The sequence below is a fragment of the Euleptes europaea genome, chromosome 1 (assembly GCF_029931775.1).
Source record: "Euleptes europaea isolate rEulEur1 chromosome 1, rEulEur1.hap1, whole genome shotgun sequence".
NCBI lineage: Eukaryota > Metazoa > Chordata > Lepidosauria > Squamata > Sphaerodactylidae > Euleptes > Euleptes europaea.
In genome coordinates this window covers 171,807,122-171,873,925 of record NC_079312.1, presented here as the reverse complement: position 1 = coordinate 171,873,925, position 66,804 = coordinate 171,807,122, and the positions used below count along the sequence as shown (strand labels likewise).

At 47.5% G+C, this 66,804-nt stretch overlaps 10 protein-coding genes and 1 non-coding gene across 11 annotated transcripts; 7 read left to right on the top strand and 4 right to left on the bottom strand.

Annotated features, from left to right (window-relative positions):
* Positions 1-6,381: 6,381 nt before the first annotated feature.
* Positions 6,382-29,211, top strand: RDH8 (retinol dehydrogenase 8). The gene is made up of 6 exons (XM_056865027.1): positions 6,382-6,496; positions 16,288-16,449; positions 20,541-20,720; positions 24,435-24,528; positions 27,533-27,716; positions 28,987-29,211. The coding sequence occupies exons 1-6, from the start codon at positions 6,391-6,393 to the stop codon at positions 29,209-29,211; spliced, it is 951 nt and encodes a 316-aa protein (XP_056721005.1). The 5' UTR covers positions 6,382-6,390.
* Positions 29,212-33,182: 3,971 nt separating this feature from the next.
* LOC130484515 (histone H4) lies at positions 33,183-33,497 on the bottom strand. The gene has a single exon (XM_056857540.1). It carries the CDS (start codon positions 33,495-33,497, stop codon positions 33,186-33,188), a length of 312 nt encoding a protein of 103 aa, XP_056713518.1. The 3' UTR covers positions 33,183-33,185.
* Positions 33,498-33,942: 445 nt separating this feature from the next.
* Positions 33,943-34,647, top strand: LOC130493244 (pseudouridine-5'-phosphatase-like). The gene has a single exon (XM_056866946.1). The coding sequence runs from the start codon at positions 33,943-33,945 to the stop codon at positions 34,645-34,647; it is 705 nt and encodes a 234-aa protein (XP_056722924.1).
* Positions 34,648-38,736: 4,089 nt separating this feature from the next.
* LOC130480559 (histone H2B 5) lies at positions 38,737-39,147 on the bottom strand. The gene has a single exon (XM_056853148.1). It carries the CDS (start codon positions 39,142-39,144, stop codon positions 38,764-38,766), a length of 381 nt encoding a protein of 126 aa, XP_056709126.1. The 5' UTR covers positions 39,145-39,147; the 3' UTR covers positions 38,737-38,763.
* A 435-nt stretch (positions 39,148-39,582) lies between these two features.
* LOC130482807 (histone H2A type 2-C) lies at positions 39,583-39,982 on the top strand. The gene has a single exon (XM_056855666.1). It carries the CDS (start codon positions 39,589-39,591, stop codon positions 39,976-39,978), a length of 390 nt encoding a protein of 129 aa, XP_056711644.1. The 5' UTR covers positions 39,583-39,588; the 3' UTR covers positions 39,979-39,982.
* Positions 39,983-44,968: 4,986 nt separating this feature from the next.
* On the top strand, positions 44,969-45,382 carry LOC130480315 (histone H3). Its single transcript, XM_056852797.1, has one exon. The coding sequence runs from the start codon at positions 44,972-44,974 to the stop codon at positions 45,380-45,382; it is 411 nt and encodes a 136-aa protein (XP_056708775.1). The 5' UTR covers positions 44,969-44,971.
* Positions 45,383-50,849: 5,467 nt separating this feature from the next.
* On the top strand, positions 50,850-50,922 carry TRNAI-GAU (transfer RNA isoleucine (anticodon GAU)). The gene has a single exon. It is a non-coding gene; the product is annotated as a tRNA-Ile (tRNA).
* Positions 50,923-53,119: 2,197 nt separating this feature from the next.
* On the bottom strand, positions 53,120-53,516 carry LOC130486539 (histone H2A type 2-C). The gene has a single exon (XM_056859829.1). It carries the CDS (start codon positions 53,508-53,510, stop codon positions 53,121-53,123), a length of 390 nt encoding a protein of 129 aa, XP_056715807.1. The 5' UTR covers positions 53,511-53,516; the 3' UTR covers position 53,120.
* A 4,191-nt stretch (positions 53,517-57,707) lies between these two features.
* On the top strand, positions 57,708-58,030 carry LOC130492713 (histone H4). Its single transcript, XM_056866479.1, has one exon. The coding sequence runs from the start codon at positions 57,717-57,719 to the stop codon at positions 58,026-58,028; it is 312 nt and encodes a 103-aa protein (XP_056722457.1). The 5' UTR covers positions 57,708-57,716; the 3' UTR covers positions 58,029-58,030.
* Positions 58,031-60,242: 2,212 nt separating this feature from the next.
* LOC130479702 (histone H2A type 2-B) lies at positions 60,243-60,632 on the bottom strand. The gene has a single exon (XM_056852114.1). The coding sequence runs from the start codon at positions 60,630-60,632 to the stop codon at positions 60,243-60,245; it is 390 nt and encodes a 129-aa protein (XP_056708092.1).
* A 434-nt stretch (positions 60,633-61,066) lies between these two features.
* Positions 61,067-61,478, top strand: LOC130485765 (histone H2B 5-like). The gene has a single exon (XM_056858940.1). It carries the CDS (start codon positions 61,067-61,069, stop codon positions 61,445-61,447), a length of 381 nt encoding a protein of 126 aa, XP_056714918.1. The 3' UTR covers positions 61,448-61,478.
* The last annotated feature ends 5,326 nt before the right edge of the window (positions 61,479-66,804 follow it).

The following is a 66,804-nucleotide window of genomic DNA, read 5'->3' as shown; positions in this document are numbered from 1 at the left end:
TTAACTATGAGGAGGGAGCTTCAAAGTCTGATCTAGAAACTAGAAACGATAACAAAATAATTGTATTTATGACAAGGTGTACACTATGAACTTGTTAAAAACGCAGGGCCTGTTTTACAGGCTACATATAAAATTATCTGTTACAGAATTTTTATACACAGTTGACATACATTCAATATAAATGACCAGTACTGGACCATAAGCATTTCGGCCTCAATAGACCTTCTTCAGTGGTCCTCAACACAGAAACTAATTTAAAAACTATCTGGAAATGCACCTTATGAGGGTTTTTTTTTAAAAAAAAAAATCTAATATCTTGTGTTGCTTAGTATAAACTCTTAACCCAAAGCATGCGTCTTGCCACTTGGACAGTTGTTCACACAATCTGGTACAGAATTAACAATGCTTCTAGATATGTGTACATCAACCTGTGATACATCAAATTGGCATGAACATTCGGATAAAGTCAGCTGTCTTGGCCTGGACTATGCCTGGATGGGAGATCCTGTGGGAATCCTAGGCAAGGGCCAAGCAAGAGAGGTGGCTCAGGGAAGGGCCGCGGCTCGGTGGTAGAGAATCTGCTTGGCATGCAGAAGGTCCCAGGTTCAGTCCCCGGCATCTCCAATTAAAGGGACTAGGCGAGTAGGTGATGTGAAAGACCCCTGCCTGAGACCCTGGAGAGCTGCCGCCGGTCTGAGTAGACAATACTGACTTTGATGGACCAAGGGTCTGATTCAGCATAAGGCAGCTTCATCACGTGTGTGGCCCATAAATGTGGCGAGTCAATTGCCTAGTTATGCATAAGTGGGGGCTGGAGTGTCTTTTCTGAGACAAGTTCTCTGTGCATGCTCAAAGGCCCTTTCTTATTTCTTTATGTCATTGATACCCCGCTCTTCTCCATAAATGGGGACCCAATGTGGCTTACAACAATTCTCCTCCATTTTATCCTCACTACAACCCTATGAGGTAGGATAGGCTAAGAGAGTGTGACAGCCCCAAAGTCTCCAAGTCTTGCTAGTCACATGGATCCGCTGATCTGAATAACAGTCATTACTACTTTGGCTATGTACTCACAATGATATTTGCTGGATTTGCTGCATCAAAAGATATTGTTCCTTCTGCCCAGGTAAAAATTTGGCCCTTCTGGTATTATGAAAGATGGAGAAAAGCTTCTCCCTGTCCTCTCTTTCCAAACCATGCATAATTTTATAGACCTCTATCATGCCTCCCCTTAACTGCCTGCTGTCCAAGCTGAACAGCCCTAAGTGTTTTAAATGCTCCTCTTAGGGCAGTCGCCCTAGCCCCCTGATCATTTTGGTTGCTCTTTTCTGCTCTTTTTCTTCTTCTCCTTGTCTTGCAGATTCAAGGGGCTGCTGAGGGTGGAGCCTCATCTGAAATCCTGCTGGCCTTAAACTTTGCTGATTGGGAAGGTTGGGGGGACATTAGCTCTCAGCCCAGGCATGCTGAGACACGGTAAAACCAGGGAATGAAAGCTATGCAGAGCAGCCTCTGTTTCCCTACCGACCCAAGTAGGCTATTCATGAAGCTCAGTGCCGAGTTTGGGGAGGAGACCCCCAGGATCTGGACTCCCGCTCCCCACCCCACCCTTCAATCAACACATTTGAATGCTCCTCTTAATCCATACCTCAGGCGATCTCCAGCCACCACTTGGAGGTTGGCAACCATGTACCCTGCTGAGGTGCCCCTGCCCTCCTGAGGCTCCACCCCCCTAATCTCCAGGGGTTTCCCCATCTAGAATTGACAACCCTAACTGTACTAGCTATCAGGAGAAATACGAGCAGCAACCCTGAATGTCAGAATGCTATCCAGTGCAGAAGTGAGATTCATCCAGATCCATCTCCTTGGATGATTCTTGCTGGATTTGGCACATCGAAGATGTTGTTCCCTCTGCCCGGGTAAACAGTTGGCCCTTCTCATTTGTTTTCATGATGCCTAACCTGATCAAAACATCATGGCATCTTGGGCACTAAAGTTGCCAGGTCCCCCCTGGCCACCAACAGGGGATGGGGGCATAAGGTTGCCAGAGCTAGGTTAGGAAACTCCAGGAGGAAGAAGAAGAAGAGTTGGTTTTTATATGCCGACTTTCTCCACCACTTAAGGAAGACTCGAACTGGCTTACAATCCCCTTCCCTTCCCCTCCCCACAACAGACACCCTATGAGGTAGGTGGGGCTGAGAGAACTGTGACTAGCCCAAGGTCACCCAGCAGGCTTCATGTGGAGGAGTGGGGAAACCAACCTGGTTAACCAGATTAGCCTCCCCCGCTTATGTGGAGGAGTGGGGAATCAAAGCTGGTTCTCCCGATCAGAGTCCACTAACCACTACACCACGCTGGCTCTCATTTGGGGGCGGAGCCTGGGGAGGACAGGGTCCTCGGTAGGGTACAATGCCACAGAGCCCGCCCTCCAAAGCACCCCTTTTCTTCAGGGGAACTGATCTCCTTAGTCTGGAGACAAGCTGTAATTCCAGGGGATTTCCAGGCCCTGCCGGGGCATCCTGGTCCCTGTTGGACCCCCAAACCAAAGCCAGGTCGAGGCCCTGCCCCAATTTCCTGCCTTCAGTCCTAGATGGCTGCCCCACTGAGGTTTCATGTGGAGAGCCAGCCTCGGAGCCCAGGCCAAGAGGAAGATTGGGCCAAGTTCCAGCCCGGGGGCTGAGGGATGTTACTCCAGATACAGCTGTAAATATTTCCTGGGAATGAGAAATCTGGGTCAGCAATTTTGGAGCAGAGCCGGTGACTCACGCCATGAGGCAACAGGGTGACTCAGCCTAGCCCCAAGGACTTTTGGGGTACAGAAAGGAAGGTGGGGGGAAACAACCACCCCTGAAGCCCAGAAAGATTCCAAAGCTCCAAATTTGTGCCTCAACAAATGTTGCTCCATATCCTGGACTGGGAGGGAGGAAAGGGGGCAGAGATATCCTTGAGATAACTCTGATAACTCATAGGACATTTATGCATAGGAGTTTTACCTGAGGTTCGTTGCTCACTGGACCCACACCTTCCTGTTAGGAATCTATGCACCAGCAGTCTGCAAGCCCAGATCAAGTCCCCGCCCCTTTAAATGCTGCTTTGGAATTGGCTTACTTTGCAGTGCTTGTAGTGAGAGAAAGTCCCCCCCCCCAACTCAATCGTCATATTAAAAAGCATTTTAAGAACAAACAAACAAAAAAGAACCCCAGAACAATCTGAAAGGAGGGGGGGGAGAATTCCAAGCCTCTGTTTTAAAAAGATTTCCTTCTGCTCACAAAGAACTCCGAAGAAGCAGGAAGTATTTAAATCCCTGCATCTGGACATGCTGCTCTGCAATTGGCTGTGAGAGAAACCAAGTTTGCGGGCCTTGGACTTTGCCTTCTGGATGGGGTTTTCACCTGGGCTTTGCTCAGGGAAGATAGAAGAGTCGGGTTAACAGAGGAATGGGAAGACCCGGACATTGCGAGGGCTGGCAGCGAGGTCATCTCTAATGGACAGAAAACTCATGCATAACTCCAAGGAACAACCGATTCAGACCTGGGGCAAACATGAGTGGAAGTATCCATGCATAAACTACCATAGATAACCTGACATTTAGGCCTTTTATACAGGGTCGTTTCCCCGCGGTCACCCCCTCCGACTGCTTCAGGGCTTCCTTTTGATTATGCATGCCTTTTCCGCCCATCAGAGGTCGCCTCACTCTCCCCACACATTTTGCCCACATTTTCCAGATTCTGGCTAAAACAGCATCTGGAAAACACAGGCAAAATGCAAGGGGAGAACAAGGCGACCTCTGATGGGCAGAAAAGGCATGCATAATCAAAAGGAAGCCCCAAAGCCGTTGGATGGGGTGACCACGGGGAAACAACCCTGCACAAAAGGCCTTATTGTAATGTGCCAATCAGACTAACATCAGGGGGACTCAGGTTCGAATCCACACTCTGCCATGGAAGCTTACTGGGTCACCTTGGGCTTACCTTCAAGTGACCAGCCCTCAAGGTAGTCTCCAATATGGATCCTTCACTAGTGCACTTCTGTTTGGCTCAGCTGGCTGGAGTGATTGGAACCTTACAGTGGCACAGAGTGATAGGCAAAACTACAGCCAGACATTTGCTAAATATTGCGTGGGGGGTTTCATGTTGTGGGGGAGGGGGAGAAGTAGGAGTCATCAGGAAGCAAAAGTGGATTTTTTTTTTAGCAATGGGATCCAAAGAGTTCGTTTTTAAATGAACTGGCAGAGGGATAAGGAAGGGAGGAACACGTGAAGCTGCTGTCTACTGGATCAGACCCTTGGTCTATCAAAGTCAGCATCATCTACTCTGACCGGCAGGGGCTCTCCAGGGTCTCAGGCAGAGGTCTTTCACATCACCTCCTTGCCCTAGTCTCTTTAACTGGAGATGCTGGGGATTGAACCCGGGACCTTCTGCCCGCCAAGCAGATGCTCTACCACTGAGCTACAGCCCCTCCCTTAAGGAAGGAAGGAAGGAAGGAAGGAAGGAAGGAAGGAAGGAAGGAAGGAAGGGAGGGAGGGAGGGAGGGAGGGAGGGAGAGAGAGAGAGAAAGAAAGAGAGAGAGAGAGAGAGAGAGAGAGAGAAGAAAGAAAGAAAGAAAGAAAGAAAGAAAGAAAGAAAGAAAGAAAGAAAGAAAGAAAGAAAGAAAGAAAGAAAGAAAGAAAGAAAGAAAGAAAGAAAGAAAGAACTGTCCAGGGACATAACACCTGGCACTCTAATTTGTCTGGTTTTCTCTGTCCATACTGTGCATTCCAAACAGAGGCACACTTTTCCAATTCCATTAAAGTCAGTGGTTTCAAACGGTGTAACTTTTCTGTTCAGGAATAAATTGTGCTGTAACTCAGGCCTGGGCCATTGTTGTTGGACATCGCCATCTAGCGATTTGAGAAAGGCTCTGCAGAAACAAGAAACTGGTGCTTTTTGTTTGTGATTTATGGCAATTTTTGAATTATTCCAGCAGAACAACCGTATTCATCCAGCGCATCCATTCTGAATCTCTCTTTTTTGAAAAAAAGAAAGAAAAGAAAGGCCAGTGTGTATCGTGTGGCTTCACTAAGCAAAGTGAGGCCTTTTTCCACCCTAATTTTTCCCCCTCTGACTAGGGATGCCAGCCTCCAGGGGGGACCTGGCGACCCTTCTTTGGTTCCCTTGGCACACACTCGCCCAGGCTTTGAGCAAGGCAACACCAGATGGCACTTTGCAAGGCAGTATCTTCTGATTCCATCAACGTGGGAGTCTGGTTGGTCCAAAGTTTATTTCGGGGATGCAGAGTTGTTTAAAAATCATCCCTATTTGTGGCTGGGTTAGAGAAGAAGGAGGAGCCCCGTGGTGCAGAGTGGTAAGCTGCAGTACTGCAGTCAAAAGCTCTGCTCACGACCTGAGTTCGATCCCGAAGGAAGTCGGTTTCAGGTAGCTGGCTCAAGGTCGACTCAGCCTTCCATCCTTCCGAGGTCGGTCAAATGAGGACCCAGCTTGCCGAGGGGTAAAGGGAAGATGACTGGGGAAGGCACTGGCAAACCACCCCGCAAACAAAGTCTGCCTAGAAAACATCGGGATGTGACATCACCCCATGGGTCAGGAATGACCCGGTGCTTGCACAGGGGACCTTTACCTTTTAGAGAAGAAGGAACCAGGAACTGCCAATTTGGCTCTGAGGACAGTTAACATGGATCACTCTATGGGTATGTATGCATGTTAGGGTTGCCCGGTCCCTTTTTGCCACCGGCGGGAGGTATTTGGGGCAGAGTCTGAGGAGGGCAGGGTTTGGGGAGGGGAAGGACTTCAGTGCCATAGAGTCCAATGGCCAAAGCAGCCATTTTCTCCAGGGGAACTGATCTCTATCGGCTGGAGATCAGTTGTAATAACAGGAGATCTCCAGCTAGTACCTGGAGGCTGGCAACCCTACACAGAATCCGTCGCTCATGTGGAGGAATGGGGAATCAAAAATGCTTCCCCAGATTAGAGTCCACTGCTGTTAACCACTACGCCACGCTGGCTCTCATACACGTGTGTGCACACATATAGGTTTCTGTTTGCTTTTTTAGATGGTGTAGAGTTGGAGGGGGAGAGGAGAGGGAGGGGGAGGGAAGAAGGGAGGGGGAGAGATTAATCTATTCACCAGATCAGATCAAGTTCAGTATACACCAAAGTACATAACAGGCCAAGATTCCCAGAGTGCATGTCAGAGAGCAAAGCACAACCGCAGGCTGATAATCCTCGCTAAGAATCTCAGTCCTGGCTTTGGAGGGGGGGTTAGCCGCTGTCCCCACCCACCCTGACCCTGTCACCAGCTCAGGTCTCCCTCCAGCTGATCCCTGGGTCACATGCTGTAACGCTCATCACTCGCCGCTCGGATCCCTGCGGACACATCGGTCTCTTCGGCTCAGCCATGACCTCCGCATCTCAGCGCACGGTGCTGATCACCGGCTGCTCCTCAGGCATTGGGCTGCGCATAGCTGTGCAGCTGGCCCAGGATCCGGGCAGGCGCTATCACGGTGAGAATGGGGCATCCAAAGGGGGGTGGGCATGCTTGGTGGGAGGCGTGGCTCGTGACTGGCTGTATTCTCTCTTTGGCATGCTGTGTGTTTGCTGCTGATAGTGGCAGCTGTGGGATGGGGGGGTCATGTGTGATTGCTAAAACAGACAAAAAAATTGGGATGCCTGAGATCTCTCCCGTCGCACCCCTGGATGCTCAACTTGCAGAAACTCTAATTAGGCAGCTAAAGGGGCGAAGCGTGGAACTTTCTGCTTTCTTTATCGTTCGATCCTAAGCAGGTCTACTCAAAATCCTACTGAAGTCTACGCAATAGAAGCTTACTCCCGGAAAAGTGTTCTGATGATGTCATTTTTTTAATCTGGCTTTTGTTTATTCATTTTACTGCATGTATACCCTGCCTTAGGGAACCAAAAGTGCCTTAAATCATAGAATCATAGAGTTGGAAGGGACCACCAGGGTCATCCAGTCCAACCCCCTGCACAATGCAGAAAATTCACAACTACCTCCTCCCCCACACACCCAGTAACACCTACTCCAAGCGCAGAAGATGGCCAAGATGCCCTCCCCGTCATGATCTGCTTAAGGTCATAGAATCAGCCATCTAGCCTCTGCTTAAAAACCTCCAGGGAAGGAGAACTTACCACCTCCTGAGGAAGCCTGTTCCACAGAAGAACCAATGCAGGAAACTCACAACTACCACCCCCTCGCCACACCCCCAGTGACCCCTACTCCATGTTCAGAAGATGACCAAAAAAAAACCCTCCAGGATCCCTGGCCAATCTGGCCTGGAGGAAAATTGCTTCCAGGGCCGGCCCCAAAGTGGCGATCAGCATTACCCTGGGCGGAAAGGGCTACGACAGCCAAACACTGACGTAACCCTTCCTGCCCTCCCTCTCACGATCTGCCTACATTCACCTCTCCTCCATTTTATCCTCATAACAACCCTGTCAGGTAGGCTAAATTTGGGGGCAGCATCTGACTGGCTCAAAGTCACCCCAAAACACTTCCCTGGAAGAGACCGTGCCCGAGGACCCCTTGTAGCTTGACACCTAGAATGCCCTGCCCACAACACCCCACTTCTGCAGTTGTTTCATGCCTAGACTCTCCTGGTTTCATAGTCCAGCCAGTCCAGCACCCACTTTGCTCAGAGTGGCCCTTGGCACCTGTGACCTGCCTGCTTTGCCCACAACAGGCCTACTTCCCTAGATCGATTCCTAGGCTCACCCCCCCCTCCCCATCTGCTGATCTTACAACCTCCTCTTTGCCCATTCCAACTGTCTCCCGGTACCATCACGCACCTGGATAGGTGCCATTCCTTCCACCCAGTGACTTGGCTAGCTACAAACTTGGGCACTGTCAGGGTTGCCAACCTCCAGGCACTTACTCTAACACAGATCAACCATACAAAGTATAGCTAAACAACAGACAATATTATACAATAACATTGACAAACACATACAAAAAGTCCTATTTCTTAAGCATAAAGACACAGTCACAATATTCCAAGGTTTCCAACATTCACTATCCTAAAGACAGACAAGAAGTCCAACAGGTACCAATTCTAGTTTTTCTTCTTCTTTCAGGTGTGGATTCCAGGTAAGTGTTACTCAGTCCCAAAGCAGAGGATCAACAGTGAAGAAGAAGACGGCTATTTCAGTTCTTCATCAGTTCCACTTCACCAACCTGATGTATCCCATCTCTTATTTCATATTAAAGAATCCATATCCAAGAATCCTTCATAAGGTTCCTTCCCAGGATACCACCATTTTTATGGTATCCTGAGAAGGAACCTGTTGGAAGACTGTTAAGAAGTAAAATTGTTAGTATCCTGGGAAGGAACCTTATGAAGGATTCTTGGATATGGATTCTTTAATATGAAATTACACTTACCTGGAATCCACACCTGAAAGAAGAAGAAAACCTAGAATTGGTATTTTTTGGACTTTTTGTCTGTCTTTAGGATAGTGAATTTTGGAAACCTTGGAATATTGTGACTTTGTGTCTTTATGCTTAAGAAATAGGACTTTTTGTATGTGTTTGTCAATGTTATTGTATAATACAGTCCGTTGTTTAGCTATACTTAGTATGGTTGATCTGTGTTAGATTTGGAGTAACTACATTTATACACAGAGGTGTCTATTTTGGCTTACAACCTCCAGGTACTAGATGAAGATCTCCCGCTATTACAACCAATCTCTAGCCAATAGAGATCCGGTCCCCTGGAGAAAAATGGCTGCTTTGGCAATTGGACTCTGTGGCATCGAAGTCCCTCCCCTCCCCAAACCCCACCCTCCTCAGGCTCTGCCCCCAAAAGCCAGCATGGTGTAGTGGTTAAGAGCGGTGGTTTGGAGTGGTGGACTCTGATCCGGAGAACCGGGTTTGATTCCCCACTCCTCCACACGAGCAGTGGAGGCTAATCTGTTGAATCGGGTTGGTTTCCCCACTCTTCCACATGAAGCCAGCTGGGTGACCTTAGGCTAGTCACAGCTCTCTACAGTGATCAGATCTCCTGATGGTTTCTTTAAAAAGCAGTCGCGATGGAGGAAAGCAATTTGAATCAATGCTGCAGTGACAAAGGAAGGTTTTTTGAAAAAATCTTCCCCTCTGTGCAGTTTTCAGGAAGGAAAATACAGGAAGGGTGATGCAAGTCATTTCTCCCTTCTGAGGCTAATGACTTGCATCACCCTTCCTGTATTTGTCTTTCTTTCCTACAAAGGCTAATCAAAATTTCAGGCAGGAGGGATTTATTTCAGGGAATGGCAGAGAGGTGTGTGTGTTTTTTAATCCCCTAATTCCATGGCCTCCCCAACTCAAATTGTGCCCTCCGTCCACATGTACCATTTAAAACAAAATGCAAACATAGATTTTCCAGGCAGACCACTTAATTTGATCTCTCCCTAAAGGTCTCCTGTGCAAGCACCGGGTCGTTCCTGACCCATGGCGTGACATCACATCCCGACGTTTGCTAGGCAGACTTTTGTTTACGGGGTGGTTTGCCAGTGCCTTCCCCAGTCATCTACACTTTACCCCCAGCAGGCTGGGTACTCATTTCACCGACCTCGGAAGGATGGAAGGCTGAGTCAACCTTGAGCCGGCTACCTGAAACCAGCTTCCGTTGGGATTGAACTCAGGTCGTGAACAGAGCTTGGACTGCAGTACTGCAGCTTACCACTCTGTGCCACAGGGCTCCTAATCTCTCCCTACTAGCATTTAAAAACAACAAGCGTGAAGTTCAGAAACTTTCATTATAAAAAGGCAGAGAGGGGTTCCTAGAAGTCTGTGGTACGCTGTTTATGCCAAACCCAGAATGTTAGCCTACATGTGTAAAGACTGAGGGTCAAAATAACATGTAATATTAGTTATTTATTTTTATTAGTTATTTATTTTTATTATATAAAATAAACAAAAACAAAACATGAGACAAATTACAAAAAGAACTGAGATTGCCACAAATGATATAGAAGGACTCATGCCAAGGTCCCTGTACATAGATAGTTTCTCAGATCGTTTGAGTAAATAATTATATTTCTACTATGAGTCAAGTTCCAAATTCGATTATTACTTTACGGTGATTCAACTTGAGTTAACACCATCTTATCTGAGATTGCAGAACAGTAAACGCAATAAGTACTATCAATAATTCATGACTTCCCTATCAGAACAAATTACAAAAAGAGCTGAGATTACTACAAATGATATAGAAGGACTCATGCCAAGGTCTCCTTCAGAGATTAACATAATAAACATATAATAAGAAACATATCCTTACTTGGAAAAAGATTAAAAAATCAATAGTTAAGTACAAGAGCATGCAATATATAGATAATTAAATTATACAAATCACCACGCTATATATATTCTTCCCTGCACATAGATGGTTTCTCAGATAGTTTGAGTAAAGAATTGCATTTCTTCTATGAGCCAGTTCAAAATTCTATTATTACTTTACAGTGATTCAACTTGAGTTAACTCCATTTTATTTGAGATTACAGAACAGTGAACACAATACGTATTATCAATAATTCATGACTTTCCTATCAGAACATTATGCTTCTCACCCCCCCCCCACACACCCATACCTCTTTTTAAGAGCAGTATAAGTAATATTCTTTCCACTTATCGTAAAATTCATTGCTTGGCCTTTTTGTTCGCATAGTTTGTCAATTGTGCCATGACTGCATATTCTACTAATTTACTCTTCCAGTCCTCTATATCTATCCTCTATATCTATATCTTCCATTTTGCTGCCAGTGTAACTCTAGCTGACGTTACCGTAAATTTAAACAGTTCTTCGGAGGCTTTTGTAATGCTTATTGGTGGGATTCCCAGCAGCATATACTTCACTTCCACCGGGAATTTTAAAGTATTTTCTACATTTCCGCATGTATTTCTTTCCAGTACTTCTTAGCTCTGTTGCAAGTCCACCACATATGATAACATGCTCCATCTGTCTTCTTAAATTTCCAACATATTCCCCCGTAATCCTTATTTGTCTTATAAATATCTTTTGGGGTAATGTACCATCGGTAAAACATTTTGTACCGGTTTTCTCTTAATGACGGACTGGCTATAAATGTTATGTCTTTTGACCATAGGGTCTCCCATTGCTGTAGCGGTATTTCTTCCTTAAAATACTGCATCTATCCCATCATACATGCCTTATCTTGTTCAGTTTCTGTATCATATTGAAGCAGAAGTTTATAAATTCTTCCTGGTAAGTGATCTTTATGTTGCATTATCACTTTTTTCAAAATCAGTCAAGTCTCTTATTCCTCTTCCTGAGAACTGGTTGTCTTTTTTTTAATCTTGAAACTAGCTGAAAGTACAGTAACCGCTGTATATGTTTTCCTTCTTTGTTAATTGTTTGCCACAATTTGACTTCCCCTTGAGAACTGATAATGTCTTGATATGGTATGTAGTCATTATTTTTCATTTCATATTTATCATAATATGCTTCTATTGGAGACATTAATGGTGATTACAAGGGGCTTAACCTTCAGATTGACTCCTGGGTTTTAAGTAGTCCACCTCGGATTACATGATCTCAGTTTTGTAATATTTCCCCCACTAATTTTTAATCCATAAATAGTTATGTAACCTTCTTCCAAGTCTGCTTTCTCTAATTTTATTGCTCTTTGTACTGGGTTTTTAACCCAATCCAATATCCAGACAAGACCAGTAGCTTATAGTATAATTTAATATTTGGTAGTGCTAATCAGGCTAGACTGATCTCGTCAGATCTCAGAAGCTAAGCAGGGTCAGCTCTGGTTAGTATTTGGATGGGAGACCACCAAGGAATACCAGGGTTGCTGTGCAGAGGAAGGCACTGGCAAATCACCTCTGATAGTCTCTTGCCATGAACCCCCCCCCCCCAAAAAAAAGGGGTCGCCATAAATCGGCTGCGACTTGACGGCACTTTACACACACACAGTGCTATCCACCTCTTTTTTCCTCATCTTGTTGAACTTTCAATCTAATTCTTGGTTTCTTTCATACAAACTTGTTTATCTGTTGCGGCCACGCTTTCAGTGTTTTTTTCCCTGTATATAAATTAGTAACATCTGGAACTGAAAGTCTAGTTTGGGTAGTGGTTAAGAGCGGTGGACTCTAATCGGGAGAACCGAGTTGGTTTCTCCACTCCTCCAGTTGAAGCCAGCTGGGTGACCTTGGGCTAGTCACGGTTCTCTCCGAACTCTCTCAGCCCTACCTACCTCACAAGGCATCTGTTGTGAGGAGAGGAAGGGGATTGTAACTGGTTTGATTCTTCTTAAAAGACAGAGAAAATTGACATATAAAAACCAACTCTTCTTCTTAGTATGTTCATTTTTATTGCTGAAATTCTTCCTAGCCATGAAATTCTTAGTTTAGACCATCTCTGTAGATCTTTTTTACTTTCTCCCACATTACTTTGCAATTATCTTTAAATAGTGTTTTGATTTGAACACATGAAGCTGCCTTATACTGAATCAGACCCTTGGTCCATCAAAGTCAGTGTCATCTACTCTGACCGGCAGCGGCTCTCCAGGGTCTTAGGCAGAGGTCTTTCACATCACCTACTTGCCTAATCTCTTTAACTGGAGATGCCGGGGATTGAACCTGGGACCTTCTGCATGCCAAGCAGATGCTCTACCACTGAGCAACAGCCCCCTCCCCAGTTATATTGTCCATTTATATATTACTCCCAAGTATTTGATTGGGCTGAGATCACTGTATATCTTGTGGTTTCTCTGATATCCTCTTCTTGCTTTGTTACAAATTTTAGAATGATTTTTGCCTTTTTCCGATTAATTTTATATCCCAACAAAGACCCAAATCCTTCAATTTGATCTATTATATGCCGTATTGACCATTGAGGATTTGAGACTGTCATCACCACGTCATCTGCATGGCTTTTCATTTTAAATTCTTTCCCGTCCACTTTTAGTCTGTTAATCCTGGAGTCTTGTCTAATCTTATTCGCTAGTACTTCTAGCTCTAAATTGAATAATAGCGGTGAAAGTGGCCTTCCTTGTCTTGTGCCTTTTCCAATTTGGGATCCTTCAGTTAATGTCCCGTTCAATAAAATCTTGGCATTTTGTTTAGAGTAGATACTCTGTATCCAATTCAAGAGTCTTGAACCACAATATTGAGAATCTGTATCCAGCCATACAATTTAGTGACAAAAACCATGTAAGGGTTGACATTGATCAGGACTACAATGTTGGGAATCAGAGGGAAGGCAGCATGGTATAGCCCGATCTTGTCAGATCTCAGAAGCTAAGCAGGGTCAGCCCTGGCTAGTATTTGGATGGGAGACCTCCAAGGAATACCAGGGTTGCGACGCAGAAGGAGGCAGTGGCAAACCACCTCTGCAATCTGACAGCACTTTACAGACACACACAGCGCTGGGGAAGAAGTTGATTTCCTCTTTTCCCCATGCTAATTCCCAGACTGGAAATGCTACCTATGGTTGTTTATGCCTGTGAGTTTGACCTGAGGTTCGTTGCTCGCTGGACCCACACTTTCCTGTTGGGAGTCTATGCCCCAGCAGTCTCCAAGCTCAAATCAAGAAGCATTGGAGTCCCCGCCCCTTGAAATGCTGCTTCCTGGCAATGATGTAGCCGGTGGGGGGGGGGTTGAGCTGAAAACAGCCTGCGACTCTGCAGATTTGCTAGTTTCTTTGCCCCTGTTTAGCTTTTAATTTTTTTTTCTCTGGCGTTTACTTGGCGCTTGGCTGCCCGCACTATTGGGGATTTGGTCTGTCCTCCTGAAACTCTTTCTTGCCTCTCCCTGACGCTGAGACAAAGAGCTGAGTGACACTCATGAAATCTGTGGGGTGGGAAATAAGTGAGGGGTAAAACTTAGAACTAGCCTTAGAAGTAGCTTCCTGGCAACCGTAACGACTGGGGATCTAAACATGAGCTCCTACAGTCGTACACAGTTTGAGGACCCCCTGCCCCCTTCAAAATCTTGCTTCCCCCTTGAACATTCAGGTTAGCCAGCAAGGGGCTATCTCTCGGTTTTATCTCTCCTCATCAAGAACATGGAGATAATAATGCTGGCCCACTGTACATGTTCAGAGGTAGCCTCTGAACCCCAGTGCCAGGAGGTAACATCAGGGGGAGGCCTCGGCCTCTATGCCCTGTTGTTGGCCCTCCAAAGGAACAGGATGGCCAGTGTGTGAGGCAGGATGCTATGCTGGATGGACCGCTGGCCTGATCCAGCAGGGCTCATCTGATGTTCTTATGAGACAGTGCCCACAACGTACTGTGAATGCTCTGAAAGAGAGAACATTTGCTTCACAATATTTTTTTTCCATCTTCTGGAGTAGGGGTCACTGTGTGGGTGTGTGGCGGGGAGGTAGTTGTGAGTTTCCTGCATTGTGCAGGGGGTTGGACTAGATGACCCTGGTGGTCCCTTTCAACTCTATGATTCTATGAATAGGGGGCACTGTGGGGGTGGGGGGAAGTAGTTGTGAATTTCCTGCATTGTGCAGGGAGTTGGACTAAAATAGCCATAGAGTAGCCATAGAGTAGCCATAGAGTAGCCATAGAGTCCCATTTCCAGTGTAGCCATAGAGTCCAATTTCCAGAGCGGCCATTTTCTCTAGGTAGAGTTGCCAGGTCCCTCTTTGCCACTGAGGAGGGGTTTGGGGGGCAGAACCTGAGAAGGGCGGGGAGTAACTTCAATGCCATAGGGTCCAATTGCCTAAATGGCCATTTTCTCCAGGTGAACTGATCTCTGTCACCTGGAGATCAGTTGTAATAGTGGGAGATCTCCAGGCACCATCTGGAGGTTAGTAAACAAAGGTTAGCCTGCTGTATGATAGTTATGCAATAGAATCAGCAGTAATTGCCAAGAAAAAATCTACTATAACAATTTTGTAAAATGAAATATTAGTGATATTATATTTTCATATAAAATATGAAATTTTAGTTGAAATGTTAGTCGAAACAGAGTGACAACCGGATCTCTGTAAAGAAGAATCATACTTCACTACAATAAGTGAAGACTGGAACCACACAATTATATTCGCTGAGTAGAAGTAATATAGCTGTTTTTTGCATCATTGTAATACTGCACTCAAATATCACTAATATTTCATTTAACAAAATTGTTATAGTAGAATTTTTTCTTGGCAATTACTGCTGATTCTATTGCATAACCATCTGGAGGTTGGCAACCCTATCGATGAGCAACAGCACAGGGGTTGAAAGGGTGGGGTGGGGGCCTGGGTACTGACTAAAGCTCCCCCTACTGGTCTTATTTGCCATAGCCTCACACTCCGGTGCCCCACAGCACAGGCTGCCTGGCTCAGAGGCAGAGGAGGCTGGCTCTTTGCCAGGGGTCAGAAGGGAGGCCACAAAGGATTCAGGCATTCTAAGCCTATTCAGGCTCATGGCGCTAATTCCTTCTGTAGCTAATCCCTGTCTGTGCAAGTGAGGCTGGGGGTGAAAAGAGGCCCAGCTGCCAGCCTACCTGGATGGCCCAGGCTAGCCTGATCTCATCAGATCTCAGAAGCTAAGCAGGGTCGGCCCTGGTTAGTATTTGGATGGGAGACCACCAAGGAAGACCAGGGTTGCTGTGCAGAGGAAGGCACTGGCAAACCACCTCTGTTCGTCTCTTGCCATGAAAACCCCAAAAGGGGTCGCCATAAGTCAGCTGTGTGAAGGCACTTCACACACACATGTAAAGTGTGGCGGAGTGTTTAAGGTGTCGGGCTAGGATCCGGGAAACCAGGGTTCAATTCCCCACTTGTGCCGTAGAAGTGGCCCTTTTATCCAGGGGAACTGATCTCTGTCGGTTTGAGATCAGTAGTAATAGTGGGTGATCTCCAGCTACTATCTGGAGGTTGGCAACCCTACCGAGCAGGCTTCACATGGAGGAGCGGGGAAACAAACCCGGTTCTCCAGATTAAAGTCCGCCACTCATGTGGAGAAGTGGGGAATCAAACCCAGTTGTCCAGATTAGAATCTGCCGCCCTTAACCACTACACCACACTGCCTCTCTGCAGAGGAAGGCAATGACAGACCACACCTGCTTGTCTCTTATCTGGAACACCCTGTGGATGGGGTTGCCACTAACTGGTTGCAACGTGACAGCACGTTCTTCTTTGATTGGTTTTTTTGTCTTTATGCTTGGGTGTGTGTGTAAAGTGCCGTCAAGTGGCAGCCGACTTATGGCGACCCCTTTTTTTTGGGGGGGGGGGGTCCATATCAAGTAAGGATATTAGTCTTCTCACTCAGGCCTTGAGCGTCACAATACTACAGAGGGTGTGACAGTGGACTTGTGCACTTTCTCCCTATCCAGTCATCGCCACCATGCGCGACCTGCGCAAGAAGGGCAAGTTGGAGGAAGCTGCGGGGGACACGCTCAATAAGACCCTGACCATCCAGCGCCTGGACGTCTGCAGTGATGAGTCCGTGGCTGAGTGCATGAGCAACCTTCCTGAGAAGCAGCTGGATGTTCTGGGTAGGAGTTGAAGCCCATCAGAAAACCTGAAACTGCTGATTACTGAATCAGACCCTTGATCTACCTAGCTCAGTATTGTCGTCACCGACTGGCAGCAGCTCTTCGGGGTCTAAGATGGAAGTGTTTTCCTGATCATTCTACTACCTAGAGCCAGAGTGGCATAGTGGTTAAGAGTGGTGGTTTGGAGCGGTGGTCACTCTAATCTGGTGGACCGGGTTGGTTTCCCCACTGCTCCACATGAAGCTGGCTGGGTGACCTTGGGCCAGTCACAGTTCTCTTAGAGCTCTCTCAGCCCAACCTACCTCACAGGGTGTCTGTTGAGGGGAGGGGAAGGGAAGGTGATTGTAAGTCGGTTTGATTCTCCCTTAAGTGGTAGAGAAAGTTGGCATATAAAAACCAACTCTTCTTCCTGATCCTTTTACACTGGGAATTGGAACCTTCCACACATGCAAAGCAGATGCTCTCCCACCAGGGCTGCCAATCTCTGAATCGGGCCTGAAGTAGAATGGCCAACCTTCAGGTGGTAGATGGAGATCCCCTGGGATTACAACTGATCTCCAGGAGAGAGAGATCACCTGTAGCAAATGGCCACTTGGGAAGTTGGACTCTGTGGCATTATACCCCATTGAGTTCCCTCCCCGCCCCAAACCCTGCCCTCCTCAGGCTCCACCCCAAAAATCTCCAGGTATTTCCCAGCCTGGAGCTGGCATCTCTAGCCTGAAGTTTCGGTGGAACTACAGCTCATGTTCAGACTACAGAGATTTCCTTGGAAGAAAGGCAGTTTTAACTATATTATAGCACAAAATTGTTTTAAAAGCAAATCAGGTTTCAGTTTTTGTCTCACTGCTTTGAGGGGATGATCAAAAAGCCTACTTTATCTCACCCAGTCTTCTTCTGAGACTTCCATCCAGAGAAATCTGATATTGCTTGTCGCAGGAGTGCACATTTATAGAAAATTCTCAGTCTTACCTTTCTGTTCTATCATAATCATGTGGTTATTAGCTAGATAACTGATCGGCCCATAACTAAAGGTGAGATAATCAACATAAAGTGCAAATAAGCCAATCAGCATGTGCATATGAGTTCCGATATGTCCAGATAAGGCCAATCTCAACTCTTCACCTCTATTAAAAAGCAATTAATCTAACTTTTCTGCAACTGCTTCAATTAACTCTCCAAGATGAAAGTAACTCTAAGCAAACAAAGCTTACTGACAGTTGAAAAGTGCTTGAACTCTTGGTTAGCCTGCAAACTCAGCAATAGGTTAGTGATATCATAGCTACCACTGTACTCCTGAGCTACCAGCAGAATTTTCTGGAACCTCACTCAGTTTCCTCAAAACATTTTTAACTTGTTTTTGTCATAAACATCTCATGCTTGTGGTTGGGTGTACAGCTTTGACTCTGATCGGGAGAACTGGGTTTGATTCCCCACTCCTCCACATGAGCGGCGGAGGCTAATCTGGTGAACTGGATTTGTTTCCCCGCTCCTACGCATGAAGCCAGCTGGGTGACCTTGGGCTAGTCACAGCTCTGTTAGAGCTCTCTCAGGCCCACCTCCCTCACAGACATGTTGTGGGGAGGGGAAGGGAAGGTGATTGTAAGCCGGTTTGATTCTTCCCGAAGTGGTAGAGAAAAATCAGCCTATAAAAACCAACTCTTCTTCTTCTTCTCTTCCCCCCAGTTTCTCGATGGCTATATTTTTAAGCTAAAAAGCGATGGATACACTGCATAGGATTCATTGGTGAGCTTCCCTTCTTGCAAGAGCTTATTGACTCACTGGCCAAACTGGGACATTTCTCAAGGGTCACTACAGCCATTTGCCATCCCTGGGGCTGCCTATTTCATGTCTAGCCTGGTCCCTGTATCCTGACTATTGTACTTCCCAGTTACTAGACACAGTTGTGATGTCACCAGTGATGCTGCTGTTGGCTAGCAACCCCTTTCCCTGGATCTAGCAAAACAGCCTCTCTAGACGAGAACAGGTGTGAAAGCAGCCAGCAGGTGAATTTGCCTCAGGATCTAGAAGAAGAAAAGTTGGCTCTTATATGCTGACTTTCTCTACCTTTTTAAGGTGAATCAAACCAGTTTACAATCTCCTTTCTCTTCCCACAACAGACACCTTATGAGGTAGGTGGGGCTGAGAGAGTTCGGAGAGAACTGTAACTAGCTCGAGGTCACCCGGTTGGCCTCATGTGGAGGAGTGGGGAATCCAACCTGGTTCTCCAGATTAGAGTCCACCGCTCTTAACCGCTACACCACGCTGGCTGTTAGAACAGTATTCCAAGAAAAGTGGGAAGGTAACACAGAGCATTTTAAATCGGAAGACTGGGCCTAGGGTTGCCAGTTCCGGGTTGGGAAATACCTGGAGATTTTTTTGGGGGGGAAGGTGGAGCCTGAGGAGGGCAGGATTTGGGGAAGGAAGGGACTTCAATGGGGTATAATGCCATAGTTTTCACCTTCCAAAGCAGCCATTTTCTCCAGGTGATCTCTCTGTCACCTGGAGATCAGTTGTAATCCCAGGAGATCTCCAGCCACCACCTGGAGGTTGGCAACTCTAATTGGGCCACATTTTGACACCCCCCCCCATTGGATCCTCATCTACTTCACAGCAGCTGGGTGACACACATAACCCCAGGTATAATTGTATACTACCCTACATCATTTCAATGGCGAATATGTAGAATTATAAGATGATTACTGGTTGAAGGACTGAGGAAGAATTTATAATTAAGAATTTGAAACAGCCGTATCCTCACTGTGATTTTTGGCATCATTTCAAAAGAACTACACATTGAATTATATTGTTAGCAATGGTGAATGTACTCTACCAGAGACTTCTTTGAGAGTTTCATATGACTCCTTTGGATAAGTCCATTGCATCACTTCCTATTTGCTTGATGGACTATTGCTTGATGTACAGTGGGTTTATATGTTGTACATCCAAGTTGTACAATATAGTTGTTGTTTAGTGTATTAGTAGCATTTCGATAAATCTTTTTGCACTTTGTTAAAATTTCTCGCTCTTGTACTGAATGTCTAGGTGGTGGCTGGAGATCTCTTGCTATTACAACTGATCTCCAGGCTTCACAGTTCAGCTGACCTGGAGAAAATGGCCAGTATGGAAAGTGGGCTCTCTGGCATTATACCCCATTGATAGGGTTGCCAGGTCCTTCTTAACCACTGGTGGTAGGCTTTTGGGGCAGGGCCTGAGGAGAGTGGGGTTTGGGGAGGGGACTCCAATGCCATAGAATCCAATTGCTAAAGCAGCCATTTCCTCCAGGTGAACCGATCTCTGTCGGCTGGAGATCAGTTGTAATAGCAGGAGATCTCCAGCTAGTACCTGGAGGCTGAGCAAACTGAGATAATGTATAACAAGCACACAAACCACAACTGTGATACAAACAAACTTAAGTACTATCAATGTTGTAGCATGTATTAAAGCTCATACAAAAGGTTGTTCAGTCATTATAGTGACTGTCACTCATACATGGATATTACAAACATAGCAATTAGTATACAAGAACCAAAAAATGCCTCTAGAGTAAACGCTAGAAAAAATCCTCCAAATGGGGCGGAATGGAGCGTGTCACCAAGTAGCGCTGTTCCAAGCGTGCGCAGAAGTTGAGAAGTGTGCTGCACTGAGAATGTGCAGTGGTGAAAACTGAAGAGCGTGGAATGATCAATGAGACAACAATCGCTTCCAATAACGTAATGGACTCTTGTATATCCACAAAGCGTTTGGTGTGTGTTGGGAAGATCTTGCATACACCACCCGAAAACCGGGAAACCAGCTGAGCTAAAAAAGCTCTGGGTAGGATAGGAAAACCTGAACCACGTATGGAGAACAAAATGACAAGCTCCGGTCAGACTTGTTTTGTTTCCTTCTTCAGAATGAAATTCATAGCATAATATCCATCAGACTGCAACATTTGCAGTTCTTGGAGAGACTCATATGTCATCAGTCAACCTCCAGTACCTGGAGGTTGGCAACCCTACCCACTGAAATCCCTCCCGAGTAACCCGAGTAGTAGTGTACTGATGGAGGTTTAATGGGGAGAAGTCTTTAACTCTATAAATCTCATCTCTCAGTGAATAACGCCGGCGTGGGGCTCGTCGGCCCTATAGAGTCCACCTCCATCGATGACATGAAGCGCATCTTCGAGACCAACTTCTTTGGTGCCATTCGCATGGTCAAAGCTGTCCTCCCGGAGATGAAGAGGCGTCAGAGCGGGCACATCGTCGTGATCAGCAGCACCATGGGACTGCAAGGTGGGGAGGAATGGTCTGGGGAAGGGGTGGGGGAGATAAAGGAAGTATGGACCCCGGAGCCCAAAGGGATTCTTCTCCAGACTCTTCTCTGAAACTCTGCAGGAAACAAGACCTTGTCAAAGCCAATGAATGGGGTTGCCGGGTCCCTCTTCACCACCAGCGGGAGGTTTTGGGAGCAGAGCCTGAAGAGGGCAGGGTTTGGAGAGGGGAGGGACTTCAATGCCATAGAGTCCAATTGCCAAAGCAGCCATTTTCTCCAGGTGAACTGATCTCTATCGGCTGGAGATCAGTTGTAACAGCAGGAGATCTCCAGCTAGTACCTGGAGGTTGGAGAACCAAAACAGCACAGAAACAATGTATGCAATGCTTAATTTTATAAGTGAATAAAGTGCAAAAGTGACAATAAATATATACAATATAATACAACAAGATACAGGTAAGTAATATATCTCAATCCAGCATATCCAGGACTTGGAAACCTCTCAAGTCCATTCAGATGTAAGTCCAATATGTCCAGTAGTTATATAGGAAGAATATTTCCTTTGTGGAAATCAGTTGTATGTCTTTTCAGACTATATTTCAGTATGTTAGAAGTCAAACAACAGCCACAATGAAAGATGACAGATATTTCAGTATGCTGGAAGTCAAGCAACATCCACAATAAAGGATGACAGGACGTGTTGTCTAGATCATAATCAATCACGTTTCGCATATGGCTTCGTCAGCTACATGTATCTGTGTACAATAAAATCCATATAATAACATATTTATTACAATATTTTTAGTACAATAGTTCAAATAAAAAGCTAAGCCCTCAATTATCCATTATTTATAAAATTCATATTATAAAAAGCCTAAAAGGTTATATAAATATATAAATATTTTATTAGATAAATATATCTTACCCAAAAGTATAACTTCAAAACACCTTAGTAGGTAGCATTTCATTAGGGACCAGCAGCAATGTCTATTCAGGTCTCCATTAGGACAGAATAAAGTTGAATAAGGCTAGAACGTAACTAAAAGGATTGTAAAGACCCTTAATTAGCTGCAGCAGTACCTGGAGGTTGGCAACCCTGCCAATGATTAATCCCCTGATAATTCGCTGGGCCCTCAGGTCTCTGTCTCCCTTGGTAATTCTTCCCTGCAAATGCCTCAATGCTATTGGGATTTGGCATCTTTGCATAAGAACAAGGTTTCTATTGGAGGGAGGGCGTTGCAGGCTGGGAGAATTCTTACAATTCTGTCTGTCGGCTAGGCCGGTTGATGAAGCTCTCTCTGTCAGTCTCTGGGTTAAGAATGTATGTTTCCATCAGCTCAGACATTAATTATAGCTGCCTGTAAAGTGTATAGGGTTGCCATCCTCCAGGTACTATAGAATTCAAAATATGGCACAAGACAAATGTTTCCAATATAGGAAAATAACAATGCAAATCTTGCTTTTAGAGGAATATATTGAGAACAAATTACATACAGTCACACTTCTAGAGCAACAAATATGTGACAATGGGTCAAAGAATAATCCCAAAATTAACACAAAATATAAGAATATACAGGCGCTAGAAGTGTAACTGTATGTAATTTGTTCTCAATATATTCCTCTAAAAGCAAGATTTGCATTGTTATTTTTCTATATTGGAAACATTTGTCTTGTGCCATATTTTGAATTCTATACTCCTGTAAGCACTTGTAAGCCGTTGTTTGATTATATCCTCCAGGTGCTAGCTGGAGATCTTCTGCTATTACAACTGATCTCCAGCTGATACAGATCAGTTCACCTGGAGAAAATGGCCACTTTGGCAATTGGACTCTATGGCATTTAAGTCCCTCCCCTCTCCAAACCCCGCCCTCCTCAGGCTCCGCCCCAAAAACCTCCTGCTGGTGGCGAAGAAGGACCTAGCAACCCTAGTTCACTTGGAGAAAATGGCCCCTTTGGCCATTGGACTCTACGGCATTGAAGTCTCTCCCCTCTCCAAACCCCGCCCTCCTCAGGCTCCGCCCCAAAAACCTCCCGCCAGCGTCGAAGAGGGACCTGGTTACCCTAAAAGTGTAAGAAAAGTTACATTGCTTCTGTAAGTTCAACTTAACTACATGAATGTCACAAAGTAAATAAAATTGCATTTTTGGGACAGTTCTCGGAGGGTTATTTCATCATAACCAGCTGATCTTGACCGATACAGCAACCTCCGTCTCAAAACAAAACTTTCCTGCTTATTCTGCCTGGGATCCCATGGAGTAAGAAAGTCTATCCCACAGGTTTCATCACATGTTCAAGTGAATACTGATTTTTAACCACAGACCCAGATCAGAGAAATAACTTTTCTCTTCATCAAATGCCACTTCCAATCGCTTTCCCCCCAACTACTGTTGCCATCCGCCAGGCGGTGGCTGGAGGTCTCCTACTATTACAACTGATCTCCAGGTGACAGAGATCAGTTTCTCTGGGAAATGGCCCCTTTAGAAGGTGGACTCTATGGCATTATACCCTGTTGAAGTCCCTCCCCTGCCCAAACCCCACCCTCCTCAGGCTCCACCCCCAAAATCTCCAGGTATTTCCCAGCCTGGAGCTGGCAACCCTATCCCCAACCCAAACTCATCCGGGGGGAAAGCAGCAGAGAGATGTGGCATTTGCAGGGCAGAATCAGTGCCATGTAGGGTTGCCAACTCCAGGTTGGGAAATACCTGGAGAATTTTGGGGTGGAGCCTGAGGAGGGCAGGGTTTGGGGAGGGGAGGGACTTCAATGCCATAGAGTCCAATTGCCAAAGCAGCCATTTTCTCCAGGGGAACTGATTTCCATTGCCTGGAGATCAGTTGTAATAGTGGGAGATCTCCAGCCACCGCCTGGAAGTTGGTAACGCTAGTGTCATGGAAGAGGTTAAGCTACCTTGTAATCCTACTGCTCGATTCTCTGGCCATTTATACATGGCTGTTTCCTTGCGGTCATCCCCCCAACTACTTCGGGGCTTTGCTTTGATTATGCTTGCATTTTAAGGCCATCAGAGGTTGCCTCGCTCCTCCTGCACGTTTCTGCATATTTTGCCTTCATTTTCTGGATTTGTGTTTAGCCAGCATCCAGAAAATGGTGAAAACAATCAGAAATGCGCCGGGAGAGTGAGGGATGGCCATAAAATACATGCATAATCAAAGCAAAGCCCTGAAGTAGACAGCGGGGTGATCATGAGGAAACAGCCATGCATAAACAGCCTCTGTATTCAGGGCTTTGAAAACCCATATTTACCAAGATAATGTTCATTCCTACATGATTTGACGGCAAGGATGTATTTTTGTCTTCTGTTGCAAAGGGTGCCCGAAACAACAAATTGTTTCTTTATTTTATTTTTCAGATTTATCTTTGGCCCCCCAATTCCCCATTAACTCTTTCTCACTGCTTCTGTTTACTCAAGGATCTGACAAAGGGTTGCCAGCTCCAGGTTGGGAAATACCTGGAGATTTCTGGGGCAGAGCCTAATGTGTTTACAAATCTGTACAAGCCAATCCAATCTCCAGTGGCCAATCAGAAGCCTTCTTGTGCCAAAGACCAACATGGCCCCACCCTAGGGTAGCCAACCTCCAGGTTGCGGCAGGAGATCTCCCGCTATTACAAGTGATCTCCAGGGGACAGAGATCAGTGCCACGGGCACTACCCCCTCATCTATGGGGTGGCTGGGCATAGCTGTATGCTCACTCTACATCCTCTCTTGCTTTCCAACCAGGTATTCCCTTCAATGACGTCTACGCGGCCTCCAAGTTTGCCATTGAAGGATTCTGCGAGAGTCTAGCAATACAGCTCCTCAAATTCAATATCTTGTGAGTGAGTAAATCTCAAAGAAGCAGAATTCACCCACCTGGCCTGGGGAAAACTGGGAGGGCTCTCCATATACAATTGTCCTTTCCTGAAGCATCCCAGAAATGGTACATATATATACTAGCAGCCTTCCCTTTAAAATTGACTCTTCGCATATTATAGAGTATGCGGGCTGGGTCTGGATGCTCACCCTGTATTAGACAATCACATGTGAGTTGAGGTAGATCACGATGGGTAGCCATGTTAAGAACATAAGAAAAGCCCTGTTGGATCAAACCAAGACCCATCAAGCCCAGCAGTCGGTTCGCACGGTGGCCAACCAGGTGCCTCTAGGAAGCCCCTGAACAAGACGACTGCAGCAGCATTATCCTGCCTGTGTTCCACAGTACCTGATATAATAGGCATGCTCCTCTGATACTGGAGAGAATAGGTATGCATCATGACTACTAGTGTTAGTCTGTCTGTAGCAGTAGAAAAGAGCAAGAGTCCAGCAGCACCTTAAAGACTAACAGAATTTCTGGCAGGGTATGAGCTTTCGTGAGTCACACCTCACTTCTTCAGATACCGCTAGAATGTGAGTCCATCTATCCTTAAGCAAAGAAGAGTGAATTCAGACACCCAAAGGCAATAGCACATAAGTGTTAGTAGCAGGTAAATGACATTTGCAGGTGTGATTTGATTAGGTGTGATATGCAGAGGGGTATTAGGCGTGGAGAAATCAGCATCAGCAATGAGACAGGAATCCCAGGTCTCTATGCAATCCAGAGAACACATTTTCTTGAGCTCCGTTATTAGTTGTAAATCAGCATTCTCTCTTTCCAATCTCCCTTTGAAACCCCTTTGTAAGAGAACTGCTACTCTTAAATCAGCAGCTGAATGTCCTGGAAGGTTAAAATGTCCCCCCACTGGTTTCTGAATGTTGTGGTTTCCAATGTCAGACTAACACGGCTACCCATCATGATCTATCAAGATGTTCAGTTGTTTTCCCCCTTGAGCCTCTTTTGTGTTAAAAAAAAAAAAGTACACGGCCATATACTGTGAAATGTTATCATTAAACACCCCCCTCTCCCAAAAAGATTATGCAAAGGCACAAAGGAGCAGCCACCCTCTGCACCTCTGGCCTCTTCTCCTTTCTAATCAGCTTTTCCCAAGGTGAACAGGGAGGGGAAACTAATTCCTCTATTTGGACTGTGATGGGATGATCCAATCACTGCCAGTGCAGAGACTTGGTGGAGTTACCTGTAGTCAAAGGAGACTACCTGGAGCAAAGATGATGCAACCAGGAGGAGAAATTGCTCACAGTAGAAAAGCAAAAGGTTTTTTTTTGGGGGGGGGGAGTAAGGCTACCTACAAATCTCTCAGAGGCCATTTATGCTTGGTCATTAGCCACGTGTTTCAGGTTGAAGTGCCCTACATTTATTTTTTAGTTTTTCATGCTGAACCATCATTCGGGAAGTGACTGACAAGGCTGTGCCTACCTGCTTTGCATTTCTTAAGAGCCCATTTAGCGCGACCTTTTGTGTTTGCTCCACCCCCGTCTCAAGGAATCCCCTCAAGGAAGCACGCAAAATCACAGCCCAGAGTTAGCTATGCAAACGGGGGTTGCTAATGGAAGGAACGAAGGAGCAGGCAAGTGTGGGGGTGGAATTTCTCCTTTTGCATCGGGACCGTGAATAAGCATTGTAAAGGCTGGATTTTAAAAAGGAGCTTTGAGCGAGCATTGACCTGGCAAAAAAGGCCAGAGACAAAAATGTGCCTAAGCAATTAGTTTGAGTTGCCTTTGCCAATGCTTCTGCTAAGCGTCTGACGATCCTGCCCTGATATCTATCTAGTGCATTGTCACCCTCCCCGCAAGGAGATCGGGGCAGCATCAATGATTCCCCCTTTCCCCATTTAACTCTCACAACGAACTCATAGGGTGGGCTAGACTGGCCCCCAGTCACACAACGTTTCGTGCAGAGCAAAGATTGGAATTTGGGTTTCTCAGAGGGGTGGCAAACTCATTTGTTATGAGGGCTGGATAGGACATAAATGTCACTTGGTCGGGGCAGCCCATGCGTACCATAAAATTAAATGACAGTTACTGGAGATACAAACTTTATAGAAGACACAGGCAAAGCCAATTAAAGATACCATTTTTTTCTTTTCTTTTTTGTTTTACTTAAAATACAAACATGCTTAAAACAATAACTCTCTTACGGTATTTTCTTTTATTTAACAGTCTTTGATGATTGACACCTTGGGAGCAGGGGTTAGGGTTGCCAGGTCCCACTTTGCCAGCAGCAAAGGGGGGGCGGAGGTTTGCCACCAGCAAAGGTTTGGGGGCGGAGCGTGGGGAAGGCAGGGTTTGGGGAGGGACTTCAATGCCATAGAGCCCAATTGCCAAAGCGGCTATTTTCTCCAGGTGAACCGATCTCTATCGGCTGGAGATCAGTTGTAAAAGCAGGAGATCTCCAGCTAGTACCTGGAGGTTTGGAAACTGGCACAGGAAAAATATAGTACAATGATACAAAATATGTATTGTGTTTCAAAACATTTCAACAAGTACAATAGACTACAAAAAGTGACAATAAACAATATATATACAAAATATACAAAACGTGTTTGATGCAGTCTATAAATAGTACAATCTTCTTAGTATATTTCTTCAGCCCCATTTCCAATCCTACATTAAATATAATACATTCCAACATGAAATTTCTATGAGCTTCACTTAAGTAAAATTAATTCATATATATTATACTTACAAGTATCCAAGCTTAATTAAATTCTATATATCATGAAGTCAATTCACCAGTTCCCGTAGGAACCCTAGCGGGGGGGTGGGGGTGCCCAGCTAGCAAGCCTGCCATGGACTCGCCAGCCCAGATCGGGATCGGGAGGGGGGAGGTTGCCTTGGCTGGCTCATGGGTTGGATAAGAGCTCTCAAGGGGCTGGATCTGGCCCTTGAGCCTTATGTTTGACACCCCTGAGCTAACCCCTTCTCTATACCTCCATCCTCCACAGTATCTCTCTGGTAGAGCCCGGGCCCGTGAACACGGAATTTGAGATGAAGCTGATCGAGGAGGTGGCCCGCTCTGAATTCCCAGGAGCTGACCCTGACACAGTGCGATACTTCAAGGAGATCTATCTACCTGCCTCGCACGAGATATTCGCCACCATGGGCCAAACCCCCGAGACTGTGGCCAAGGTAGGGACATATTCACAAGACGTATTCCCAAGGCCTTTAACTGAGAGGGCTACGGAGGGAAACACCTTCTGCACTCAACCTTTGCCCCAGATCTCATCTTAACGGATCAAATTATTTTTGGCAGACAAGGCAAAGCAGAGCCAGGTTTCCATTGTGCCGTTAGGGTGGCTCTGCGGGTTCGGCTCATGTCCTGATCCCCGGTCGCAATCAGGCAGCCAATTTATGGGTAGGCTGTTCAGGTGCTGGTGACCTTTTCTGTAGTGGCCCCCCACTTATGAAACCCCAGAGAAGGCTTGCCTGGCACTGCTAGATTTAGGCACCAGACAAATTTTTCCCTTTCATCCAGGCCTTTAACTAAGAGGATTCATAGAATAGAATCATAGAGCTGGAAGGGACCACCAGGGTCATCTAGTAAAACCCCCTGCACAATGCAGGAAATTCACAACTACCTCCCCCCCCCACACCCCCAGTGACCCCTTTATCGCCCTTTATATGTTGGTTTATGCTAACAGAATAGGGATGCCAGCCTCCAGGTGGGATCTGGGGATTCCCTGGAATTACAGCTCATCTCCAGACTACAGAGATCTGTTCCCCTGGAGAAATAGATGCTTTGGAGGGTGTACTGTGGTCCCTGTCCTCCTCAGGCTCTATCTCCAAATCTCCAGGAGTTTCCCAACCTGGAGCTTGAAACCCTACCCCCCACCCCCCGCTGGTATCCAGGGGGACCTGGCAACCCTATTACAGACTGTGGGTCTTTTAACTGCAATTTCTATTGTTGTGGGCTTACAATTGACACTTTAAACACATGTTTTAGTATTTCCATTATACTTTAGGACGAGGAACCCATCAGGGCTTTAAGAGTACAGGGTAGAGTGTTTTAAAACTAAATGACGGCCTGTGGAAAAAGAACGGCCTTCCTTTTCTCCAGCATCGACCACTGTTCCACCTGGATAATCGCTACTCCAAGAAATCCTGAATGTTAAGAGTAGCCAGCTCCGGGTTGGGAAATACCTGGAGATTTTTGGGGTGGAGCCTGAGGAGGGCAGGGTTTGGGGAGGGGAGGGACTTCAATGCCATAGAGCCCAATGGCCAAAGCGCCCATTTTCTCCAGGGGAACTGATCTCTGTCACCTGAAGATCAGTTGTAACAGCGGGAGATCTCCAGACACCACCTGGAGGTTGGCAACCCTATGAATGGTGAAGATTGTGACACAGGGCCCAAGACACAGGGCCTCAAAATTTCAACGTTTTTGTGTCTTGCCTTCCTCCAGGCTGTCGTGACGGTGATCGGCAAGGAGCGCCCACCGTTCCGAACGCAGACCAACACCCTCTACACGCCCTTGGTGGCCCTGAAGTACGCCGACACCTCGGGGGATCTCTCCGTTGGCACCTATTACAACCTGCTCTTCCGTTTCCCGGCCCTTTTCCGCTTCATGACCTCCTTCCTCAGATGCATCACGTGCAGCTGGTTCCGGGGCAGGGTCACACCTTCGTGAGATAGGGGAACTGAGGGTGGGGAAGCCCAAAAGGCCAGCCTCGCCTCTAAGGAGAAGGCCAAATGTTTGCTACCGATCCAGCCACACTTTCTTGGGAGTAACAAGGGTCTGGGGACCTTTTTAGATGAGACACATTGGGCCTCAAAGCCAACGAGCTTGTTAGTGATACAGACAGTAAGGGCAGGGGTCAAATCCTACCCCCTTGTGAGATTTTGGCCTTATATAACATAGGAACGGCAGCCACGGATCTATAGGAGTCCTATAGGAGAGAAAGTGTGATGTAGTGGTTAAGAGCAGTGGACTCTAATCTGGAGAGCTGGGTTTAATTCCCCACTCCTCCTCAACAGTGGCGGACTCTAGTCTGGTGAACCAGGTTTAATTCCCCACTCCTTGTCATGAGCGGCTAGGGTTGCCAGCTCCAGGTTGGGAAATACCTGGAGATTTTTGGGGGTGGAGCCTGAGGACGGCAGGGTTTAGAGAGGGGAAGAATTTCGATGCCATAGAGTCCAATTGCCCATTTTCTCCAGGGGAACTGACCTCGGTCACCCGGAGGTCAGTTGTAATAGCGGGAGATATATTGGAAGCCCTATGAGCAGCGAACTCTAATCTGGTGGACCGGGTTGGTTTCCCCACTGCTCCACATGAAGCCGGCTGGGTGACCTTGGGCCAGTCACAGTTCTCTTAGAGCTCTCTCAGCCCCACCTGCCTCACAGGGTGTCTGTTGTGGGGAGGGGAAGGTGATTGTAAGCCGGTTTGATTCTTCCTTAAGTGGTAGAGAAAGTCGGCATATAAAAACCAACTCTTCTTCTTCTTCTACATTGCACAGTCTATTCTTTCCAACAAAATGGGCCCAGCAGGAAGGTCGCTGGCAAGAGATAGGGACCCTATTGGGTCGGGGTGAGAAACCGAAAAGCTGGGTGCCATTGGCGGGAAAGAGGGTCAAGAAATGCAGGAAGCCAAATGTTATACAGCTTGCTTTTTTGCCGTTAAGTCACAGCTGACTTATGGTGATGCCTGGTAGGGTTTTCAAGGCAAGAGACGTTCAGGAGTGGTTTGCCGTTGCCTGCCTCCACGTCACGACCCCGGTATTCCTTAGAGGTCTCCCATCCAAATGGGCTGACCCTGCTTAGCTTCTGAGACCTGACGAGATCAGGCTGGCCTGGGCTATCCAAGTCAGGGCTTTACAGTATTTACTCAAATGCAAGACTGGATTATTTTTCAGGTATGTCATAAAAAAGAGGGGGGGTCATCTTACATTTGCGTACAAGTTAGAGTTATGTCCGATAATAATTTTTGTGTGCATAATATTTTCAATGGGAGGCACCTTGCATTTAGAGTTGTCTTCCTTTCCAATAAATATGTTATATTGACTTGAAATAACGAGCCACATTATTAGCAGTGGGGCACAACAACCGGAGAACGGCTGTACTGGATTAGAACAGTTGCCTTTGCATTTAGGATTAAAGCTTCCATGTGTGGGTGGATTTTTTTGCGGACGCAGGGTGTGGGGGGCCTCCGTTTTCCAAGCTGACATGGATTCTCTTGGCCAGAAGCCACCCAATACATCTGTTTTCCATACCTTTATCGACTCCAGCAATGAGTTCTGTAGATCAATAGTTTTCAAACTGTCTTGAGGGGACACTTTCCAACCCAAATAATCTGTGGTAAAAGTTCCGCATTCAGCAGAAGACTGAGGTAAAAGGATGAGGATGTTTATTCATGAAGAATGCAAGCCACCGCACCGTTTTTATGCTTGACTGGGGGATGTATCTCCAGGGCACACCTAGCACTTCTCTGAGTGGCTATATATCACAGGGGAAGGTCAGTAGTGGAAAGGCAACCTTCTCTTCCCTTTTCATTGCAAAAAATACATCTATCTCTGCCAAATTCTCGAGACAGTTTCTAGCAACCTCATATGTAGAAACCTCAGGGATGTTTCCTTAGAATCCCAGAAGATACTAGCACACAAAGAACAGTTAAGGTGCAGAAATTATCCAATTTTTGTTCACGATAGGCCTCTTTTTCCCCCTTTGATAACTGGTTAATACACTGATAGAAAGCAGATTAACACTTTCTCCATCATGTGGATGGAATGGCGGGAGCTCCCCCTCACTGGCCCCGTCTTCAAGCAGAGGCTGGACGAACACTTGTCAGGGATGCTCTAGGGCTAGGCTGATCCTGCGCTGCGCAGGGGGTTGGACTAGATGGCCTGTGTGGCCCCTTCTAACTCTATGACTATAAGGTAGGACAAGATTCCACAGCACACACTTAGAATCATAGTGTTGGAAGGGACCACCAGGGTCATCTAGTCCAACCCCCTGCACAATGCAGGAATTTCACAACTACCTCCCCCCAACACACCCCCAGTGACCCCTACTCCATGCCCAGAAGATGGCCAAGGTGCCCTCCCTCTCATGAACTGCCCAAGGTCATAGAATCAGCATTGCTAACAGATGGCCATCTAGCCTCTGCTTAAAAACTTCTAGGGAAGGAGCACTCACCACTTGAACTGCCAGGCTTTACTCTGTTGTAGAATTAGACCCGACCAAGAAACTTTGCCCATGCTTAGAGAACAGATTTTTTTATAACATAAAACAAAACAAATACAACAATAATAATAAAAAGAAAATAAAAAAAAGAAATACAAAAGAGTATCTATTTATACTTATTAATACATTCATGGTTACAAAATTATAAAGTTCAAAAAAAACCCTCAAGATACCCCTTCGACCCTCCACCCACCTTAAAAAGTGACCCATCACCCAACTTCCGAAGAAGTGTCTAAACAGTTTTAAAAATATCTATTAACAGTAAAATATAAAAGTATTAAAAACTAGTTTCTATAACTCACTAATTAAAATAGTAAAATCCATTTTTGCCAGTTTATGGACAGATTTTTTTTTTAACCTTTGGTGGGCAAGAGATGGGGAAAGCTACTTGACAGTTTTGGACAAGCATTGCCCATTTTGGATCACTGAGCGCAGTCTGAAAACAAAGCTTGCGGGTCCGACCTGAAATCCAAGAGCGGATCGCGTGTTTCCTTTCCTACCCTTCTGAAGCCAAGCAGCGCAAAGAGGGAATCCACCCCCAACATCAAGACTACGATTCCCATCATGCCTCGCGCCTCTAGCAAGGGCAACCCTCCAATCCCTCGGCTCCCCTTTGTGACTTCATTGGCCGCAGCCAATGAGATCACGCGCAGGCGAACAAAGGACTCGAGGACAAAGGCTGCTGGGCAGCATTAAGTAGCTGGTAATTTCTTTGTCCTGGGATGCAATCTTTTGGGCGCCTTTTTGCAACGAGTTTTGCTAAACGTACTGAAGTCTTAACCCAAACCTACCCCTTCTTTATAAATTAAAGCGATAGGAAACATTTGTGATGCACAGACGGACACCCCCTCTCTGACACGGCTTAAAGGAAGTAGAAAAGGGCAAAAGTCCAGTAGCACCTTAAAGACTTAACAAAAATATTTTCTGCGGCTCACGAAAGCTCATACCTTACCAGAAAATATTTTTGTTAGTCTTTAAGGTGCTACTGGACTCTTGCCCTTTTCTACTGCAGACAGACTAACACGGCTACCCACTGTGAAATGGCTTAAAGGTGTAGAGGAAATACCTTCCCTGACCAAGCGCACGACGTGTTTCACTTAAACGCATGAAGCTGCCTTCTACTGAATCGGACCCTTGGTCCATCAAAGTTAGTATTGTCTACTCAGTCCGGCAGCGGCTCTCCAGGGTCTCAGGCAGAGGTCTTTCACATCACCTACTTGTCTGGACCCTTTAACTGGAGATGCCGGGGATTGAACCTGGGACCTTCTGCATGCCAAGCCGATGCTCTACCACTAGAGCCGCGGCCCCTCCCCTAAAGGAACAGCAGCTTTAGTTTCAAGGCCAGAAATGCAGCTCTTTTATTGGAAAAGTGGGTGGCCCTTAAAAGGGCCTTTTGTTGTCGCGGTTGTCCTTTGTAGCAAAGATTTAGCCCCCAAAGCCGTACAGGGTGCGGCCCTGGCGCTTCAAGGCGTAGACCACGTCCATGGCGGTCACGGTCTTCCTCTTGGCGTGCTCGGTGTAGGTGACGGCGTCTCGGATCACGTTCTCCAGGAAGACCTTCAGCACGCCGCGGGTCTCCTCGTAGATCAGCCCGGAGATCCGCTTCACGCCGCCGCGCCGCGCCAAGCGACGGATCGCCGGCTTGGTAATGCCCTGGATGTTGTCCCGCAGGACTTTACGGTGGCGCTTGGCGCCGCCTTTGCCGAGACCCTTCCCGCCTTTCCCGCGACCGGACATCTTCAGCGCAGATTCACCAAACCGAAGTGATTTGCAAAAGCTGCCGACGCTGGTTTATATTGCCTGGTGTCGGACCAGAGTGAAAACCGCGCGCTCAGGGGCGGGGTGGGGGGGGAACTGCTCCTTATTTTGCATAACTGAGGGCTAGTTCAGACATTCGACCAATGAGCGACCGAGAGGTTTCAAAGCGGCCAATCGGATAGCATCGTTTCAAACGGGACGTTTTTGGCGCCTTTCCGCCTTTGTCCTTGAGTCTGCGTAGAAAAGTGACCTTTGCGTCTTGCGCGGTTTTGGCACTGCATTTAATTCCCGCCCAGGCTAAACAAACATCGATCTTGCTGTTCCGGTGGCGTGTATGCTTTATTTTATTTTATTCTCTGTGGGGCAAAGGAGAGTCGGCCAAGGAACGGTCTTTCTGATCGTGGGAGGTTGCTGCCGCCCTGCAATGGCCACGTCTCCTTCCAGCCCTCCTTCCTTGCAACCCGTCACCCACCTCATCTTTGACATGGACGGCCTGCTGTTGGACACCGAGCGCCTTTACACCGTGGCGTACCAAGAGATCTGCCAGCGCTTTGGCAAGACCTACACCTGGGACGTGAAATCTTTAGCCATGGGCAAGAAGGCCCTGGAGGGAGCAGAGATCATCCGGGACACCCTGGATCTCCCGATCACCAAAGAAGAGCTATTGCACGAGAGCAGGATCCTGCAAGAGAAATTATTCCCCGCCGCCAACTTGATGCCGGGTGTTGCCAAACTGATCCACCACCTGCATCGGCACCAGATCCCCATCGCGGTGGCCACCAGCTCCTCCCGAGAGAGCTTCGACACCAAATCCACTCGCCACAAGGACTTCTTTGGTTTGTTTCATCACATCGTCTTGGGGGACGACCCGGAAGTGAAGGGCGGCAAGCCGCAGCCGGACATCTTTTTGGTCTGTGCCCGGAGGTTTGACCCGCCGCCCCCGCTGGAAAAGTGCCTTGTCTTTGAGGATGCCCCTAATGGGGTGCAAGCAGCACTGAGAGCCGGCATGCAGGTAGTCATGATTCCCGACGAAAACCTGAACAAGGATCTCACCAAGGGAGCCACCCTGCTGCTCCAGTCGATGGAAGATTTCAGGCCTGAACTGTTTGGCTTACCACCGTTTGACTAGGGTTGCCAACCTCCAGGTACTAGCTGGAGATCTCCTACTATTGCAACTGATTTCCAGCCAAAGGCAGAGAGGGACCTGGAAATCCTACATTTGACTAAGACCTGCTGTGTGGATTATCTGCCTGTTTTATTAACTTAGACTTCCTAATTTGGTGTGAGAAGGCTTTTAAAAAATTTTTAAAAGCTTTAAGATTCCTATCAAAATCACATGGTTTTTTTTATAAAGGTTACCGGATGACTCACTTATTCAAAGCCAAGGGAGCTAACTGGAAACATGCGTAGGCTCTAAGTACTCCACAAACCTTTGGGGCCTTAAAAAAACATAGCCAGCGTGGTGTAGTTGTTAAGAGCGGTGAACTCTAATCTGGAGAACCGGGTTTGATTCCCCACTCCTCCACATGTGCAGCGGACTAATCTGCTGAACCGGGTTGGTTTCCCGACTTCACGTGGAGGGGTGACCTTGGGCTAATCACAGTTTTATCCAAACCCTCTCAGTCCCACCTACCTCACAAGGTGCCAGTTGTGGGGAGAGGAAGGGAAGGTGATTGTGAGCCCCTTTTAGACTCCTTAAAGGTAGAGAAAAGCGGGGTATAAAAACCAACTCTTCTTCCTCCTCTTTCGTATGTGTAAACGGGCTCTGAAATGCATCTGTTGTGTTGCCTTATTTACCACCACCTTTCTGCAATGCATTGTGATTTTATTCTCACAGTAACCATGCTTGGTGTAATTCTATTGTTCAAAGTGAATGAAAAAAGGCAGAAGCTCTCCGGCAACTCAGCAAAAGCCACTGGACTTGGTTCGGGGCCCCAGTTAATGTTTACTTTATGTACCACACTGTGTTCAAAAGCTTTTAAAAAGTAAATGATTCTTATTCTTGAGATTGCAACCATATAATAAAGTGCGTGCAAAATACTGCTAAGCTGCCTGTTTTTTCCCCTCCCTCTCTCTTCTTCCCTCTCTTGACTGGTTTCCCCCAGATCCAAGCTGTTTTGTAGCAAAAGTACAGCTTGCAAATGAAGCAAAAAAACCCCAATATCCTAACTAGGAAAACTGTTTCTCTGGAACTCACTCCTTAAAAGATGACGAATTTGCCCGTTGTGATCAGCTCCAAAGTCAAGAACACCATGCTGTTTAAAGCATTTTGGCTAAATTCCATATACTTTAATTATTAAGGTACTGAGCTAGAGAAGTCTTAACACCAGCGGGGCAATTATGCAAATGTGCCAAGAATTTTTTTTCTTTCAATAAAGGTGTATGAATAATGCCTGAATTCATTCTCTAGTATCCAAGTGTTGCAAGTATCAGATAAATTCTGAAAGGAAACAGTTGCTTTTTGAAAATTGGAATGGGTGTGTATAAAACCAGCTCAAAATATACCTTTAAATAAAGGTATATGAATAATGCCTGAATTCATTCTCTAGTATCCAAGTGTTGCAAGTATCAGATAAATTCTGAAAGGAAACAGTTGCTTTTTGAAAATTGGAATGGGTGTGTATAAAACCAGCTCAAAATACAGGGTCTCTTTTAAAGGGTTGAAACCTTTTCCTTTCAGTGGCAAATCACCATAAAGTGCTTCACCATCAGAAGGGCAAGTGGCTGCTTTTCATTCCTGACCTCAAGTACCTATTACCTCAAGAGCCAGCATAGTGTAGTGGTTAAGCGCAGTGGTTTGGAGTGGTGGACTCTGATCAGGGGAACCAGGTTTGATCCCCCACTCCTCCACATGAGTGGTGGATGCTAATCTGGTGACCTGGGTTGGTTTCCCCACTGCTTCACATGAAGCCCCCTGGGTGACCTTGAGCTAGTCACACACTCTCAGCCCCACCTACCTCACAGGGTGTCTGTTGGGGGCGGGGAGTAGGTGATTGTAAGCTGGTTTGATTCTTCCTTCAGTGGTAGAGAAAGTCAGCATATAAAAACAAACTTCTTCTATTTGTATGACCTTTGTTCCAGGGGAAGGGGTCAAGTATGTGATTTTCAAAAAAACAAACAGCAGTCAAAATGTGCAGAACCTGTGAATAGTAGCTAACAGAGTGCTGGGTTTTGACAAGCCCTAGCTGTAAATCCATGATCAATGCCAAAACTAGATGTGGGGGGGAGATCTGGTAACACCCTTACCAGCCAAGCCTGTCTCAACTGGGGTGTTTTGAGAATAAAACGGGATAGAATCACATGCATTTTCTCAGTGGTCCTAAAAACAACCGTGAACATAAGATCCCTGCTAGATCAGACCAAAGGCCCATCAAGTCCAGCAGTCTGTTCACACAGTGCCCAACCTGGTGCCTTTAGGAAGCTCATAAACAAACCACTGCAGCAGCATTATCCTGCCTGTGTTCCACAGCACCCAATATAATAGGCATGCTCCTCTGAGACTGGAGAGAATAGGCATCCATCATGACTTAGCATCCATTTTTACTAGTAGCCATTGAATACTCTTCTCCTCCATGAACATGTCCACTCTTAAAGCCTTCCAAGTTGGCCTGGAAATAAGAGTTGCTTTATTACACCCATATTGCAGACGAGAACACTGAGGCAAAGTGGTTTGCCTAAGGCCTCCTAGTGAGCTCATTGCAGAGGCAAGATTGGAATCCAGGTCTTTGGGATTCACAGCAGTCTCTCTGCTACTACGCTAGTCTTTAGCAAGTTAGAATCATAGAATTATGGAGTTGGAACCAGGGTCATCTAGTCCAACCCCTGCACAATGCAGGAAATTCACAACTACCTCCCCCCCACACACACACAGTGACCCCTACGCCTTGCCCAGAAGATGGCCAAAAAACAAAGCCAATTTTCAGGATCCCTGGCCAATCTGGCCTGGAGGAAAGTTGCTTCCTGACCCCCAGATAGATAGATCTTTAGAAGAACCAGATGTAATTTTTTAAAGAATCCTTAATAGTCCAAAAATGGAGAATTCAATTTGAACTATTCTAGAATTGTGACACTAACCCCACCCCTGCTTTCAGTATCCTTCTCAGCTCCCAAGCTATGTAGAACAGGATTTTGTCTCCAGGAGAGAACACCCGATCCAGGACTGAAGGCCTAACTTCCAGATGCAGTAAAAAGTCCTGGGTAAACATGCAAACCTCCATGTCTCTTCCCAGACGTCTGCCACCGAACACACAAAAATATTTGGGATTTCCAAGCTTCCCTATCATTTATCATCTGAACTCTTGATCCCCCCCCCAAGTTCTTTACACAATGTTAAAATAAAATGTTCAACCGTGAGACCATGTGCTTATGCTATACCCAGGATATTCACAAACCAATATTAGATAATAGAGATGGTATGTTGCATTTTCCTTGTTTCAATATATGCTGGGTTTGTAACAAAACATGAGCTTATTCATGGAATGGCAAAGTGTGCTCCAAGGGCACATATGCAACAAATACACGATCTTTGTAACATCTACCACCCCGACTGCTGAACGTAGCAGAGAGAACCTAAATTGAAAATACCAGTTTAGAGCGCTCACCCCCCCCCCAATTATTTCATCCGCTCTCCCCAGATATTAGCCTAGATTTGGGGGAGGGGGATGGTTTTAGCAATCTAAAACTGAAGAATGTTTTTATTGCAATCAACCCCCCCCCCCATTATTTCACCTGCTCTCCCCAGATATTAACCTAGCTTTGGGGGAGGGGAAGTTTCAGCAAACTGAAATTGAAGTGTTTTAATTGCAGTCAAAGCCCATTTATGCCTGAGAGGTTTTGCCTTCGATGTGCTGCTCCCTAGATGCACATTTCCCCCACCTGAATTCTCAAAATGCAAAAATAAGCCCCCATGAGGTTAGAATTATATGGGGAAAACGTGCATCTAAAGAGCAGCAAATCCTCCCATGCATTAATGGCCAAAGGTATATGCAAGAGTAATACAACTCCTTTACAATAAAAAGCCCATCTGTTAAAAGGGGGAGCAAAACCTGAAAGCACATATGGATTTTTAAGCTTTATTCAGAAAACTGTTAGAATTGAAGAGTTACTTTTAATAAATTAAGCACTGTAACTTCACGGACGAAGAATATGTAGTCATTACAGCTTTTTTTAATGAAAAGGTGGGTGGCTCTTAAAAGAGCCTTTGGGTTTCTCGGATCTCCTTGCGAAGCAGCAGCAGCCAATCCGCTTACTTAGAGCTGGTGTACTTGGTGACGGCCTTGGTCCCCTCGGAGACGGCGTGCTTGGCCAGCTCCCCGGGCAGCAGGAGGCGCACGGCCGTCTGGATCTCCCGGGAGGTGATGGTGGAGCGCTTGTTGTAGTGCGCCAGGCGGGAGGCCTCGCCGGCGATGCGCTCGAAGATGTCGTTCACGAAGGAGTTCATGATGCCCATGGCCTTGGAGGAGATGCCGGTGTCGGGGTGGACCTGCTTGAGGACCTTGTAGACGTAGATGGAGTAGCTCTCCTTGCGGCTCTTGCGGCGCTTCTTGTCGCCTTTCTTCTGGGTCTTGGTCACGGCTTTCTTGGAGCCTTTCTTCGGCGCCGGAGCGGACTTGGCTGGCTCGGGCATGTTGGCAGATCCCCTTCGGTCCCAAAACACGACCAGACAGCTCTTGCACTACTCCCAAGCAAAACGCGACTGAAGCCTGAGTCAGCCTGGCCTCTATTTAAAGTCCCCGTATGCAAATGAGGGTATCCAAGCTCCAACGCCGCGATTGGACCCAGGGTCATCTGACATCACCGCCCCCGGCGCGCGCACATGCAAATTAAGGGCACTGTGAGCCTCCCGTTCCCATTGGACGGGTGCGACACCTTCTCCTTTCGGTTGGCGGGGCTGGGAAACTCAGCATCCGATTGGCCGCCCGACACCGAGCTGCAAACGCAGCCAATCAAAAGTGCGCTTCCCCAGGTATCGGGAAGGTATAAAAGGCCCCCGCTCTGCTCCGGGGAAGCATTCGCGGTTTGCTTCGTTATTGCGTGCAAGGTTTGACGCGGAGGTTTTAGTGGCGCCGTCATGTCTGGCCGCGGCAAGCAAGGGGGCAAAGCGAGGGCCAAGGCCAAGTCGCGCTCCTCCCGCGCCGGCCTGCAGTTCCCCGTGGGCCGCGTCCACCGCCTGCTCCGCAAGGGCAACTACGCCGAGCGGGTGGGGGCCGGCGCGCCCGTCTACCTGGCCGCCGTGCTGGAGTACCTGACGGCCGAGATCCTCGAGCTGGCCGGCAACGCCGCCCGCGACAACAAGAAGACGCGCATCATCCCCCGCCACCTCCAGCTGGCCATCCGCAACGACGAGGAGCTCAACAAGCTGCTGGGCAAGGTCACCATCGCCCAGGGGGGGGTCTTGCCCAACATCCAGGCCGTCCTGCTGCCCAAGAAGACCGAGAGCCACAAGGCCAAGGGCAAATGAAGGCAGCCTTTTTAACCCGGAAACAAGGAAGAAGTCCCTTCTGCATCTTAAACCCAAAGGCTCTTTTCAGAGCCACCCACAATTTCACCTAAAGAGCTGCGAGTCTGTTTGTGTGTGTGTGTGTGTGTGTAAGTGCCGTCGAGTTGCTTCTGATTTGATCCCCATCTGTTTTTGAGCAGTCCTTTGCCATTTACCCATGGGAGGTTTGGCTTGGTCACATTTCCACGCAGTTCTCAAAACTGCATGGGGGCTTATTTTTGAGTTTTGAGAAACGGGGTGGGGAAAATGTGCACCTAGAGAGTGGCAAATCTGAGGCAAAACCTCCCATGCATAAATATTGGTGTTTGTAACACTCGTATACTGCATTTCAAAGGAATCTACTTTCTATTTAAATAGGGCTTTTCTATTTGGGGTTGTCCCAAAGCCTGAAACTTTTATTTTGAAGGCGTGGACTTTTTTTACCAGTTGTCAGTGCTTTTAGTTTGCTGGCCAGATGGTCAATTTCCTGAAAATGTCAGCCCCCCCCCTTCCATTTTACTTTCTATGCCTTCGTTCCCTAGAAACCAAACTCACTGTTCCATATGGAGGTGTGAAACCGCTGAAGCAGTTCTGACCAAATTTCGTTTCCTGTTTCCTGGGCGGCCGTGCTTAGAATTATTTCCCTTTGCCTAAAATTCGTATCCCTGGAGCCAGATCACTTCAGAATACATTCCTTCAGTAGCGTGTACTGATAATCCCTAAAAGGGTGTTAGATGCACCAGGGCTGCTCTCTGGGGTCACTGAAAACATCCATAACCAGAGACAGTAAACCTCACAACCATTGCTGGGACACAGCATGGGAGGGAGGGAGGGAGACTCCATCTCTGCTCTGTTTATTGGTCCTCCAGGCCACTGTGCAAATTTCTTTATTAAAGTCATTTATACGCCGCCTTTTCCCCCAATGGGGACACAATGCAGCTTATAGCATTCTTCTCTCCTTTTTATCTTCACAACAACCCTGTGAGGTAGGTTAAGCTGGCTGGCCCAAGGTCACCTGGTGAGTTTCTATGGCACAGGTGGGGATTCAAACCTAAGTCTGCCCAGATACCACTCCAACTCTTAACTGCTACGACTGCAATCCTAAAGACACTTTCCTTGGAGTAAGCCCCATTGAATTGAATGGGGCTTATTTCTGAGACCTGTTTAGGATTGCTCCCTACACCATGGGGGATCACTGGTCAGATCCAACAGGGCTGTTAAGTATCTCACTTTGGACATTTGCCTATATGCTTCTCTAACACCATAAATCGATTTCTAGACTCTGTATTTTATTAGATTACAGTGGCCCAGGCTAGCCTGATCTCATAAGCTAAGCAGGGTCAGCCCTGGTTAGTATTTGGATGGGAGACCACCAAAAAAGACCAGGGTTGCTGTGCAGAGGAAGGCACTGGCAAACCACCTCTGTTAGTCTCTTGCCATGAAAACCTCGAAACGGGGTCGCCGGCACTTTACACACACACACACACAACATTGTACCTTTGCATCCTTTACGACACCCTCCCATATTCTGGCTGGGTTTTAAGACACAGATCTGCATTCCTACTAGTGTTTGAGAAAGGAAATTTGACTCTGGGATTTTATTCCCCACCCCCACCCCCCAGTCAAGTCACAGCTCAATTCTGGTCAGGGCTACAGGGACTCTAATCCAAACTGTTCTTCGGCAGATCAACCAGGCTACACTCTGGAACTCTGCATTTAATTAGTATTATGGTACCCTTCCTCTAAATAACCCAGTGGTGTGTTTTATCCTCAGCCATCCTTGCCAGGCTGAAAAAGGCTCAGTGGCCCCAAACCAGGCAATTCCCCCCCCCTCAGGGCAGAGCAGAATTTTGAGTGATACTTGTCTCTAACCACAACACACTTCCTCTGCCACTCAGTTTAGAAGACGGTGGGTAAATGGCATGTTAAAGACAAGCCTTCTTCCAAAACTTGTATATGTGAGTTTTGGTCCCTCAAAACTATTTGAATATCTTATTCCAGGAAAGCAAGAAAAAGAAAGGTGTCTTTCCTGCTTATGCATTGCTTCTTGCTCCCTTTTTTCTGTGACTTGGCGTAGAGAAAAGGACTAGAGAAAGGTCACACATTGTATAGTAGCTCAATTTGAGGAGCGCAAGCCTGATGTAGTGGTTAAGAGCAGTGGAGTCTGATCTGGAGAACCGGGTTTGATTCCCCACTCCTCCACACGAGCAGCGGAGGCTAATCTGGTGAACTGGATGTGTTTCCCCACTCTTACACGTGAAGCCAGCTGGGTGACCTTGGGCCAGTCACAGTTCTATTAAGAGCTCTCTCAGCCCCACCTACCTCGCATGGTGTCTGTTGTGGGGAGGGGAAGGAGATTGTAAGCCGGTTTGAGTCTCCCTTAAGTGGTAGAGAAAGTTGGCATATTAAAAACCAACTCTTGTTCTAAAAGACCAATAAGATTTTCAGGGTATAGAATTATGAAATTGGAAGGTATCATCAGGGTCATCTAGTCCAACCCCCTGCACAATGCAGGAAATTCACAAGTACCTCCCCCCACACACCCCCAGTGACCCCTACTCCAGGCCCAGATGCCCAAGATGCCCTCCCTCTTATGATCTTCCTAAAGTCATAGAATCAGCATTGCTGACAGATGGCCATCTAGCCTCTGCTTAAAACCCTCCAGGGAAGGAGAGCTCACCACCTCCCCAGGAAGCCTGTTCCACTGAGGAACCCCTCCAACAGTTAGGAAATTCTTCCTAATATCTAGAGGAAGCTCTTTTGATATAATTTCAACCCGTTGGCTCTGGTCCGATTTTCTGGGGCAACAGAAAACAATTCGGCACCATCTTCTATATGACAGCCCTTCCAGTACTTGAAGATGGTTATCATATCCCCTCTCAGTCTTCCCCTCTACAGGCTAAACATACCAAGCTCCTTAACCTTTCCTCACAGGATTGGATTTAATTCACAGTGGGTGGCCATGTTAGTCTGTCTGCAGTAGTAGAAAAGGGCAAGAGTCCAGTAGCACCTTAAAGACTAACAAAAAATATTTTCTGGTAGGGTATGAGCTTTCGTGAGCCACAGCTCACTTCTTCAGATGAAGAAAATATTTTTGTTAGTCTTTAAGGTGCTACTGGACTCTTGCCCTTTTCTAGGATTGGATTTGGGCTTTCCAGAGGCAAAGCTCCCTTCGTCAAATAGGAGATACTGTTTAAGGAAACTTCTCGGACACGTATCCACTGTTATTTTTAATCAGTACAGATTTATCCTTCTAGATTTTTTTTAACGCCTTAAAGTGACAAGTTCGTCAAATCAGAGATCGAGGAGAGGGAGGGAGGTGATCCAATCACTTCGCAGCGCGGGATTTTCAAACCGCTTCCCTCTCCAAGGACTCCGCCTCTCGCTGTTCATGCAAGCAAAGCCAGCTCGGCTCTAACTCCGACGCCTTCAGCATCGTTCGCCCCCGGCTGCGCAGCCGCCGAGGCAGTTAGGTGGGGGCTAGAATCGTCCCCGTCCCGCCCCCCCACTACCCCACACCGGCGGGTGTCTTCTCGGAAGGTTTCTGCAGGGAGAGCTGCCCAGGACTGTGATTGGTTTCCGTGTAAACATTCATACAATCATTCGGTGTGGGGCGGGAAAGGGTAGTTCCAAAATTACGAGATAATCTTATTTATTTTTTAAATAAACCCTTTGTGGGTCTAATTAGATTTATCTTGCCCCCCCTTTGTAGGAAAATTTCCTTGGCCGAAATAAAACATCGGATTGTTACCCCCGGTTAACAGGGACACACGTGGTTGTGAAACTCATACAAAGGCGGGGGTGGGTGGGTTAAAGCGCTTGCGATTTGGAACAATCAAGCCAGACAAATTATATTGCACAAGTAGAAAAGGGCAAGAGTCCAGTAGCACCCTAAAGACTAACAAAAATATTTTTCTGGTAGGGTATGAGCTTTCGTGAGCCACAGCTCAGTTCTTCAGATACAGATAAAGCTACCAGAAAATATTTTTGTTAAGTCTTTAAGGCTTGCCCTTTTCTACTACTGCAGACAGACTAACACGGCTACCCACTGTGAATTACATTGCACAAATGTTTAATGTTGCACAAAGGAAGGGGGTTCGTGTGCTTTCGATTTTGAACCATAAAGCAAGACAAAAGGGGGAGGGGAAACCCGGCAGACGTAACTTCCAAAATTAGATGGTGATTTTTGAATGCGCCTAGAAGTCAGCGAAGGACGAGGAAAAACAGCAACACGAAGTTTTACGTAGACGTACAGGGATAAAAATAATCTTGTTAAAGAGGCATGGTGGGTCTCGAAGGCCAGATCACCCCACCAGAGAAGCGGGTTCTCGTCTCGTCCCCCTCCCTGGGAGATAATTCACAGTGGGTAGCCGTGTTAGTCTGCCTGCAGTAGCAGAAAAGGGCAAGAGTCCAGTAGCACCTTAAAAACTAGCAAAAATATTTTCTGGTAGGGTAGGAGCTTTCGCGAGCCACAGCTCTCAGGTATCTGAAGAAGCGAGCTGTGGCTCGCGAAAGCTCCTACCCTACCAGAAAATATTTTTTCAAAAAGGGCAAGAGTCCAGTAGCACCTTAAAGACTCACAAAAATATTTTCTGGTAGGGTAGGAGCTTTCGCGAGCCACAGCTCACTTCTTCAGATACAGCTAGAAAATATTTTTGTGAGTCTTTAAGGTGCTACTGGACTCTTGCCCTCCCTGGGAGGTCTTTGAAAGGGACTTTGGCCATCGGTCCCGTGGAAAAGAACAAGACCTCAGAGGGCTCCGGGAAAGGGATGCAAGCTGGAAAGCCACGCCGGGAAGGGGCGGGGGAAAGTGCCCCAAAGCCTGCTGACCAATCCCGGACAACCCCGCGAAATTCAAACTCTGAAACGGAGACGCCGATCTCCCCCAGCCAATGGGGAGAGGGGGCTTGGGCTATAAATTCTCCGCCGCCAGGCGCTCCTCTTCATTCAGCCGCGTCCCCGGCGAGGAAGGAGGATGGCTCGTACCAAGCAGACGGCTCGCAAGTCCACCGGCGGGAAGGCGCCTCGCAAGCAGCTCGCCACCAAGGCCGCGCGTAAAAGCGCGCCGGCCACGGGCGGCGTGAAGAAGCCCCACCGCTACCGCCCGGGCACCGTGGCCCTGCGGGAGATCCGCCGCTACCAGAAGTCCACCGAGCTGCTCATCCGCAAGCTGCCTTTCCAGCGGCTGGTGAGGGAGATCGCCCAGGACTTCAAGACCGACCTGCGCTTCCAGAGCTCGGCCGTCATGGCCCTCCAGGAGGCCAGCGAGGCGTACCTGGTGGGCCTCTTCGAGGACACCAACCTGTGCGCCATCCACGCCAAGAGGGTCACCATCATGCCCAAGGACATCCAGCTGGCGCGACGCATCCGCGGAGAGAGGGCTTGAATTTCCCCCCCCTTCCAGCTGCCGGCAACAAAGTAACCCAAAGGCTCTTTTAAGGGCCACCCACAAAACCCGGAAAAGAGCTTGTTATTTGCAACCTTGTTTCTCGTGAGACGCTAGAGAGCTGCTGGATGGATGGGAAATGTATGTAGTAGTATTTTGGGGTTTTCTTAAAAATGTGTGTACCCAGACAACCTGTACTTGCTCTTCAGGCTCTATTGATTCATTAGCTCATGCTCTTGGAATGCCGCGTCTGAGGAATTGAGATCACGTTATATCTTTCCCCTTTTAACATATAAATCTAATGCCTCTGTGTCCGGCAATTCCTTTTTTATTAAGAGACCGGGATCCCAAGGCTACATTGTCAGTGGCAAGATTTATTTCAGTCCTTTTTCCCCTCAAGCATTAGATCTAAAATTACGCTGCTCAAGATCAATGTATCAAGGAGCAATCTCAGGGATAAAGGAAAGGAAAAATGTGCGTGTGAAATGCCATCAAGTCACTCCCGACTCATGGCAACCCTATGAATCAATGTCCTCCAAAACGTCCTATCTTTTAACAGCCTTGCTCTGGTCCTGCAAATTGAGGGCTATGGGTTCCTTAACAGCACTGGTTCCCAAACATTTGCAGCCACCAGCCCTTTGGTTCCACAAACTCCACGGCCATTTATGCATGGGTGGTTTTGCTTTGGGTTTGCCGCTCTCTAGATGCACATTTCCCCCATCCGGATTCTCAGAACTCTGCATGGGGGCTTATGGTTGAGTTCTGAGAATCTGGATGGGGAAAATGTGCATCTAAAGAGTGGCAAGTCCAAGGCAAAACTGCCCATGCATAAATGGCCAACCCCAGCGCCCACTACCCTATCCTATAAAAAGCATTATTCAAAATAGGGGTTTGCATCACTCACTAAAGAAGGCCTTCTCTCCACTCACCCCCACCCCCACCAAACGCTAGGAAAAATAACCACTAGAAAAATCACAGGATGTGGTGATGGCTGCCAACTTGGAAGGCTTGAAGAGGGGAGTGGACATGTTCATAGAGGAGAGGGCTATTCATGGCTACTAGTACAAATGGATACTAGTCATGAGGCATACCTATTCTCTCCAGGATCAGAGGCGCATGTCTATTACATTAGGTGCTGTGGAACACAGGCAGGACAATGCTGCTGCAGTCGTCTTGCTTGTGGGCTTCCTAGAGGCACCTGGTTGGCCCCTGTGTGAACAGACTGCTGGACTTGATGGGCCTGGGTCTGATCCAGCATGGCCTTTCTTATATTCTCATTTAATGGCTGTGTTTCAAAAGTAGGGTTTGGAATGCTTGGATTTTAGCAAGTAAGGCATTCTTTATGCGTCTGGCCTCAGCAGCTGCAATTACTATAGGTTCCTTGAGAGCATAGTATCAGAGTTGGAAGGGACCACCAGGGTCATCTAGTCCAACCCCCTGCACAATGCAGGAAATTCACAACTACCTCCACACCCCCAGTGACCCCAACTCCATGGCCAAGATGCCCTCCCTCTGCCTAAGGTCATAGAACCAGCATTGCTGACAGATGGCCATCTAACCTCTTCTTAAACACCTCTTCTTACGAACAGCTGTATAGTTCTAGGAGGAGGAGCTGGTTTCTTGAACCATACTGAATTGGATGGAGGATACAGAGGCTATTTGCTTGCCTCTGTAAAAAGCAGGGAACTCCGGTTACTGGACTTCAGGTGAAGGTTCCCTGTAGGCTGAGGAACTTCCTGATTGGATGCTGCGGGCAGGAGCTGCTTTCTGATTGGCGGAGGACCACAGCAACCGTCCGAAGCGGGCCTTTCCCACCCACACGCTGCATTTCCTGCCTTTGGAGAGAGAACTAATAATAAAAAACACACACGCCACAAACACACCCTCAGCTGGAGACATCTTGTTGCAACCTGAGATTCAGCAGGGACCGGATAATTGCAGGCTAGGGAACAATTGCTTCTTTCTTTGGAAAACTACAAGGGCAGAACTTGGAACCTTTCCTGCATCTATTTAGAACCTTTCCCTTATTAGAAAGGAAGGGGGGGGGAATCCTCTGCATGTGCAGCCAGATAAGGGATGCTAGATACATTTTCTGTGCATCAGTTTCCCTAATTTTTATTATTATTATCATTATTCCTGGCCCTAATCCTTGTCTTTTGCCTTTGAGAGAGGAGGAGGAGGAAGAAGAGTTGGTTTTCATATGCCAACTTTCTCTACCACTTAAGGGAGACTCAAACCGGCTTACGACCCCCTTCCCTTCCCCCCCAACAGACACCATGTGAGATAGGTGGGGGCGAGAGAGCTGTGACTAGCCCAAGGTCACCCAGCTGGCTTCGTGTGGAGGAGTGGGGAAACGCATTGAGATTGGAAGCATTCCTTTTTAAATAAAACATGTGATCTGACAAACACTGGAGTTTTCAGCTTTCCGCAGCTATGCATCTCTAGAAGTTCAGTCTCTGAGAGGCCCTTTTTCAGCCTGCCTTTCTACTACATCACAGGTGAAGTGTCACTTTTTTATTTGTCCAGCACTAAATTTGTAGCCTCATTTTCCTCTTTTTAGGAGTAGAGAGCAAGGGCCACGGTTCTGACCTCCTCCTAATGACCATGCAAGGTGGGTTAGACTGAGCCAAAGCACAGCTGGCCCAAGGTGACCTTTTGAAATTCATAACTGAGTACATATCTGAACCCAGCTCATTCCAGTCCCAGTGCCTTGTCTATTAAAGGGACAAGGCATTTTTTCTTCAGGCCTGTTGGAATAACCCCCAAAAGCAGCCCTTATGTTTTTGGTTCGCCTTCATGACAACTTATCAGGCCATGGGCAGGAAGGAGGGAATCCATGTTTGATATTCAAACTGAGGAACTGAGATCAGCCCACAGGCAATAGAAAAGAAGAAGAATTGGTTTTTATATGCCGACTTTCTCTACCACTTAAGGAAGAATCAAACCAGCTTACAATCACCTTCCCTTTCCCCACCCCACAACAGACACCCTGTGAGGTGGGTGGGGCTGAGAGAGTGTGACTAGCTGGGTGACAAATAAGGTCACCCAGTAGGCTTTTTGTGTAGGAATGGGGAAACAAATCCAGTTCACCAGATGAGCCTCCGCCGCCCATGTGGAAGAGTGGGGAATCAAACCCGTTCTCCAGATCAGACTCCACCGCTCCAAACCACCGCTCTTAACCACTACACCATGCTGGCTCTCCTCACTGAGTGAAGCTGACTCAACTCCCAGGGAAGTAGCCAGGTTCTCCTGGGGGGTGGGGCTGGATATACACCCCCTTGACAATAGTTCCATCTTTTGGCTTCTTAAGAGCTCATCACAATTCAGGCCATGTTTGAAGACTGAGGTTTGCTGGACAATAAATTACCTTTTAAGACCATCCAGGAATCTGCCTGACCATAAGGCATTCCCTGGAAACTTAATCACAGGTGAGTCCAGAGCCATCAGCTATCTTTGTTAATCAGGTTTGCCACTCTGGTAATTCAACCCAGGGAGGGCCATCAAAGCACAACTCAGCCAGTGCCCAGGTAACTGATTCACACCACCTATGACATCTCGATGTGGCTTCTCACCCTACCCTATGGTGCAAAGTGCCATCAAGTTACATACACACACACACATGAATTCCAGGGAAGATGTGTCATGCATATACATCTCCTTTCTAGTGGCTACAGTTTGAACCGAGGCAGCCAAGCAACATGACTGAATACCTGGGTGTCATCTTCGGCTTCTGACCATCTTCAATTCTGTCTCCAATTTCCAATCAAGATCATTTCAACCAGTGTGTTTTCCTTGCACATTGGATTTGAATTAGACTGATTATATACATGAAGAACTCACGGAGTATTCTAGGTGGTTTTGAATGGCATCTGTAATGTTATCCTTCGTAGTATTTTTATAGTGTTGTGCATTGATATTTTGGGATTGCATTATAAAATTGTTATTTAGGATCTTCCATATACTTGGTGGCCTTGTGGGGCTGATATTTCTTTGCTGTAAGCTTTGCACCATTGGTTGTGTATTTTGCAGTGCCTTATAACATCTATTCATCCTGTAATAACATCCTTGCTGAAATAGAAACAATAGCTGGGTACAATTGTGGGAAGTGAACTTTCTCTCTTACAGTGGTGGTTTGCCAAAAGGTCGACCTCTATGCCTTTGACCAGCTATGCCTCTGACCATCTCTAGTTATACCACTAAGAAAAGTTCTGGTCTGGCATTTTGCAGTGAAGGAATGTTGTTTACATTCATCTATAAAATACAAGGCACGTTCGCACATGCCAAATAATGCACTTTCAATCTGCTGTCAATGCTCTTTGCCGCTGGATTTTACTGTGTGAAACGGCAAAATCCACTTGCAAACTATTGTTAAATTGCATTGAAAGTGGATTAAAAGTGCATTATTCAGCATGTGTGAAAGCGCCATTAAGTTGCCTACTAATGAATTTAGAGAGGCTCCTGTGATGACCCCCAAGTCGGCACTGGTTTTCTCCCATTTGCGCAAATGTGTGTTTGGGTATATGTTACTGAATATTGTTTTCCTGTTATATGCATTGGTTCTCATAAGTAAAGCTATATCTCTAGATTTCAAGGTTTCTCTCTGAGTCCATTCTTACATGCAGCTTGATTCGAACCTGGAGTTCCCCCACAATAACAGAGTCAAATAATTCTGGGATCCGGGAGAAAGAAAAAGACCCCAAACCCAAACTGTTATTTGGGATTATCTTTGGGGGGGGGGGGCTCATGGCTCAGTGGTAACCATCTCCTTGGTATGCAGAAAGGCCCAGGTTCAATCCCTAGCATCTCCAGTTAAAGGGACTAGGCAGGTAGGTGATGTGAAAGACCTCTGCCTGAGACCCTGGAGATCCACTGCGGGTCTGAGCAGACAATACTGACTTTGATTGACCAAAGGTCTGATTCAGTATAAGGCAGTTTCATGTGACCCAAGTAAGTGGGAGTACTGATATTTTTCAGTTCTGTGATATCCAGGTCTGAAAAATACTGACTTTCCATGGTGTGAATCCCTACTTATTTTGAAAATCTACTGCTCAGTTTAGTAGGCCTTTCCAGCCTACAATTTCAGTAGCAGGCCATCCCTAGGGCAAAGAATTCACACCTTCCATTCCATCAGTTATTTTAAAAGATCCAGTGTGGTGTTGTGGTTAGTGGGGCTGGGCTAGATTCTGGGAGAGCAAATCGCAGCTCCTTCATGATACTGCGTGACCGTAGGTCAGTCACACTTTCTCTGCCTACCCACCTCACAGGGTTGTTTTGAGAATAAAATGGAGAAGAGAATGATATTAACCCACCTTGGGTCTCCGCTGGAGGGGAAAGGCAGGGCATATATGAAATTCATAAGTAATAATTGTGTGTCTAACACTGTTCAGTTTACTGAAATGCTCGAGTCAAGGCTACATCCAGGAATGATATAAAACAAGTGAGTAAATGCATTGTATTGCAAAAGGGAGGAGGCTGTGGCTCAGTGGTAGAGCATCTGTTTGATATGCAGAAGGTCCCAGGTTCAATCCCCGGCATCTCCAGTTAAAGTATCCAGGCAAGTAGGTGATGTGAAAGACCTCAGCCTGAGACCCTGGAGAGCTGCTGCCAGTCTGAGTAGACAATACTGACTTCAATGGACCAAGGGTCTGATTCAGTAGAAGACAGCTTCATGTGTTCATGTGACCTTGTGAACATAAACAGGTTCTCTAACAAAAAGAAGATCAGAACACTGCAGTCCCAGACAAAGGTTACACTCTTCTAAGCCCATTGTCTTCAACAGACATAGAAGGGTGTAACTCTGTTTAGGACTGCACGATCAGCATTGTAGGGGAGGGTGAGTAAGCAACAACCCCTTGATACACTCCTCCTTGTAACTAGTAAACGCACACAGATGGCTTTTTCATTCCTCCTCCTCCCACTGGGCTAGGAGAGGCCGGCTTCCAAGATCAGCTTATGGTCTAATGGTGAGAAATGGTTGACAATGAGGAAATTGAAATTGTTGAAGACTTTCTATTCCTTGGCTCCACCATCAACCAAAAGGGAGACTGCAGCCAAGAAATCAGAAGGAGATTGAGACTGGGAAGGGCAGCCATGAAGGAGCTAGAAAAGATTTTGAAGTGTAAGGATGTGTCACTGGCCATCAAGACTAGATTAATTCGTGCCATCGTATTCCCTATTACTATGTATGGGTGTGAAAGCTGGACAGTGAAGAAAGCTGATAGGAAGAAAATAGATACCTTTGAAATGTGGTGTTGGAGGAGAGCGTCACGGATTCCGTGGACTGCCAAAAAAACAAATCCGTGGGTTATAGATCAAATCAAGCCTGAACTGACCCTAGAAGCTAAAATGACTAAACTGGAGCTATCGTATTTTGGTCACGTCATGAGACGACAAGAGTCACCGGAAAAGACAATCATGCTAGGAAAAGTTGAGGGCAGCAGGAAAAGAGGAAAACCCAACAAGAGATGGATTGACTCAATAAAGGAAGCCACAGCCTTCAATTTGCAAGATTTGAGCAAGGCTGTCAAAGATAGGACATTTTGGAGGACTTTCATTCATAGGGTGGCCATGAGTCGGAAGCGACTTGACGGCACTTAACACACACACACACACACCCCTCCCCCACTTTAATTTTACAGCTACAACATTATTGTGAGTGAGCTGGCTTCCAGATGCTAATTGGACTTTTAAAACTGTTTTCACACTAGGCAATTCTGGAAGAAAAAGAATAAGAGATTTTAGGCCTGAACATTAGCAGCGCCTACTGAATACACAATACCATGATTTTACTTTGAAATTCCTTTTAACTTTGTTTAATTTTGTTATTGATTCCCCCCCCCCCCTCAAAAAAGTCAAGGATTCAGTTTATACATATAGACTTTGGATTATGTTCCCTACTAGGTTTTTGGAGAAACTGGCAGGTAAACAAAAGCATGATGTTGGCACCTGCTAACCTCACAAAAGAGATCCTCAGTCCTTTTTTTTTGAAATGGAACACTGGAGTATCTCAAATGCCAAGATTTAAGAGATCTAGGCAGTGCCTGCGTTAAAAGACTGAGAATTATTTAAACACCTGAACTGTAGCAGCACCAACTGAACACACAGCAATAACAGGAGTCTACTTAGAAATTCCTGTAACTTTTCAAGTAGTTTTCATTTATGTTACTGATCCCCCCACCCACCCAAAATCAAGGATGCAGTTTCTACCTAGACTTTGGATTACGTTCTCTACTAGGTTTTTGGAGAAACGGGCAGGTAAACAAAATGTGACTAACCTCACAAGAGATCCTCAGTTCTTTTTTCTGAAACAGGGACACTGGAGTACCTCAAATGCCAAGATTTAAGAGATCTAGGCAGTGCTTTAGCAAATTATTTTAACACCTGAATTAAACGCGTGATCCGTTTTAACACCTGAACCATAACACCAACTGAACCCACAGCAGTAACAAGTCTTCATAGAAATGCCTTTAACTTTTCAAGCAGTTTTCATTTAATGCATGTTGCTGATCCCCCCCCCCCAAAAAAAAGTCAAGGATGCAGTTTATACGTACACTTTTGATTTGTTTCCTGCTATATTTTGGAGACGTGGCAGGTAAACAAAACTGTGACGTTGGTACCTGCCAACCTCGCAAGAGATCCTCAGTTCTTTTTGGGAAGCGGTGGGCGGCTCTGAAAAGAGCCTTTGGGTTTAAGATGCAGAAGGGACTTCTTTCTTGTTTCCGGGTTAAAAACGCTGCCTTCACTTGCCCTTGGCCTTGTGGCTCTCGGTCTTCTTGGGCAGCAGGACGGCCTGGATGTTGGGCAGGACCCCCCCCTGGGCGATGGTGACCTTGCCCAGCAGCTTGTTGAGCTCCTCGTCGTTGCGGATGGCCAGCTGGAGGTGGCGGGGGATGATGCGCGTCTTCTTGTTGTCGCGGGCGGCGTTGCCGGCCAGCTCGAGGATCTCGGCCGTCAGGTACTCCAGCACGGCGGCCAGGTAGACGGGCGCGCCGGCCCCCACCCGCTCGGCGTAGTTGCCCTTGCGGAGCAGGCGGTGGACGCGGCCCACGGGGAACTGCAGGCCGGCGCGGGAGGAGCGCGACTTGGCCTTGGCCCTCGCTTTGCCCCCTTGCTTGCCGCGGCCAGACATGACGGCGCCACTCAGTCCCGACCTTTGCTAAAGCGAGAGGCGACCCGGCGCAAAGCAAACCACACTGAGCTTCGCAGCAGAGGGGACCAGAGCTTTTATACGTTCCCAGACGCGCTCCTGATTGGCCGCCTTGGAAAATTGGGCTCCGCGCGGCCAATCGGAAAATCGGCTTCTCAGCCCCCGCCAACCGAAGGAGAGGGCTCCGCGGCCGTCCAATGGGGACGGGGAGCGTCGCCGTCGTTTCCATGCGGGTGGGGACGGCGCCAGCCCCTCGACCCAATGCGGGGCGTCGAAGCCGGCGCGCTTGGCTTGCATGGCTGCTTGGCGCTGCGAGCCCTTGGGTCCTTTCCGCGCGATCCGTTTCCTGGTCGCGGGGGGGCGGGAGCCGGATTGGAAAAGGAGTCCTGGCCCTGCAAAGTATCATGCTTAGGTGGGCTACAGAACTATATGCCATTATAAGGGCGGCTTGTTTCTAACACATAACCATTTCTTTCACAGTGGGTAGCCGTGTTAGTCTGTTTGCAGTAGTCAAAAAGGGCAAGAGTCCAGTAGCACCTTAAAGACTAACAAAAATATTTTCTGGTAGGGTATGAGCTTTCGTGAGCCACAGCTCACTTCTTCAGATACGAAGAAGTATATCTGAAGAAGTGAGCTGTGGCTCACGAAAGCTCATACCCTACCAGAAAATATTTTTGTTAGTCTTTAAGGTGCTACTGGACTCTTGCCCTTTTTAACCATTTCTTTGACAGTAGTAGTAAGAGGACCCGGGGTTTGGGGTGGGTGGGGGAGTAGATAGGGGCTTTTTTTTCCCCACATAGAAAGTCCCAGGTCAAAGTCTGCAGTTGTAAGGACTAGGCAACATGCGCTGTGAAAAGTAAGGTTACACAGTACAACATATTCTCTTGTACTGCCCATTTTTCACACAGCTTCAATGCAGCTTAATTAGCTCTCTTCCTCAATTTACTACTGCAATGACTGCTGGAAACGTAGTCCATTTATTGGATGACAAAAGCTTCGAAGGTACCACTCAAGTAGCCGAGTTCCTGGCCAAGATCCTAAAGGAGGGAGAAAGGAGGGGAACCCTTATTTAATTGTTTATTATAAAATTTACTGATGAACTGTGTATTCATTCTTTTTTTTTAGATCCATATCTAGCTGCTTTACCTGTTTGTTTTGTTACTGTAAATGCCAATAAAGGTTCTGTTTTCTGTTCTGTTCTGAAAAGTAAGGTTGCCAACTACCTGGAGGGGGAGACATGCCCTGTCCCTTTAATTTAGCTGTAATCGTATGTTATTGATTGGTGGGGGTAGAATCATAGAGTTGGAAGGGACCACCAGGGTCATCTAGTCCAACCCCCTGTGCAATGCAGGAAATTCATAACTACTACCTTTCACCACACACACACACATTCACTGAGTGACCCCTACTTCATGCCCAGAAGATGGCCAAGATGCCCTCCCTCTCATGGTCTGCCTAAGGTTGTAGAGACAGCATTGCTGACAGATGGCTATCTGGCCTCTGCTTAAAAACCTCCAGGGAAGGGGAGCTCACCACCTCCCGAGTAAGCCTGTTCCACCGAGGAACTGCTCTATGTTGTTTACCTCCATGGCATGAAAAGTGTATCCTGTCTGTGTGTGTTAAATGCCATCAAGTCACTTCTGACTCATGGCCACCCTATGAATCAATGTCCTCCAAAATGTCCTACCTTTAACAGGCAAACTGAGGGCCTGGCTCCCTTGATTGAGTCAATCCATCTCTTGTTGGGTCTTCCTCTTTTCTTGTTGTCTTCAACTTTTCCTAGCATGATTTTCTTTTCCAATGAAAAGTCTCCAGTCTCCTGCCCATTTCCCCATATTAAGCCTCTGTTAAAGGGACGGGATGCTTTTAATCCAGGTCGTTGGCAAGTCTCGTGGAAAGTGTGTTTCATCAAACCAAAGGCCAGTCAGTTGTGGGACTCAGTTTCATTTGCATTCATTTGCAAAGAGGACATTCCATACTGTCAAATAGCCACTGGCTTCTGGCGAGGGGCTTTCAAGGCAAGTGAGAAGAAAACGTGGTTTGCCATTACTTTCCTGTACGGAGTGTTCCTTGGTGGTTTCCCATCCACCAGGGCTATACCATGCCACCTTCCTTCCAGAAGAGAACATCAGGGAGAGAAAAATAGTCTTGGGTGTACTTTTAAAAGCTAGCAGACCCTTTAATTGTATGCATCTTCTTAGACTAGAGCACATTGCATCAGATACCTGGGACTCTGGTCTACAGGATCTTAAGTCTCAACAAATCCTGTCACGTTTTAGGTTCTGTTACATTGAGTTGTAACAAACTGTTACTACCCCAGAAGTAGGGAAAGGTTTGTGCTACACTGTTGATTGCTGTAAGCTAGTCTTCTGCATGGGGAGGTAGTGGCTGCAACGATTAACACATGAACACATGAAGCTGCCTTATCCTGAATCAGACCCTGGGTCCATCAAAGTCAGTATCGTCTACAGACCGGCAGTGGCTCTCCAGGTCTCAGGCTGAGGTCTTTCACATCACCTACTTGCCTAATCCCTTTAACTGGAGATGCCGGGGATTGAACCTGGGACCTTCTGCATGCCAAGCAGACGCTCTACCACTGAGCCACGGCCCCTCCTCAAACAATCACCACTTGTGTTACATGTATATTCCCACAGGGATCTGGTTCAAGCATCTGTCCAAGAAAGCATTGATAAACAGGTCTACTCAGAAAAATTCCAGTCTATTCAATGGGGCTTACTTCCAGGAAAGTGTATTTAGGATCGCACTGTCTGGTGGATAGCAAGTAGTAGTAGAAGAGTTGGTTTTTATATGCCCATTTTCTCTACCACTTAAGGAAGAATCAAACCGGCTTACAATCACCTTCCCTTCTGCTCCCCACAACAGACACCATGTTTGTAAGCTGGTTTGAGTCTCCCTTAAGTGGTAGCGAAAGTCAGCATATAAAAAACAACTTTCTTCTACTTCTACTAGTGCTAGGAAACATCCCTGGGGAAAGCCCTGACCTCTGTACCCTTTTATTGGCTCTCTGGGCACCTGTCTGGCTGCTGTGTTAAAGAGGGATGATTGATTGGATGGACCGGTGGTCTGATCCAGCACAGCCTTTCTTATGCACCCCCATTTTGGTGGAGAGTCTATGGATCGATGCTGTGATCTTCTACATCTAAAAGCTCCTCTTTGCCCAATACCTTCCAAGAAGGTGTGTAAACTTCACATTTATATTTCAGATTGATTTTTCATTGTTTGAGTCACGGCTGTATATCAGATCACCTAGAAACTAATCACCGCAAATTCGAACAGTGAATCTGGCCCACAAGCCTGTAAAATGTGCCTCAATAAGAACATAAGAAAAGCCATGCTGGATCAGACCAAGGTCCATCAAGTCCAGCAGTCTGGTCAACACAGTTGCCAACCAGGTGCCTCTAAGAAGCCCACAAATAAGACAACTGTAGCAGCATTATCCTGCCTGTGTTCCACAGCACCTAATATAATAGGCAAGCTCCTGTGATCTTGGAGAGAATAGGTATGCATCATGACTAGTACTCATTTTGACTAGTAGCCATGGATAGCCCTCTCCTCCGTGAACATGTCCACTCCCCTCTCAAAGCCTTCCAAGAGGGCTGCCATCATTACATCCTGGGGCAGGGAGTTCCACAATTTAACTATGTGTTGTGTGAAGAATACAACAGGGCTGATCTCCAAAACTAACAGGACAGACCAAACAATCCAGCGTCCACCAATGCAGTCCCAAGGCAGCAGCAAAGCAAGCAACTGCTAATAAGAGTGCCTTTACAGTTTGGTAGCAGATGGAGTAAATGATTGTATGGCGTTTTTCACAGTTCATTTCGTTGCAATCGGGCATTCTCGTCTCCCTGTTCTTATCCAGAACAACTGAACTGGGGTGGGGGGGGAGAGGAAAGGCGCCAAATTGCTCTGTCGCAATTAAATTCCAGCAAGCGTTGCCATTGGTCCTTTCGAAATCGCCTCCAACGTTTCATTGGAGAAGGCCTGTGACCTTCGCCTTTTGCCGTCATAGAAGGACCAATGGCAACGCTGGCTGGAATTTAATTGCGCCCTCCTCGCCCCCACCCGTCATGGTCTCAGTTTTCACTCTGGTCGGACCACAAGCGATATAAAAGCGGGCTGCCAGCCCCCAGACGCATTTGGGAAGGTTAGCGAGGAAGTGGAAAGATGTCCGGTCGCGGGAAAGGCGGGAAGGGTCTCGGCAAAGGCGGCGCCAAGCGCCACCGTAAAGTCCTGCGGGACAATATCCAGGGCATTACCAAGCCGGCGATCCGTCGCTTGGCGCGGCGCGGCGGCGTGAAGCGGATCTCCGGGCTGATCTACGAGGAGACCCGCGGCGTGCTGAAGGTCTTCCTGGAGAACGTGATCCGAGACGCCGTCACCTACACCGAGCACGCCAAGAGGAAGACCGTGACCGCCATGGACGTGGTCTACGCCTTGAAGCGCCAGGGCCGCACCCTGTACGGCTTTGGGGGCTAAGTAATTTCGACCCAATGTAGAAACAAAAACTCCAACGGCCCTTTTAAGGGCCACCCACTTACGCAAGAGAAGAGCTGCGTTTACCTTTGGTTTAGTTTTACTTTGTTTCACGTTAAGTCTTTATATACTTTTGGGAATAATTTGCCCAACGTTTCCAGCATTTGTAGATCGGTAGGGAGCCAAAGAGGAGCCCCGTGGCGCAGAGTGGTAAGCTGCAGTACTGCAGTCCAAGCTCTGCTCACGACCTGTGTTCGATCCCGACGGAAGTCGGGTTCAGGTAGCCGGCTCAAGTTTCACTCAGCCTTCCATCCTTCCGAGGTCGGTCAAATGAGAACCCAGCTTGCTGGGGGTAAAGGGAAGATGACTGGGGAAGGCACTGGCAAACCACCCAGTAAACAAAGTCTGCCTAGGAAACGTTATTTTTGTTAGTCTTTAAGGTGCTACTGGACTCTTGCTCTTTTCTACTAGGAAACCCTGGGTCAGGGGACCTTTACCTTTTTTTAGGGAACGAAAACCTTACCCATGTGAGACCACCTACTACTGTTTTCATTCCTAAAATCTGGTTATTTAAAAGGGGGGAAACCACTCTGGTTTTTCTAATTGATGCTGTTTGGCAAGCCCCGATCAAGTGCAGCCGTTTCAACCCTGTTTCCTTGGTTGGGGGAAAGGGTGTTTTTAATGAAGCCTTGAATCTATGGGGCTCTCCCCTGTTCAGTCACATCTGCCGGGGATAGTGACCTTGGGTTCTGGAACTGATTGGTTAGGCACGTTTCCTGAAATCCTCTCCCCCCCCCTTCCCCAAACCAAAACAGTCTGGGGTTCCCATTCAACCAGTATTATGTACTGGCCAAACAGTCTGGGGTTCCCATTCAACCAGTATTATGTACTGGCCAACAGCGAACCCTTTACACACAGGTTTACCAGCTAGTTTCAGGCAAGACACCACCAGTACAGGATGCATTTTAACAACCCTGCAGTGGGGGTCAGTCATGATTACTGATAATGCATGAATCGCCTCCAACATTCGCAAAAGAGAAATTAAGAACTAGTCATGATGTATCCCTGTTCTCTCCAGGATCAGAGGAGCAGGCCTATTACATTAGGTGCTTTGGAACACAGGCAGGATAATGCTGCTGCAGTCCTCATCTCCAGATTACATGAAGCTGCCTTATACTGAATCAGACCCTTGGTCCACCCAAGTCAGTACTGTCTTCTCAGACTGGCAGAGGCTCTCCAGGGTCTCAGGCAGGGGTCTTTCACATCACCTACCTGCCCATGGAGGCTCCCTTCATTCACCATGCCTAGTAGCCATGATGGCCCTCTCTGAATCTAACAAGCTATGATCCAGAAAGTCCCTGGTTCACATCCTCTCTCTACTAGAAAGTAAAAAGCTAAGCCAGCCTTACTGCCTCCCTTGCCATCATATTAGTCTACCTTACAGGGCCGTTGTAAGGGTTACAAGATAATGGCTTGGATCCTACCAAAAACCTCTGCTGATGGATTTCTTCTCCCCCTCCCCCTCCTGGTGCAGCCCCAAACACACCCTGAAATGCTTCTCCTGGGGGAACACATGAAACTGGCTTATACTGAATCAGACTTTTGGTCCATCCAAGTCAGTATTGTCTAAGACTGGCAGCAGCTCTCCAGGGTTTCAGGCAGAGGTCTTCCCCATCACCTACTTGCCTAGTCCCTTTAACGGGAGATGCCAGTAATTGAACCTGGGACCTTCTGCGTACTAAGCAGCAGCTCTGCCTCTGAGCCACACCGCCTCTCTATGGCTCTCAGGCAGAGGTCTTCCCCATCACCTACTTGCCTAGTCTCTTTAAAGGGAGATGCCCCGGATTGAACCTGGGACCTTCTGCATGCCAAGCAGTGGCTCTACCACTGAGTCACAGCCCTCTAGCATGGCCTTTCCTATGTCCCTTGACAGTTAATTTTAATCTACCCTTCCCTTACCACTGAGCCACAGCCCTCTAGCATGGCCTTTCCTATGTCCCTTGATAGTTAATTTTAATCTACCCTTCCCTCCTTAAATTTGGGAATGGTTCGCCATCACCCCGGGCCACAACCCCGCAGTTGGCCTGAAAACCCTGCACCCCAGCAGCATAATTTCAGCTTTTCTTTTGAAAGTGTGGGTGGCTCTTAAAAGAGCCTTTTGTTTCAAGGCGGATTTTTTTGGGGGGTGGGGGGGGGAGAAGAGGAGAGCCGCCTTCCTCATTTGCCTTTCGGCTTGTGGCTCTCGGTCTTCTTGGGCAGCAGGACGGCCTGGATGTTGGGCAGGACCCCCCCCTGGGCGATGGTCACCCCTCCCAGGAGCTTGTTGAGCTCCTCGTCGTTGCGGACCGCCAGCTGGAGGTGGCGGGGGATGATGCGCGTCTTCTTGTTGTCGCGGGCGGCGTTGCCGGCCAGCTCGAGGATCTCGGCCGTCAGGTACTCCAGCACGGCGGCCAGGTAGACGGGCGCGCCGGCTCCCACCCGCTCGGCGTAGTTGCCCTTGCGCAGCAGGCGGTGGACGCGGCCCACGGGGAACTGCAGGCCGGCGCGGGAGGAGCGCGACTTGGCCTTGGCCCTCGCTTTGCCCCCTTGCTTGCCGCGGCCAGACATGGCGACTCTGACTCAGCTCCTCTGCAACGCAGCAGCGCAAATAACATACAGCAACTAAGAGCGGCTCGGAGCCCCGGGCCCTTTTATCTCCTCCTGGCGAAGGGGGAGCGGGGCTCCTGATTGGCCCGGGCCTGGAACCCGTTTCCCGGAGCCAATAGGAGCGCGAGCCCTAACAAAACCGACCAGTGGGAAGCCGCGGTGCGGAGCCCGCCCAATAGGAACCTGGGGGTTGCAGCGCTCTGGTTTGCATGCGCGCGCGGAGGAGTGGTGCGGGCCAAGCAAGCTCCGTTAGCCAATGGGAACGAGGGGCTTGGGATACCTTCATTTGCATAGGGAGACTATAAATACCGGGGCTGCAAAGGTTTCCTTTCTTCGCCCTGCAGAGTCTTTTTTTTTAAAGCGCGTTTTGGGGAGTCAGGAAAGCTCCGTCCGCTATGCCCGAGCCGGCCAAGTCCGCCCCCGCCCCCAAGAAAGGCTCCAAGAAAGCCGTGACCAAGACCCAGAAGAAAGGCGACAAGAAGCGCCGCAAGAGCCGCAAGGAGAGCTACTCCATCTACGTCTACAAGGTCCTCAAGCAGGTCCACCCCGACACGGGCATCTCCTCCAAGGCCATGAGCATCATGAACTCCTTCGTGAACGACATCTTCGAGCGCATCGCCGGCGAGGCCTCCCGCCTGGCGCACTACAACAAGCGCTCCACCATCACCTCCCGGGAGATCCAGACGGCCGTGCGCCTCCTGCTGCCCGGGGAGCTGGCCAAGCACGCCGTCTCCGAGGGGACCAAGGCCGTCACCAAGTACACCAGCTCCAAGTGAGCGGGTTGGCTGCTGCTGCTTCGCGAGGAGATCGAGAAAAAAAAACCCAAAGGCTCTTTTAAGAGCCACCCACTTTCTCGTGGAAAGAGCTCCGGTCGCGAATACTGCCCTTCGGCTGTGTTAGTCTCCTCCTTCGGGGAAGGGGGGGCGGAAGAGTGGGACGGCCTGCCTGCTGCCCCCCTGCTGTAGCAACCGGACAGCTCCGAATAAACAACGTGTGGGCTTTAAAAGTATATATATTGTGCCAGCGGTTTCCATGCCCATTTATACGGGAGGTTTTGCCGCTCCCGAGGTGCACATTTTACCCATCCAAGTCTGCATGGGGGCTTATTGTTGAGTCTTGAGGGTTTAGATGGGGGGAAAAAAATGTGCATCTAAAGAGTCAAATCAAAGGCAAAACCTCCTATGCACAAATGGCCCGTATTGAGTTCTTTAGCCTGGCTAACGTGGCTTTTAAGCGTAGGTTTAGATTCTGCAGTTACCGTTTAGATTCTGCAATTAAACTTGTTTCTGACCCAGAAATCGATGCCTTGTCTGCCGGCTTGAATTTGCTTCCCCGCCCCCAAGGGATTTCAAAATAAAAGCCGCCAAGTAGCTGCCCTTAACCTCGAAGTAAAGCCCAGGCGTTTCACCAGGGAGGAACGCTTTACAACGTTCCGGTTAGGAATTGTTGGGACTTCTAGGCCAACCCCGTGTATTCTGGTTTAGAAGTGCCTACGCTTAATTGAAGCCCAGGCTAGCCCGACCTCGGAAGCTTAAGCAGGGTTACCGTTTGAATGGGAGACCACCGAGGAAGTCCAGCGTCTCTACACGGGCAGGACACGGCAAACCACCCCGGCATGTCTCTTGCCTTGAAAAGTCGTAGAGGGTCACCATTAAACGTCTGCGAAATGGGGGCACTTTCCTCCACCATGCCTGCTTGGAACTAACCCCGCTAAGAATTGCTTAGCCCTGCAACCTTCAAATGCCTTTAACCCGGAACCTGGGGTTTGCCGGAGTTATTAAAGACGAGAGCCGGGCTCGACAAATATCCCATTTGGCTAGCCCCATAATCGGCTCATGCCGGTCCTGTTATGACGATCAGGCTTTGGGCGTAAAGAGATGCCGAGATTTGGGGGAGGAGGGGGTCAGAGGGATGTACTAAAACGAAGGACAAGTCAGCCCGTTGGAAGCAATGGGAGAGGCTGCGCAGCCCATTGAAGGTAATGGGAGAAGAGAGTGTCGGTTGACTCCATTGAAAGACATTACAGCACAAAAACGGTGGGCTGGGCAGCCTCTCCCATTGCTTCCAATGGGCTGACTTGTCATTCGTTTTAGTACATCCCGGGGTCAGATTCTCTAATCTGTCGTTGCGCAGTATGGAAGGACCCGCCTCCCACGTTGTTCCCTGCGAACCGGAAACAAAGAAGCTGTGGCGTAACGTTTCATATACTTTCTAGCGAAGTGGCAAGCGGAAGAGGCAGTGGGGGGATAAACTAAGTAACGGCTGTAAACTGCGTCTGTATTTGGGAGGAATTACAGTTACTAGGAAAACTCTTCCGGGAGTAGACAACGCCAGTATTTTGCAGGGTCCTCGAATGCGTCCTTCACTGCCATCTAGAGGCCCTGTAAGGTAATTCACTGTGAATAGAAATTGCATCTCGTATAGAGGAGTCGAGTTTTCTTTGTGCGTGTGTGTGTGTTAAATGCCCTCAAGTCGCTTCCGACTCATGGCGACGCTATGAACCAATGTCCTCCAAAATCTTTGACAGCCTTGCTCACATCTTGCAAACCGAGGGCTGTGGCTTCCTTTGTTGAGTCAATCCAACTCTTGTTGGGTCTTCCTCTTTTCTTGGTGCCTTCAGCTTTTCCTGGCATGGTTGTCTTTTCCAGGGACTCTTGTCTTCTCATAATGTGATCAAAGTATGACAGCCTTCGTTTAGTAATTTTAGCTTCTAGGGTCAGTTCAGGCTTGATTTGATCAAGAATCCACAAATTTTGGGGGGTTTTTTTGTTTGTTTGTTTTTGGCAGTCCATGGTATCCATAGCACTCGCCTCCAACTCCACATTTCAAAGGAATCTACTTTCTTCCTCTAAGCTTTCTTCAATGTCCAGCTTTGCCGTGTCCTTTATCTTACAGAGCTTGAGAAGGTGCAGAAAAGGGCAACCAAAGCGATCAGGGGGCTAGAGCAACTGCCCCATGAGGAGAGGTTAAAACCCTTAGGGCTGTTTCGCTTAGAAAGAAGGCAGTTAAGGGGAGACATGACAGAGGTCTATACTATTATTCATGGTGTGGAGAGAGTGGACAGGAAGAAACTTTTCTCCCTCTCTCATAATACCAGAACGGGGGTCATCTGCTGAAGCTGGAGGGTGAGAGATTCCAAACAGAATAAAAGGAAGTATTTCTTCACACAACACACAGTTCAATTGTGGAACTCCCTGCCCCAGGATGCGGTGATGGCTGCCAACTTGGAAGGCTTTGAGAGGGGAAGGGACATGTTCATGGAGGAGAGGAGTATCCATGGCTACTAGTAAAAACTGATCTTAGTCATGGTGCATTCATAATTCTCTTCAGGATCAGAGGAGCATGTCTAATGTATTAGATGCTGTGGAACACAGGCAGGACAATGGTGCTGCAGTCGTCTTGTTTGTGGGTTTCCTAGAGGCACCTGGCTGGCCACTGCATGAACAGACTGCTGGACTTGATGGGCCTTGGTCTGATCCAGCAGGGCTTGACTCATGTTCTTATGTTCTTATCTGACACCATGCTTGTCCTGACAGTGTCCATGAACAGCGGTAGATAAGATATTTCCCTCTGATCCCTTCTTCTTGTGTGAATTATTTTCTCTGACACTATAAGATCATTGTTTCTCCCATTCAAGGAAACACCAGACTCCTTCACTGGCCTCCCTGAACCACCCTGGATTGTCTTCCCCCTGTCAAAATGGCTTTTGGAGCAAAAAACATGGCTGCTTAATGCTTCATTTGTAAATCTTTTGAAATGCTTGCATCTTGCTGTCTCCCTGACCAAGTTAGTTCCAACAGGATTCTTCCAGTTTCCGCAATAAATACCAACCCATTAAAATGACCGACTACAATGGTAGCTCACTAATATAATAAAAACGCAGAAAGAGTAACAGCAGCTTCAGAGAGATTGAAGAATCAGAAGGATATCAACTGGCTCTTGCAAAATCTAAACAAGCCATCCCCTAAAGAAAAGGGAGGGTGGAGGAACGTTAAGACAGTTATCTTCCTTCTTTCCACCCCTCCCATTCAGTACTTCTAACTCCAGCTGGGACTACATGTCCCACAGTGCACCAGCTATTTCTTGTTGTGGCAGGTTCATGCTACCTTCCATGTGTCACTCCAACTAGGCTATTTCTTGTATAACTGATCGATCTAAATGTTGCTTTTCCTAGCAGATGATGGCTATTTTCACCCGGAATTTTTAGCAAATCTTTTGAGACATGCATTTTGTTTTCATTCTTTTACTGTATGTTTGGCTGCATTTTGCTTGCTGCAAATTGTTTGGCCTTTTTTGGGGGAGGGGGAGATGCTTGTTTTCTGCTGATTTTTTTTTTTTTTAAACTCAATTATTTTGGAGGAGGGATTACTTTTTGCCATATCTCTTGCTACCTATTTTATTTTGCCTTGAATTTTTGATTATTTTTGTCACTTTTTTGTGTGTGTGTTTTCAGCTCACAGTTTTGCCTCCGTATTTTCATAGAATCATATAATTGGAAGGGACCACCAGGGTCATCTAGTCCAACCCCCAAATTCACAACTACCTCCCCCCCCACACACAGTGACCCCTACTCCATGCCAAGAAGATGGCCAAGATGCCCTCCCTCTCATCATTTGCCTAAGGTCATAGAATCAGCACCGCTGACAGATGGCCATCTAGCCTCTGCTTAAAAACCTCCAGGGAAGGAGCACTTACCACCTCCTGAGGAAACCAACTCCTCTTCTTCCTACTGACTGTAATTTGTATGTATGTTGGTCTTTGACTGTAACAATAAAGAACTGAACTTTTTAATTTCCCACTTGGATCCCTCTTTGATCCCTCCTCCTCTTCTTCCCACCCTCCAAAGCAGCCATTTTCTCCATGGGAACTGATCTCTGTCGTCTGGAGGTCAGTTGTAATTTCAGGAGATCTCCAGGCCCCACCTGGAGGTTGGCAACCCTACGCCCAAGTGTGTGGGCAGGCCCACCAGGGCACTGAGCAGCTTTCCCAGCTTTGGCTGCCTAGGAAAGCACCTGGCAGGCCACGAGAGGGCAGGTGGGGCTGGATTTGGTGGGGTGGTTAACCAGCGATGCAGCTGAGATGGTAAGAGCCAAACTGACAGTGTGGTGGGAGGGATGTCGGCACAAGCTTCCCAGAACCCAGTGATGGAAGATTGAGATAAAGGGGTTTATGCTGCATCTGGCAAGGGGGGGGGGTGTACCTTCACTCCAGAACTGTCATTTGAAACAGCTTCACCAGAAACTTGACCAGCAGGCTAAACATGGGTTGTTGTTTTTTAAAGGGATGTGTACATGGGCAGGCTAGCCAGATCTCATCAGATCTCAGAAGGAAAGCAGGGTGGGCCCTGGCTAGTACTTGGATGGGAGACCACCATGGAATACCAGGGTTGTGATGCAGAGGCAGGCAATGTTAATCTCTGGTCTTGAAAAACCTACTGGGTTGCCATCAGTCAGCTGGAACTTGACAGCACTTCACACACTCACACTCACTCACTCACACACACGCGCACGAACGAAAGAGAAGAGTTGGTTTTTATATGCTGACTTTCTCTAAAGGGAGACTCAAACTCTCACATGCACTTCAGCCATCTGGCCACTGGAGGGGAGTGCACCACTTTGTAAATCATCAGAGGCCCTGCTTGCTAATCTAGCGGAGTCCTGGCCAATTTTGACTGCATTGACTAGCTCTACGTGGGGCTGCCCTGGGGACTGGTCAGGAGGCTCCAGCAGGTGTTAAATGCCGCGGCTCCTCGCCTCTCGGGGGCCTCACTTTCAGAGCACATAACTCCAGTGCTGAAACAACTACACTGGCTCCAGCTGGAGCATCGGGTCAGGTTCAAGGTGCTGGTTTTGTTAGGGTTGCCAACCTCCAGGTACTAGCTGGAGATCTCCTGCTATTGCAACTGATCTCCAGCCAATAGAGATCAGTTCCCCTGGAGAAAATTGCTTTGGCAATTGGACTCTATGACATTGAAGTCCCTCCCCTCTCCAAACCCCTCCTTCCTCAGGCTCCGCCCCAAAAACCTCCCATTGGTGGCGCAGAGGAACCTGGCAACCCTAGGTTTTGACCTTTAAAGCCTTACACTGTCTGGGACCATCGTATCTATGGGATGCCCCTGTCCTAGATGCACTGC

Excerpts from the sequence above, each read along its gene's own strand:
- LOC130493244 (XM_056866946.1), top strand. The coding sequence starts at position 33,943 with ATGGCCACGTCTCCTTCCAGCCCTCCTTCCTTGCAACCCGTCACCCAC.
- LOC130480315 (XM_056852797.1), top strand. The coding sequence starts at position 44,972 with ATGGCTCGTACCAAGCAGACGGCTCGCAAGTCCACCGGCGGGAAGGCG.
- LOC130482807 (XM_056855666.1), top strand. The coding sequence starts at position 39,589 with ATGTCTGGCCGCGGCAAGCAAGGGGGCAAAGCGAGGGCCAAGGCCAAG.
- LOC130492713 (XM_056866479.1), top strand. The coding sequence starts at position 57,717 with ATGTCCGGTCGCGGGAAAGGCGGGAAGGGTCTCGGCAAAGGCGGCGCC.
- LOC130484515 (XM_056857540.1), bottom strand. The coding sequence starts at position 33,497 with ATGTCCGGTCGCGGGAAAGGCGGGAAGGGTCTCGGCAAAGGCGGCGCC.
- LOC130486539 (XM_056859829.1), bottom strand. The coding sequence starts at position 53,510 with ATGTCTGGCCGCGGCAAGCAAGGGGGCAAAGCGAGGGCCAAGGCCAAG.
- RDH8 (XM_056865027.1), top strand. The coding sequence starts at position 6,391 with ATGACCTCCGCATCTCAGCGCACGGTGCTGATCACCGGCTGCTCCTCA. Across the intron at positions 16,450-20,540 it reads GAAGCAGCTGGATGTTCTGG|TGAATAACGCCGGCGTGGGG; the intron begins GTAGGAGTTGAA and ends CTCATCTCTCAG. Across the intron at positions 27,717-28,986 it reads CCCCCGAGACTGTGGCCAAG|GCTGTCGTGACGGTGATCGG; the intron begins GTAGGGACATAT and ends GCCTTCCTCCAG.
- LOC130485765 (XM_056858940.1), top strand. The coding sequence starts at position 61,067 with ATGCCCGAGCCGGCCAAGTCCGCCCCCGCCCCCAAGAAAGGCTCCAAG.
- LOC130480559 (XM_056853148.1), bottom strand. The coding sequence starts at position 39,144 with ATGCCCGAGCCAGCCAAGTCCGCTCCGGCGCCGAAGAAAGGCTCCAAG.
- LOC130479702 (XM_056852114.1), bottom strand. The coding sequence starts at position 60,632 with ATGTCTGGCCGCGGCAAGCAAGGGGGCAAAGCGAGGGCCAAGGCCAAG.